General features: G+C 36.1%; 4 protein-coding genes and 1 long non-coding RNA gene across 5 annotated transcripts in view; 3 read left to right on the top strand and 2 right to left on the bottom strand.

Moving 5' to 3' along the window:
- The first annotated feature begins 3,349 nt into the window (after nucleotides 1-3,349).
- LOC123654705 lies at nucleotides 3,350-16,891 on the top strand. The gene is given in 8 exon segments (XM_045590592.1): nucleotides 3,350-4,143; nucleotides 8,411-8,507; nucleotides 8,770-8,874; nucleotides 9,087-9,184; nucleotides 13,421-13,679; nucleotides 13,896-14,006; nucleotides 14,373-14,558; nucleotides 15,944-16,891. Coding segments are annotated over 8 exon segments (2,394 nt in total). The 3' UTR covers nucleotides 16,688-16,891.
- Nucleotides 16,892-21,503: 4,612 nt separating this feature from the next.
- LOC123654819 (histone H2A, sperm-like) lies at nucleotides 21,504-22,754 on the top strand. The gene is made up of 3 exons (XM_045590704.1): nucleotides 21,504-21,525; nucleotides 21,605-21,806; nucleotides 22,329-22,754. Exons 1-3 carry the CDS (start codon nucleotides 21,504-21,506, stop codon nucleotides 22,513-22,515), a joined length of 411 nt encoding a protein of 136 aa, XP_045446660.1. The 3' UTR covers nucleotides 22,516-22,754.
- Nucleotides 22,755-24,182: 1,428 nt separating this feature from the next.
- On the top strand, nucleotides 24,183-41,011 carry LOC123654818 (pseudouridylate synthase 7 homolog). The gene is made up of 11 exons (XM_045590703.1): nucleotides 24,183-24,472; nucleotides 25,375-25,585; nucleotides 26,020-26,161; nucleotides 27,069-27,189; nucleotides 27,817-28,005; nucleotides 29,155-29,329; nucleotides 30,635-30,796; nucleotides 31,230-31,368; nucleotides 31,998-32,295; nucleotides 37,526-37,677; nucleotides 40,738-41,011. The coding sequence occupies exons 1-11, from the start codon at nucleotides 24,183-24,185 to the stop codon at nucleotides 40,992-40,994; spliced, it is 2,136 nt and encodes a 711-aa protein (XP_045446659.1). The 3' UTR covers nucleotides 40,995-41,011.
- Nucleotides 41,012-44,658: 3,647 nt separating this feature from the next.
- On the bottom strand, nucleotides 44,659-50,688 carry LOC123654410 (oocyte zinc finger protein XlCOF8.4-like). Its single transcript, XM_045590318.1, has 4 exons — nucleotides 50,430-50,688; nucleotides 47,735-47,818; nucleotides 46,715-46,800; nucleotides 44,659-44,955 (listed from the first exon to the last, which is right to left on the bottom strand). Exons 1-4 carry the CDS (start codon nucleotides 50,686-50,688, stop codon nucleotides 44,674-44,676), a joined length of 711 nt encoding a protein of 236 aa, XP_045446274.1. The 3' UTR covers nucleotides 44,659-44,673.
- A 20,424-nt stretch (nucleotides 50,689-71,112) lies between these two features.
- The window catches only part of LOC123654704, a 2,233-nt gene continuing 1,256 nt past the window's right edge, over nucleotides 71,113-72,089 (bottom strand). The window contains exon 3 of the long non-coding RNA XR_006743269.1: nucleotides 71,113-71,633. This is a non-coding gene — a long non-coding RNA (uncharacterized LOC123654704). The remainder of the gene's footprint in view (nucleotides 71,634-72,089) is intronic.

The following is a 72,089-nucleotide window of genomic DNA, read 5'->3' as shown; positions in this document are numbered from 1 at the left end:
CTTTAAGTATAATTAGGGGCGTTGGCTTCCTGTGTGTTTTTACCGTCTGTATAACTGTGAGTGTTCTGAAGAACTTTTTGATACAGTGCCACCGTCACGTTACTATAATCGCACTCTTCGCCAAAGGAATAAGTTTCATCCACACCACTTGGATACTTGGTTTACGAGCTTCACCCGCATTCGACGAAAAAAATCAGAGGTTCCAAAGTCGCCACCATTTTGTTTATTTTTGACCATGCCTTACTTTTTATAGAGTAGTCCGAACTTGATAATCCTTTTTTTATTGGAAAAGCTACATCCCGAATTTTATAATAATATTTCCGAATATTTAGGAAGCGAGGACGAAGCGCGGCTTGCAGCTTGCTTGGCAAAGGCATGGGAAAGAGTACATTTCTCATTTTTAAACTCTCTTATTATATTTTTTTATTAGTATTACAGTAAAAATAATCATGATGTACCTTTTTGGAATCCTTGTATAGAGTCCTCTAATTACCCATTTTTTTTCAAATGTACATTTTCGAATATACATTTTTTTTAAAACGTCACTTGTCTAAAAACACTTCGACTGCTAAGACGAATCTAATGATACCTCAATTATGTAAGTCCGTTCAGCGATTCTGGAGATATGAGATAATAAAGAATATTACATACATACATACATGATTTTGTGTGTGTATTTATGTATGTTCACATACATATATATGCATACATACACACAAACATACATACATATATACATACAAGTTACGCGCGAAAAACATAACCCTTCCTTTGCAGTCGGATAAAAAACTAGGAATGAATAACAAATGAAATTTAGCATAGCCTCCTAGCATGTGTAGGAAAGGATATTAAAAAAAAATATTGGGAACCATTCAGTGTTTTATGTAAAATTGTGTGTTGTATTCTTTATTTTATTATAAGTATTTGAATGTAGACATTTGTATGTAAGTTTATTATACATTTACACCACCTACCCAATTTAGATAATAAGTTTCCTTTCTATGTATGGGTTGTATGGAAGAAATGGCTAATTAGCCATAAGCCCGCCCATTGTATTTCACTGTCTGTTACTATCTTTATGCTTTGTTTGTAATATATTTGTGGCGTACAATAAAGTATAAAATAAAAATAATAAAAGGAAGAGGGCAAACGGTATTTTTAACCGACTTCCAAAAAAGGAGGAGGTTCTCAATTCGACTGTATTTTTTTTTTATGTATGTTACATCAGAACTTTTGACTGGGTGGAGCGATTTCGACAAATTTTCTTTTAATCGAAAGGTGGTGTGTGCCAATTGGTCCCATTTAAATTTATTTGAGATCTAACGACTACTTTTCGAGCTATATCTAATAATGCGTTTTTACTTGACGCTTTTTTCGTCGACCTACGTTGTATTATACAGCATAACTTTCTACTGGATGTACCGATTTTGATAATTCTTTTTTTGTTGGAAAGGAGATATCCCTAGTTTGGTATCATGATAAGGAAACCAGGGTATGATGATGGGATCCCAGAGAAAATGATGGAAATTCTTGAAAATCCGCAATAACTTTTTACTGGGTGTACCGATTTTGATAATTCTTTTTTTGTTGGAAAGAAGATATCCTTACTTTAGTACCATGATAAGGAAACCAGGATCTGATAATGGGATCCCAGAGAAATCGAAGGAACTTCTTGAAAATCCGCAATAACTTTTTACTGGGTGTACCGATTTTAATAATTTTTAATTTAATCGAAAGCTGATGTTTGTCATGTGGTCATGTGGTCACATGTAAATTTCATTGAGATCTGATAACTACTTTTTGAGTAATCTTTGATAACGCGCAGTTACTTGAGTATTTTTTCGTCGATCTACGTTGTATTACTAGTCGATGTAATTGAAGTCGGTTTTTTTTTTCGTTTGCGAGCAAACACAATTATTTGACCATTTTAAAACATTTAGCGTCATCTCTGAACGCGTTAACTCAAAATGTAGGTTCCCGTGTACCTGTTCTATTTTAGCAATGTAGGAATATATGGTTTTTTTTATTGAGTAGCTTGTCGGCTATATTTTAATTAATAATCTTAGCTTTTATTTATTAGATTTTGTTTTTAAGGTTTCTAGGTTGCCTGGAAGAGATTGCTTTTAAGCAATAAGGCCGCCATTGTACATTTTTTTTCTACTAATTATTGTTAGTTATTGTTGCTTGTTTATTTTATTTTTTGTTTGGTGTACAATAAAGTGTCAATAAATAAATGAATAAAAATACTTTTTTAAAATAATAAAATAAGATTTATTTTTAAAAATATTTTTTTCATTACCTAGTATTAAAATAAAAGCTAAAAACTCAGACGAATTAATTCATAAACATTTTAAATCTCTGCAACAGATACTTAGTCGAAAACATTTAATAAGCATACATTTCAGTCTCGTCCGTTATTTAATATGTAATTACCGCATGTCGGCGTTACTGTCGAGCGACATCTTCATTATTTTTTTATTTCGTCGAAGCGGCGCGGTGTGACCGACACACCCACATTTAGCGGCCATAATAGAGACGTAAATTAAGGGTTTACAATAAGTATCATTTTGTTGGCCGCTTCGAATTGGTAGCTAGTGCTGCCCTTTGTTGTGTAGCGATGTTATCGATATATTGTATTAATTTTTTTAAAGTTTTTTTCTAACTTAAACTTCTCTTACTATAAATAAGATATCGGCATAAATGAATGAATTGTTTGCGGTGAAACGTTGTACTTCAGTAAATGAGAAATCGAATTAGGTACTACTTTAGGCTAATCTTGAAAGTTAAACACTTGTGAGTAAAACCAACAAGTACAACTGAGTGAACTCTTTATCATTACACATACAGATATTTGGAACCATCTTTTAATGACTATTTAAAGTAATATTTAGTATATTTTTCGTGAGTTTTACTACTTTGATACATAAGAAATTATAGGACGACTTAAACGAAAAATGTTTAATATTTAAAGAATAATTATGTAAAAGTAAATTATTAAATACATATTATAACTGTTTCAATATACGAATTTTAATGAAAATTGTTTAGGATATAATATTTCAAACAGGCCAAACCACAATCAAATTGCATTTCTGTAGAACACATAGACACATGGAATGCTGTACTTCATATTACATGCTCAAATAAAATTAGGGTATATCTTTAAAATATTCCTTTATAAAGTGTATATTGACGATAGCACCAACGAAATAAGTTCACAAATATTTCATTAGAAAAAATGTCTCCTTGAACGTGAGGGTTACAAATAAACACGGGGAGCCTATAAATATAGATGTTGCCCCTTTACCGATACTATTTGTACGGAGCCTTTCAAAGAGTGCACGTAAAAATGATTCAAGAATTTTTAAATAGCATGGAAGATCCAAAGAGGCCATTACTCGGTCCAATTTTCTGGCTTATTCAGAAGGTCGGTTTATTGTTGCCCAAAAATTTAAAAATCAAAATACTCTACCTAATATGTCACGAATTTATTTCTCTTTTTGTAGTTACGCAATACATAGAACTTTATCTTGTAAGATCCGATTTAGATCTTATTATAACGAACCTCAAAGTATCAATTGTCAGTTTCATTTGTGTAGTGAAAGTAAATACGTTTATTTATTGGCAAGCAAGTTGGGAAGAAATTTTAGATTATATAAGCGAGATTGACAAAAATGAACGAAGAACTCCGGATACAACTGGGAAGCAGATCATAGACTCATATACAAAGTATTGTCGACAGCTATTGAAATTTTATTGGGTTCTTATGCTGGTTACCATGATTTGCGTAATAGGTACTCCCCTTATAAGATGCGTGTCTTCTTCAAAATATCGAGCAGCTATCAGAAATGGAACTGAACCCTTTCCTCACATCTTTAGCTCTTGGGTGCCTTTCGACAAATTCAGTTCCCCAGGCTCTTGGATAACAGTTTGCCTTCATATTATATGTTGTATATACGGCGCTATAATGATGGCTGCGTATGACGCCATGGTCCTTGTGATTATGATATTTTTTGAGGGGAGTTTGAAATTATTGCGTCATAAGTGTAGGAACATGTTTGGCAGCAATGGCTCCGGTGCTACTGATGAACAGACCAAAAACACGCTTCGAGATTTGTGTACTGCACACATTCTTTTGTTGAAGTAAGTGGAATTTTGTTTAGTTATATACTATACTTGTTAGATGTATGCTAGGAGTAATTAAAGCTCTGATTTTTTTTTATATTATGATTTTCTTCAAGTTACTTCTTTCATAATTTTATTTACATTTATATCTAAATAAATGTTTTATGAAATATCTACGAGAGAAGGTCGTCGCATCAACGTAATCTTTTATTTAAAAACTAATTTGCAATAAATGCTTATGAAGCTTTAAATGTGGAAAATATCAAATGTGCCGAACTAATGCCAACAAGACCAGAGACACTAATTTAACATTTTACAGTATTTTTCAAAAGTTGCATCGAAATTGTTTGTAATTTCATTTCTGTTGCTACTGCTAGCATTTTAATGCTTTGGATTATAAGAGATTTGCATTATAAGCTGTGTGGCTACGGCAGTATAGAATATAGCCAACCCGTCTCTTCCCGTGGGAGTCGTAAAAGGTGACTAAGGGATAACACAATTCCACTAACATCTTGGAACTTAAAAAGCCGACCGATAGCGGGATAATCATCCAACTGCTGGCTTTGAAATACACAGGCCGAAGACGGGCAGCAGCGTCTTTGGTGCGACAAAGTTAACCCTGCGGTCACCCACCCGCCTGCCCAGCGTGATGATTATGGCAACACACGCGAGTTCACGCCATTTTTGGCGCGAACTTGTGGAGGTCTACGTCCAGCAGTATGACTGTGATTATAAGATCAAGTCGAAAACTCATTGCCCATGTTTTATGGGAAAACAAGCTCAACAATACTTGCGACTTAAAAAGTGAAGAATAAACCGATTTATTCTGTATTAAGGGTTAATTTAAGATTCATCGTAAATTAAACTGGGTAACGCAGCTATAGTTTATGATCTGTTACTTAGAAAAGATAACAGTTTCCCTTCGAAATAATTTATGCAAATAACCATACCAATTTCACAATTAGGTTAAAAATTACAATGAGCTATACATTAAATAAAAACTACTATATTAGTTCTAAATCCATCATCTAATCTCTGGGTTAACAATTTTCTTTTAATAGAAGCCTGTAAAATTACGACAGAAATACGAGTACTTGTTGTATTTCTTGCGGTAGCCTACTGAGAACAGTAGGAATGGAATTCCAAGTCAGCGGTAGGAAATGTCAAACTCTTATAACAGGCTTGGAAATCGATGTATCGTAAGTACCGTTAAGCCTTCTTGAGGAAGTAAATTTAATGAAAAGTTCCGCTTTTCAAAACATACTGCGATATGCGCATGTTAAATCATATACCTATAACAAAAAAATTGCCAAAATTTTCTTAAGCTGCTAGATCTAATAATTAAATTAATAAGGAATAATAATTTTTAATCACATCGCTTCAGCCTGTTATATCCCACAGCTGAGCATAGACCTCTTTCCCCACGTAGGAGAAGGATCACATAGCGTAATCTACCATACTGCTCCAGTGCGAGTTGACGGATATATTCCCTACTATTAGTAACGATCGCTATCAGGTGTACACGATAACAACCGGGACCGACGGCTTAACGTGCTCTCCAACGCACGGTGGGGAGACCTACAAGGACTGCACAAACACCTAGACCAAGGCAAACCTCTGTATGGCCAATACAAATGTTGTTCATGTGCGGGGATCGAATCCGAAACAGCCATAAACCACTGCTGTGACCGTTGCTCGAACGCGTCATCCTAATCACATATTATATCATATAAAATATTAATTAATATTTCTGCAGTGTAAATCAAAAATACTGTAAATAATAACTGTATCATATACCTATCTCTGAAGGCGGGAACCGGAAAAAGTGAACATTTTACATAAAACTACGAGTATAAGGAAACAAAAAAATCTGAATAATTTCTTCCCCTACCCTATACTTAGAGTTTAAAGTCATCATTTAGCCTGTACAGAAATATTTTAATGACAAAAGGTATAAAAATGAGCCCAACAATTTTCTAACTACTAAAAACTAAATGTCAACTATAATTATTAATCGGCAGAAATAATTTAAGAAATAAGCTACCTACCCAATTCTTTATAGACTCTTCATTATCCATTTCGCTTAGAACTAGAAACTACCCGTAACCTTAAAAGTGCTTTAGAAGTGCACTTTATAATAACTAACAACGAAGTAGCTTAAATAATATGAGATCGTGAATATAATTCATATTACTGACACCATATTTTTATCACAAAACCAATCCAAACTGAGCTCCGATTCAAGTTCAACTTTCCCATTACAAACTTTAACTGATGTTACTTTAACCAATTTTTGCTACTTCTTCTACATTTTCACAGATATTTCTATCGTATTTTCCAATGTAGCGTCTTCGGTGCGACAAAGCCAGTACTGCGGTCACCAACCCGCCTGCCCAGCGTGGTGACTATGGGCAAAACACATGAGTTCACGTTATTTTTGGCGTAAACTTGTGGAGGCCTATGTCCAGCAGTGGACTGTAAAGGCTGTAATGATTTTCCAATGTACAAAGTCCAATATTTAATGTTTTTTAAATATACAACATTTTAGAAGTATCTTACCGAAAAGCACTTAATCATCAAAGCACGTTATATAATAAGCATGTCAAGTAAAATTATTTTTTCAGTTGTAGGAAGTTTAAGATATAACTATGACTGCTTCATTTAGTCTATGTAATGTTCAAATTAATGAGTAGTATTGTAGATACAATGATTAGTAGATATGCTTGAATCCGTAAAATGACTGTTCCTTGCACCTTCACATACAACTAATGGAAAATATACAATTCAAAAGATATACCATTATAATCTGTAAGTACTTTGAAAAAGAAGAAATTCGAAGAAATTCTTATATTGTAGTTCTCTTTTGGTTTCTCACTTACTTAATTTCTCATCGAAAATAAATCAACGCTGAACTTTGATGACTTGCAAATCTAGAGTATGATATACTTGAACAACATGGCAAACACAATTTTTACTAAAAAAATATTAAATTGGTTATACCCGAATTTCTATCCCATTACAAAATAAAATACAATTTTAAAAGTAAAGTAAATACTTTATATATAGAGCATTTTTGAAAGAATGGGGTTACCTTTGAAAAGATTCGTTTCGTTTTGGTATCTAAGCTCAGCTCAGCTGGTCAATAAGACGTAACTCGCAGATATGAAACAAGAAATCATTATTACAACATTTAGGTAAAACAAAAATTTACATTGTTCTCTAATTAATGGATTAAAACCTACTTAGACATTAAATCGCCTGTGAATTTTATCGATTTCTTACTTGTCGGATTAAGTTAAAAAAAAGCCGCTAAGTAATGCTAGAAAACAGAAATGAAACCTTATATTATGTTACAATGCTGATAATAAAATTATTTTCTTAGCGTCGAATAACGCCTGTCATTTGCTAAATAGAATACACTAGCTTCTGCCCGCGACTTCGTCCGCGTGGAATAGGAACAATTCTGTCATATATGATTATTGCGAAACTTTTACTGCTTACGCAGCGAAAACTCTTAAAAGAAAAAAAAAAAAACGATTTTGAAACTTTATTCATTGGTGCTTCGCTTCTGTTTGTCGTGGCGTGATGATATATAGCCTATAGCCTTCCTCGATAAATAGCCCATTTAATACTGAAAGAATTTTTCAAATCGGACCAGTACTTCCTGAGATTAGCGTGTTCAAACAAACAGACAAACTCTTCAGCTTTATAATATAAGTATAGATAAGTAGGCTAGTCATGTTTTTTGATTATTCATTTTCTAAATAAGTAACCTAGATTACACAAACCTGGAACTTAAATAACAAAAGCAATTTGGATTAAATTAAATTGTCAAGGGCGCTGAGTTTTTACAGTTGAGAGTAGAAGAATTTTAAAGTATTTTAACTTCAATATCAAATCCACCACAGTCGACAAAATTAACTAAATCAAAAATTATTAAAAATAAAAGTGTTTACAAAAGTATAATAATTTAAATCCGATTTTTAATAAATACTAATATGTTCCAAGTAACAGCAAAAAAATCTAGCTTTACGTTGTAACCAGTATTTCCCTTACGTATTTGTACTAAACAGCAACTATCGATTATGTAACACAAGTTCTAGTATGTAACAAAAATTATTTAAAAAAATTAATAAATACTCGTACAATATTTCAGAGCATTTATCGATACTTTTCCCGAACTATCCCGTGACGTTCAATCGACATAAGGCGCCTAATTAATTACGGTTGCGTAGAAAACACAAAACAGTATTTACCTAAAGTATTTCATTTTTATTTGTTTCAGGTATTCGAAGTTGTTTGATTCTCTACTGTCGCCGATAATGTTCTTGTATGTTGTTATATGCTCCATCATGCTCTGCGCCTGTATAATTCAACTTACTGTTAGTAAAACTATTAAATTGATAATATGATTATTTTTATATTTTTTAATAGTAATTGTTGAGTTTTTGGTCGATTTTTCTCAGTAGAATCATAAAACAACCAAAAACTATAACACGAACATTAACAAAATTATATTGTAGAATTCCAATTTTAGTGTACTTTTGAAGCAAACTTGAATGAAATAATTTGATTTCAAACTGCTATAATACTCTTGTTCTTGTTCACTTCCCCTAGTATAAAACGTATATTTTTAATTAACAGGTAGTGACGAGTACTGCACAAAAGTTACTAATATTACAATATTTTGTGTTCGGTATAGCGCCCATCTTCATGTTTTCTTGGCACAGTAGCAAATTGCTCGATCAAGTAAGTTTTCTTATGACAAAACGCATTTAATCGATTTATTATCTGTAACTTTATATGTACACCTAATTCATTTGCTGGTACGTAGTTACATGTATTATTTGCGAACTTCTAGAGGTTTTGGTAAACAAACAAGCATCTACTACCTCACAATCATTAAGTGAGACTAAACATATTACGATAGGACGAAAGAAACATTCTATGACTTGTTTTAGAGTGAACAAGTGTTCATGGGGCCGTACGAAAGTGAGTGGTGGACGATGGGTGCGAAACAAAGAAAGGAGGTCCTTATTCTGACCGAACAGCTGAAACTGTTTCCCGTACTCAGCGCGGGGCCTTTCAGTAAACTGACGCTTTCAACTTTCGTAACAGTGAGTTTCAAGTAGTTCGATATTTGAAAATAAGTATTCAAGTACAATAATAGCTCGCATTAATGCATTATTATTTGTTTTCAATTATAATCAATGTAGGTACATCTTATTAAATTGAGCTAGAGTACAGCAGCAAACATCCTGCTTAAAATATGGAGCAGCCCGACTGAGGTAGTAACAACATAACAACTTCGACCTTACAGAAGATCACAGCTAAATAATACTACTTTCAAGCAGTATTGTGTTCCTGTTGGTGAGTAAGGTGACCAGAGTTCCTGGGATTGGGGATAGGGTCGGCAACGCGCTTGCGATACTTCTGGTATTGTAGATATCTATAGGCTAACCATCTGGTGCGCCGTACATTTGCCGACCTAGTTTTACATAAAAAATAAATAGCGAATAATTATATTATCTACTAGTAAATGTTATATAGTAAGTGAATTTTCTTTCGTAATAAAGCTATGTTAAGGAGCTATATACACTCTATGTACAATACATTAAATATAGGTACCTACCTAATGATAATGGCTCATGTTGTCCTAACGCCGACATACGAAACTCTATCATACAAACGACAAGTCCTACTCGTATGTTTACCAAGCACACAATGAATCTCGCGCCAATATGAGTTGCAGCATCTATTTTCTATACGAATAAATAAAATTGGAGTGTCTGTTTGCAATATTAAAATAACCACTTTTTACTAAATGCATATGGATGTATACACAGTACATATACCAAAATGACTTTCACTGGCACTGAGGCTACTTTAATTTTATATATTTTTTCTTTATTTTATAACTCTGCGAACTAAACAATAACTTTACTATTTTGTTAAAATCCACGCGGACGAAGTCGCGAGCATAGCTAGTACTAGATAAGAAGCCCTTTCGTTTATAGCTAGAAGTGATAATAGCTCTTACTAAGTAGGTACCTACTTCATCTCATAGTTTTTGTGAGTAATGCCAATGATATTTTAATTACTAAGAGTAGTTTAAACGTCCAAATATATTTTAAATAAGACTGGAATTAACTGATTAAGTATGTCGAAATTAGGTCCTACGATTCGTCGTAATTATTCAAAACATGTTTGATCATCTGTGAGCATTTACAGAATAATTTGTAAGCTTTTTGTTATATTTTCAGATTCTTAAAGGAGCATATAGTTACTACGCAATATTGAGGAATTAGATCCACACACAAAGATATTTGCGAAAATTTGTTACGATTTACACCGTATTCTGCAACTTTTGTTATTTTTAAATCGCACCTAACACGATTGCTTAGTAAATAATATAATTAGTACTATAAAAGATTTGTTTTATTTCCCATAAATTACTCATTCCTTAACAAATGTTCAACTAATATCAAATAGCGGACTTCAAAGCGGACTCTCAGGCGATCTTAAGACGTGCAAGATAGACTGATGTAGTTACGAAATATCAAACCTCAGTACTCGAGTCGCTTTATTCAAATAGGCCCCAAGAACGCTTTCGAATCGTCATTTTACAAATTAAAACTTTAAAAATAAATTATTGCTTGCTCTACCGGCATCAAAAACAAAACCAATTATTATTTTGCTTTTGTTTCTGTAAATTAATTAACCATTAAAGTTATATGACGGCTTTAATTTTGAAACAACGTCAACATGATTGACGATCGGTAAATTTTTTGTTCAATTTCAGCCTATTTTTTCCTCAAATCAACGTGGTCGAGACCGCGGGGTCGCAGGTCGAATCGCGCCCAGATAATTTATTATAATACTTTTAGAGTGTGTTAGTTTAATACATTAACATAAAACCATTCAAAATATATAAAGCTTATTCAAAGAGGTCTCCATTGTCTGCAATACAGTCCTTTAAACATTGGGTCCAGTTATCAATAGAAGCACGCACTCTTTCTCTGGGAAAATCCATCACTACCAATTGTATGTCTTATTATGGGACTTAAAATAATCATAGCATTTAGAGCAAGCCATACTTTCTAAAACTGACCATTCTTCAGGCTCTGATGAAGTCCGGAAGATTGGTTTCTAACCGAGATTGAGTGGATCGAGCTTTATGACCCGGCGCCGAGTCTTGCTGAAAGGACCGGTTATTGAAGATGGTGTTATTGAGGGGCTTAACTACATTCTCAAGAATAGTATCTTGATGCATTTGTGCCGATGTTTTGATAATTTTTACACAAAAATATGACTCAGTCACTCCTTCATAGCTAACACCCCACCAAACCCTTACTGAAGTCGGATAATGCCCATGTTGTACTCTATTGACTAATTGGGAAGCTTCTTTAGCTTTGAGCATAAATACGGTCATTTTGTATATTAGAATATTCTTCAATTGTTAAAAAAATTCTCATCCGTAAACATTTTTTTTCTATGACCTTCCTTTGTGTACCGCTTAAGTTTTGATTTTATCACCCTATTCTTTTAATCATCTTTAAATCATCAATTAAGAAATAACCAGTGCATCTCATATAGTCTGCAAGTCCTAAGTCATCTTTTACAATTCGCGACATGTTTCTAGGTGCTCTACATCTCTCTCTCTCTCTCTTACAGGCTCATCATCTCCCGAGATAAATATTTTGCTTTCGGACAGGATTTCTTCGAATATTCTTTCTCTCACTGCTTCGATCGTATTTTTCGTACGAACACTACGTAGACGGGTAGATTTTTTTCTGACACAAACATAGAAGGTTTCATTATACCTATCAATAGCCCAGTACACAAAAATTTGACTAATACCAAGTGTATGGACGCCGCGTTGGCGCAACGGTTACAGCCATGGATTGTACCTGTTGCGCTGGCGATGACAAACATTTGTATTGGCATTTGTTTGCCGTGGTCTGGGTATTTGTGCAGTCCTTGTGGGTCTCCCCACTGTGCCTCGGAGAGCACGTTAAGCCGTCGGTCCCGGTTGTTATCCTGTACACCTGATAGCGATCGTTACTCATAGTAGGGAATATATCCGCCAACCCGCATTGGAGCAGCGTGGTGGATTAAGCTCTGATCCTTCTCTTACACGGGGAAAGAGGCCTATACCCAGTAGTGGGATATTACAGGCTGAAGCGAAGTGTATGGAGAGTTTTAAAATTTGCATTTGGCTCCACACCTACTTTTGCAGTTACAGCGATTCGGTTTTCTTTATCATCCCACTCCATTTTAATATCACAAATATTTTACGATATATTGGCGCGAAAATGAGAAAAAACAATGAACAATCATTTAAATGGCAATCCGACACGCACTTAGACAATTAAAATCGTCATTTTTATATAGTAGGTATACAAATAAGTATATTTCTCATGTTCGGGGATCAAGTCGGCAATGGCTAGCATCACTCTTTCACTATAACCACTCACGTGACAATTCAGCCTGTAACATCCAACTGCTGGGCATAGGCTTCTTTTTCCATGTAGAAGAAAGATTGGAGCTTAATTCACCACGCAACTTCACTGTGGGTTGGCGGCTATATTCTCTACCATGAGTAGAGATCGTTGTCGGGTATTTATGACAAAAACCGGGACCGACAACTTAACGTGCTCTCCGAAGCATGTGAAGAGACCCACAAAGATAGATATCCTAACACCAAAAATTACCAAAGTTACCATTACGCCAATGCATCGTCAAAAACCATGTAGGTAACTATCATAAAATATCGATGATAACTTTATCAATATCTCACCAATATTAATAAATAATGTGCATTCCTAATTAAAAAACCTTTTTTATTTACGCATTACATTTTAATTATTGCTTACAAGGAAAGATTACCAAGTAATTTAAATGTAATAACTTATTAATATATCTAAAACAAGAATTCTTTGACAAATAATATACAGAATTCTTCCGATTCCACCCTAGGATTCCACAGCTCGAACAGATTAAAAAAGCAAAATAGAAATAGTAATATTAGTAACCCGCCTTTTGACATTTTTCTCTTTTAAGGAAGTCTAATTTCATTTCTATTTACAGATTAATGGTTTTAATACAAATATTTATGGAGAAGCGTAAAAGAAATAAACGCATTGACAGATATATGTTCATTTTATAGAGTAAACCTCGTTTCGATTCATCGTGAGAGAGTTCAATAAACTTGTAAGTCAGGTCGGTAGTGAGGCCTTTTAGAAATGTCATTATTGGATATTGATATTTATAGCAAATGTTTAGTGTATTTTAGCTAACTTTCTGTGTTCTTATAAGTGTTAAAACTATCTGATATGGATAACCAAAATCCCCAAGAGAGAACTGTTCCAATACAATATGTCCGCGGATCGCGAGCCTTTCGCCAGTTTAAGAATCCGCCCCAGCCTCATATGTGCATTCAAGATACAATAAAGGATACCACTGAAAAACTTTACATAAACGTCCTTGGATGGCAAAAAATCGCTAATCCGAAACAGTATTCAGACCCTATTCCCTTGTATGGTGGAATGCAGGTAACTATTTGTTGAACAAAGAGGTTTTAGTGTGTTACCACCAAAACATTGTGAATAACGGCATTACTAAAAACTGAACTAAACAAAATTTAACCAAAGTTAGCAATGAAAATAGTGAATTCAAAATAAAATAAAAAATTCGTAAAATATAATTTAGTTGAAGTGACTGTGTATCAAGTGTTTGCATTACTATATCCCAAACATGGTATATGGCAGGTTCACCAAGGATGCGGGCCCAACAGTAACCGACCTCCACTTCTAGTGTTTGCAGTAATGGTTAACCCTGACATATTAAAGGCTAATGGCAAAAATGCTGTGAATCCAACGGTAATTCATTAACCTATTGTAAATTTAGTACAGATCTATACTAAATTGATTGTATAATAATAGAATTGTTTGTCTATAATATTTTACTTAGCGCTCAAATTTAAATCATTAATCATACATCAAAGTCTTTTGTAAATAAATATTCTGAAATATAAATATTGTGAAAATTACTTTTATTTTGGTTAATTAATATCTGGAACTCTAGACGCTTTTTTCCCTGTGTCTCTAGATTAGTCACTTTCTCTTTGACTCACTTGACTGATGCTACGCGTGAAAAGAAGAATTTTATTATATTCTTGCTATAATTGTAATACTTAATAATATAAAAATATATTATTATTTAACAATTTCAACACTATATTCCAGGATCGGGAAGCTCTGGTCAGCTTATTATGTGACTTCGTAGAGGCTATGAACCCTGGGCTAGTACTTACAAGGAATCCTATTATAATGAAAGACAGAGACTTGGCCGGAGAACTGAAGGATGTTTGGTTAGCTGTGCAAAACAAGAGGGAAAGAGAAAAAGGGTTAAATCAAGATGTCATGTACAAGGTATTGACGATAAGCAATTTGAAATTTATATTAAATACTCAAATACTGACAAATAGTATGACTTTCGATATTATATGTAAAAACCTATTTTTTTTAATACCAGCTGACCCCGCAAACATTTATTTTGCCATATATGTTATTCTCCCCCCTTAATCCGCCCCTCCCCCTTATAACTTAGGGGTTTGAAAAATAAATATTGGCTGATTCTCAGACCTACCCAATATGCACACAAAATTTCATAAAAATTGGTCCACCCATTTCAGAGGAACAGTGTGACACGAGCATTTTATAGTATAAGCAAGCTATTCAAATATACAAACAAATTATATTCTATAATAAATAATAATAAAATAAAAACAACAAAGGTATTGTTGTTGCCTGTACTGTAACAGTGTTTATATGAATGTTAGTAATTTAAAACCAACTCGAGATGTGTGTGTCATTGCAAATAGACGAATATTTTAATTTTGATCATATTTTTCAATTTCAACAAAATCAGTCAAAGGTAAATGTAGTCGATGCCATCTTACAACCTGAGATCTGATGCTCTTGGCTCTTTATTTTTAAACATAATTAAGATTATTATAAGAACAATTTGTCATGCATGTAATTTCTTGCCAGAATTAAAATTTGAGTCCTTTTTTTTGTGAATGTGAAATAAACACGGTTACCCCATCCCGTACCCTCATTAACTGACCCAAACTTATTCATGTTCTCTGGGGTTTTCCCTTCTAAGTCCACTAATCTAATAATGTTTGTCATTTCTATGCAAATAAATATATTATTGACTTTTTTTTCTTCACTATTTGTTTATACGTAAATGTACTAAATGACGTATAATTCAGTTGTATATAGATCATATATTTATCCATACATGTTTATGAATTCAACAAGTATATATTAATAGTGTTTTATGTTGGTTTTGTTGTAGGATAATATTAGTAATGATAATGAAATTGACACTATTTGAAATGTCTCCAAAATTTAATTGAGGTCGGATTCTCAACCGTATCGATCAATCTCGTCTGTGTCCTGTCAACCCTTCATGAAATTGGCAAAATAATATGTCTGATTGGCATAACTAAATGCTATGTAATGAAAAATTGATTTTATTTATACAGATATCTCAGATAAACTATAAGTTTTATGTAACATGACTAAACTTTCATTTTCACATGCTCGACATAAGCATAATTAATTTATTAATTTATTTTAAATTAAATTAGATAAAAAAATATTAACTTTAGTAACCTGTGTAATGTATATACTATTACATTATTATAGAAAATATTTTGTCAAGTAACATAATACTTTAGGTAAACAACTAAGACAAAATATTTAATTCTTTTCAATTTTTCATACTATCATTTATAAACTATTTCCAGGTTTACGACATTGATGGCATCGGTAATGAAGACATCAACGAAGAAGACCAAACAAACAGCAGGAATTATAAACAGTTTGACAATGGTTCACCAAATAGAATGCAAAATGGTGACAAGAAGGGCACCATAAAGTCATCAAAACAAATACTCAAGAATGCCGGGCAGAAGTCAGAATTTGATTCAGGTATGAACAACTGTCAATTGAATCAAAACCATACTAATAGAGATAATAGAAGTGGAAACACTGACGCAGATACAACCTACTGTACCCCTGTTTACGGCCAAATAGTGTCCAGTAGAGAAAATCACAACCAAATAAATGATATACAACAAAAGTTTGCATTAAACGAAATGACAAAACCATCCAGTTCATATAAAAAAGATTGGCAATCACAAGGAAAGCCATCGCAAGGCTGGGACGAATTTTCTAAACGTATCCTATCAATAAAACCCAGTGATGATGATAAAAAACAAAAATCGAAAAATGATAAGACGACCAAACCAATCACGAATGGTAAGTCACATTTCGATTTTTTTCCAGTGTTTGACAATAAAGCTACAGTCCGCAATGACGCTGAAACACCAACGAACGCTACGGATAAGAGTTTAGCAAACGAACAGGATATAGTAAATGAAGACAATTCTAAAATAATTCTAGACCCAATGCAGAAATTAGTTCTGCATTCGACTGATAACAAATTATGTGATAATAAGACAAGTGCTCTCAGCTCATTTAGCTCATAATTTCATAGCTTTTACAGAAAAAATTTGTATGGCGATATGTATTGGCTTGAATGTTTACGAGATGTGTATTTAAAAATAAGACGAACAAGGTGGCTAGTCAACGATAGAACAAAATAGTGATTCAGTATCTTGATTTCAATTGAAATGTATTAATAGTTTGCATGCATTAGGATGGTGAACTAATAAAATCGTATGATTTAAAAATTAACAAATTTAATTAAATTGACCAATTTATATTAATTTGACAACTATCCTGATCTCTGGTGTGTTGTATGTGGAAAAAAAAAGTGCTACAAATGTTTGATATATCGATCTCCGGTCGCCATTTTTACTAGTTATAGGCACCGAGATAAGATATGTAAACTTAGAGGATATTTTTTGCATGCAGTGTGGTTGTTAAAGACAACGGTTGTGTATTTTTCTTAATGTTTTATAAACAGTGGCCAAATCCACTCTTATCCCGAGCACTCATATATTGTAAGGTAATTTTTGTATATTGCTGTATATTTTTCATTGTTGCCAATTTTGTAAAAAAAAATTGAAATTCGAATATTAAATTTATTGCTCATAATATGTAAATGTTTTGAGGACAAAGGCAGAATGGTTGAAAATTTAAAAAAAAAATGTAACTGTTTGCATTTTGAGTTTCTGCTTATTACTAAACATGATCTCTTTATAATTGTAAGAAGGCTCGTCTCTCACTCCAACCACATTACTTTATCTCCACTCTTTGAACTTTATAAATAGTATTATTACATGTTTGTTATATAGATTATAGAGATAGTTTACACAGATATCATAATTATGTAATAACTTTTATATTATGTGCAATTTTATTTCAATCTTTTATTCATTTTACATTCTCACTACACGTTTGTAGTTCACTTAATGTCTCATATTACACTATTTAAAAAAAACTTTTTAAATATTTTTTTTATATAAAATATGCAATAATTCAAACAAAATAATTGTTGTTTAAGCTTTTACTTTTTATATTTTTTACTTCTTGAAAATATTTCAACTAATGTAAAGAATGCAAGTTCAAAGGTTCATATAGAATGCTGTCAACGAATTATCATATTAAATGTTATACTATGTCGAAACAGACGCCCATTTGTAATAAATATAGTATTAGTTTATTGACAATACTCAAAAATTTACGTGGTGCACTGGTGACTTTTTTTATAGCTAGCTAAAATTTATCTTTGAAAGAATTACACAATTAATGTACTTAAAATTTCTTTTAATCTTTTTTCTTCTTTCAAGTAAAATCTATTAATCTTTTTTTTCTATGCCTACTATTTTCAACACATACTTTAATGAAATGAAAAGTCCCCAAACATGACACCATAAATAATAATTATTTAACATGTAATAAAAGTTAATACAATAACAAATTTTACAACATTGTCATTAAAACGTTTTTATGCATTTTTAATGCAAAGAGGAACTTTTAATCATTCCTAATAATAAAAAAGACCGTCGGTTCTTTTGATTCTTGAAAGATAATGAATATTTTATTAATTTGATTTTCATTATTCAAATGATTATTTATTCACGTTGATTGCATTTATTTTTCATAGATATCATTTTTGTATATTTTTTGACATGGTACTTTTAATGCTTAGATATAGTTTTGTAACTTGAAAGAAAGTATCTGATTTTAATTAGTGTTAGAGTTATGTTAGCATAGCCATAAATTATGCAGTGTCAGATTATTATGTTCCTTTGGTATTGAGAACTTTTTAAATATATAGATTTTTATTAATGATTCATAGCTGATGAGACTATGTAGCTAGTCTGATGCAATATTATATTACAGCAATAGCATTTATTAATTTATAGACGTGTAATAATGGGAACTCTAATGTTTTAATAATTTGATTGCAATAATTATATGTGTACGGAAACAAAGTTGTTTAGTTGTATAGAATAACCTGCAGCATTTCAGTAATATTTGTACATTGTATTTTATGGTTGTAAAGGCATTAAATATCGGATCTCTTGTTTACCTACAGTATTTAAAATTACATGTCATTTACAAGACTGGTTCTGTTGTTTTATTTTTGTAGTCGATATTATTTCTTAGTATTAGTATTTTTTTTTTTTAGAAAAACTCCAGTTCAAAATATTAGGTATTATACAATGAAATGAAATGAGTGATGAGGAATGAGTTGTGGTCAGCATTGTCCGTGAATGGTGTGAACAGTGCCCTCATATGAGCATTGCAATCTCTTCATAGGGATTCTAGTGCTTGTGTGAGGATAAATGGGGCATACACAGAATGGTTTAATATCGAAAAAGGTGTTAGACATGGATGTGTAGCGTCACCGTGGCTGTTTAATCTGTTAATGGACAGTTGTTTGACAGATTTAAGAGAGTGAAAGTGGGTTGAGAATGAATGAGTTACTCGTCAAATGTCTTCTCTATGCTGATGACCAAGTATTACTTGCGTCTTCGGCCGAGGAGTTGCAGGAGATGATAACTGCTATGAATGGAGTTTTTATAACAAAGGGAATGAAGATAAATGTAATGAAGACGAAAGTGATGGTGTTTGAAAGAGATGAGGCAGTGACAGACTGCAATATCGTGATTGAAGATGAACAAATTGAACAGGTGAATGAGTTTGTGTATCTGGGTTCAAAGTTTGCAAGAGACAGAAAGTGTGAGAGTGATATTGAAAGAAGAGTGAATGCAGGAAACAGGGTGAATGGAGCTTTGCACTCCCTTATGAGCAGTCGGGAGGTGTCTAACAAGGCTCGTTTGGCTGTGCATGAGGGGGTGTTGGTTCCGACACTCATGTACGGAAGTGAAAGTTGGGTATGGCAGAAGAAACATGAAAGTAGAATAAATGCAGTTGAGATGAGAGCGTTAAGAAGTACGATAGGAGTTAAACTGAGTGACAGGATAAGAAATAGTGAGGTAAGGAAACGTAGTGGTCTGAAAGAAGATATAGTGACAAAAATTGAGAAAGGTATGCTCAGATGGTTTGGTCATGTCGAGAGAATGAGTGAAGAACGATTGACGAAAAAAGTGTATAAGACGAGTGTGGATGGAAGGGGTACACCTAGGCGGACGTTTCGAGACCAAATAAGGGACGTCTTAAAAAAAGGCCAGGTCAAGAGTACCCTAAACCGAAGAGCATGTATGAGGGGGATAATGAAAGTGGACGAAGCGAAAGAAGCATATGTAAGGATTGTAGTAAGTTCAAAGAAGTGGTCTCTGCCTACCCCTACGGAAAAGAGGCGTGATTATATGTATATATGTATGTATGTAACTTACGAAAGTCAAAATAATGTCATTTACAGAAATAATAATACAAATAAATTAAAAAAAAAAACTCGACAATAATAAAAGAAAGTTAAGGCAGCAAAAAAATCAAACAATAAAATAATAACAAACTGCAATAGATACGCAGGATAGAAGGCATAATTTTTTATCCTATGATGCTTCAATGCACATGTGAACAATGTGTTCTTTTATTGGATATCTGAAATTTTAATTTTATTTATAGTTACACAATAGCTCTTAATATTTTCAGTAAAAGTAGTATATTTTTTCTATTTTTATGTGTGGCATCATCAGTTAATCTACTGCTAATTTGTTTTTTATTCTGACTGACTGAATTTAATTAATGAGACCAAGGTTAGACCATGATTTTATGATGACCTGACAACAGCATACATGCTTACGTCTGTATTCCGAGCCGAATGTAAAAATGCCTGTTTTGGTGCCAAGCTCACATTTATTATTCGTTTCTTCATTTTATAATTGTTTCACATAGCAACATTTAAGCAGTTATAGATGTCATTCAACCTCTAGCTACGAAAAGCATCTAGTTTTTTAATTAATACAAAAATTGAAAAAATATATAAAAAAGTGTGTGTCAGCTCCGACGCATGACTGGAGTTTACTCCTTCAAATCGACTGTCTAAATAGGCCCAAAAAAGGCTTACTAGTCTAAAAAAAAGATTAATACATTATCAAATAGAAAATAAACTAATCAAATAACGCCATCCCCGATAGATGGCGTTAATAAAAATGTAACTGGGTCCTTTGTATATGAAAATCGATTCTTAAGGAGTAATCTCCAAAAACTTAATAATCAGCTGTAAAAATTCTGAAAATTTACATAATAAATCATTATTATCAATTTTGTTTGTATATAACTTTAAACAAACATTGGATTAATTTGAAAATAAATTTAAAATTAAAATAAATAGTTGTACATTTTTGGGACATTAGATACAATTTGAGTATTTAGAACTTTTTGCTTTACACGGTCTCTTTCATATTCGGTTTTACGTGACTATATTGGCTTAAGGATATCTGTTTATTTATTTATAAACAGATATATAATAATATTAATATTATATTCTATATTGTTTTCTAATGTCAACGCGAATTTCACTCATAATGAAATGACTTTATCGTCGTTTGAAGCGTCGGAAATTTAAAAAAACATAATGAACCGCGATAAAATCCGAAAAAAATGTTTTCATTAGAGTTAATTATATTCTAGTAATACTTATTAGGTACAGCGAAATTGCTAAATAGGCGTAAGATATTTTTTTTTTGCTTAGCATCATGCGTATTTCCTGTATTATTTAAAACCATTAACCAGTTTACGCGCGCTTTTGACTGTCACATAAAATGTCAAACTTCAAACTTGATTCAAATATTTCAAATTCAAACGTAAAACTAAAAAGTGAGAAAAATCTTCAAACTTTCGAATTAACTTCTTGTTGGGAATTGTGATTGAATAGCGTTATAAAGAGTTTTATATTTTTAACACAAAAACAATTGATTACGTATAATGCCTAAAAAAGAAGCTACCGGTAAATCTAATTTCAAATATAATATGTAACATTTCGCCTTTTACTTTCTTTTGAAATCTATAAAAATTGTATTTTATAGTCAAGACTAAAAACCAGACACGTAGTATTCGGTCGGGTCTTACGCTTCCTGTCGGAAGAGTTCATAGGATTCTTCGTAAGGGGAATTATGCGCCTAGAGTAGGTTGTGAAGCCTCTGTGTACCTTTCGGCTGTGCTGGAGTATTTATGCTCTGAAATATTAGAGTTAGCGGGTAACGCCGCGCTAGAGAATGGCAGATCGAGGTAAAATATACTGATAGTAATATTTTAAGGGCTTGTTTTATCGTTTATGGATAAAGCTATTTGACGGGTGACGCTTATCCAACAAATAAAGGTTTTTGATATACTATTATTTCTACCATCGAATTTTAATATATTTAGTAAATATTTCTATCACAAATATGAACCTAAAAGCTTTTGTTTTAATTGTGGAAACAGGTCTTAATGACTTATTCTTCCTTCTTGTTTTAAAGTCTATTCCTAACTTATTCTCAGGATACAGTTTATCCAAGAGCATTGAAACCGGCTCTGAATCCATTTTGAATAGCACAATATTTTTTAATTGACTCGGTTGTACCAATATTTATCATTATTGATTTCCTTCTGTGTTCATTTTCAGTGTTAACTTTCACAATAAACAGCCTAAAATTAGCACATTTAAATACTTTATAGAATTTTCAACTATAAACATGCTTAAGCCCTACATCATGCTTAAGCTTGAGACATGCATTTGTATGAAACTATTTAAAAATGTTTTTTTTTTAGAATATCTCCCCGTCACATACTGTTGGCAATTGGCAATGATGTGGAACTAGACAAAATGCTCACCGGAGTGACGATATCACAGGGTGGTGTCATACCTAAGATAATGCCACAATTACTACCAAAGAAAACTGCTGTTAAGAACTACAACATCACTCCTAATATTGCTGGCTCTTCTCAGGAGTATTAATTTAACTCTGCTGTTTATTTCCTTATTTATAATTGTCTTTTTTTTGGTTATTACGAAAATATAAACAGTGATAATCATTATTCATTATTATAATTGTCATATTAATTTTTTTTGTCATAAGTTAATTTATTGTTTTATTTTTTAGTAATTTTAGGTTGATGTATTTGTATTATTTATTAAATTGTATGAAAACCTGCTAATTTTAAATTTGCAAATAAAACTGTTCAAATGGTAATTTAGTTCATCCAACATCATTAAACTACCCTTTCTTTAAAAAAACTATCTTGAGGATAATTTTACTGTCACTGTCCACATGTCCTGTTTGTACACCAATAGTCAATTTGTAGTGTATACAATTTTTGTATTTCTTAAAGCAATTTTTTTAATCTAAACAAGTTTAATTATAACATAATAAAATAGTAATGCAACTAAGATATTGGTAATGTAAGACTATTCTGAAAAAAAATTAAAATATATCTGATCTTATGTTTTATTTACATTCAATACGTTTCTACTTAAAACCAGCTGCCCGGACAGACTTTGTCAAAAGTTAATGGTAAAAATTAAATTTTTAATTTTTTTTTAATTTTTGAGTATTAAATCATCCGTGGCCGGCGTGGCCCTTAAGAAACATAAAAAAAAATATAAAGTAGCCGAATTGGTCGAGCTATGCGCTTAGCAACATTTATTTATTTATTTATTTATTTAAGCATACTAACAATATACATATTTTTACATTGTTATAATAAGCACATTAGGTATACAGTAACGTCCTTAATACATATATCAATAACTAGCATGCATAACATTCAATTTTTTTTTTCAGCTTGCATAACACTTTTATTTATAAAGTAATTGTAATACGATAATTGTGTTTGTACTTTGTAGGCAAATGAAGAAAAACCGACTTCAATTGTATCGACGAGTAATACAACGTAGATCGACGAAAAAATAGTCAAGTAACTATGCGTTATCAAAGATTACTCAAAAAGTAGTTATCAGATCTCGATTAAATTTATATGTGACCACATGATAAACATTGGCTTTCGATTAAGTAAATTTAAAATCATTAAAATCGGTACACCCAGTAAAAAGTTATACGGATTTTCGAGTTTCCCTCGATTTCTCTGGGATCCCAGCATCAGATCCTAGTTTCTTTATCATGGTACTACACCAGGGATATCTCCTTTCCAACAAAAAAGAATTATCAAAATTGGTTCATTAACGACGGAGTTATCCCTGATCATACATATATACTTTTTTTGAAGTCGGTTAAAAAGTTGTATCTTATAGTTTGTCACTGAAAATATATTTGTTAAAAATAAATTAAACTCTTGGAGAAATTAAAAATTGATCTTTGGACATTCATTTTTAACCTTAGTTTTGCTATAGTTTTTTAACCCTTTTGAACGTATTCGTAAATGTAGTGTCAATGTCAATAACACATTGTGAAGTTTTTTTATTTGTTTTTCGAAACGATTCACCGGCAAGGCGGCAATAAATATGTTATAAAATAGTATCAACAATTTTATTGAAATATATAAAAATATATAACTTTTAAATTTGTATACAGTGATAAAAGTGGTGTAAATAATTATTATAGAAAAAATTTTACGACATTCGGCTGTCCATTTTTTAGGTTAATTACTTGTAAATTGTAAGACGAAATGAATAGTAATTGGAATAAAAACCGAATGCGTGGTGGTAATAACAGAGGCCGTGGCTATGGTCGAGGCAGAGGTTCTGGAGGGTTTTGGCCTCAAAGAGGTTTCCGTGGTTCGCGAGGTTATCGTGGCGGAGGTGGCGATAGATCCAACTTCCATGGTAACAATTACAACCATCAGTGGAAACCCCGGCCGAAACGTGAAGTACCTACAAAACGACTGTCGGAAAGAGATATCGGAGTCACCGAGTATTTAAGTGAACATGAAGGCTTTAATGGAATTATTAAATCCAGGTAAACAATCTGTTGACTGACGCTGCGTTGGCGCAACGGTCACAGCTATGGATTGTGCCGGTTGCGCTGGCGGTTGCGGGTTCGATCCCCGCACATGACATACATTTGTATTGGCCATACAGGTGTTTGTCATGGTCTGGGTGTTTGTGCAGTCCTTGTGGGTCTCCCCACCGTGCCTCGGAGAGCACGTTAAGCCGTTGGTCTCGGTTGTTATCATGTACACCTGATAGCGATCGTTACTCATAATAGGGAATATATCTGCTAACCTGCATTGGAGCAGCGTGGTGGATTAAGCTCTAATCCTTCTCCTACACAGGGAAAGAGGCCTATGCCCAACAGTGGGATATTACAGGCTAAAGCGAAACAATCTGTATACTTATTTTAAACTGTGTTTAAGAAATTTCAAGTACATTTATTTAGTCAAGTTTTAATAAAAAGTCTTACTCTAAATTATTCACACTTCTAATAATGAAAATCTACTTCATTCAATAATGAAATCAACATTCTATAGTGTAATAAGTCGCCCATGACTATTAAAAACGTCGGATGTAAAAACAGCAACTTTACAGGAGAGTGATTCAAAGTGTAAATTGCGTGTATCTTTTTACTTATTTTAAGCAGGATCGTGAAATTTTAAAGTAATGCTGTACAGGCTATTTATGTTTAATATTATTACTAGCCGGTATTTAATGTGTAAATATGAGAAAAGTCACTTGTTACATTTTTAACGGGTTTAGACTAAAATGCTCTTCAGCTGATGATAGGCTTGGTTATTTGGGAATGTTTTATGAAATAAACAAAAAAATGCGATTTTGTAGTTCCGACGATGTTAATAGTCACTAGTGAATTATCACAACCATCAATGTACCTTAAAAGGTTATCTTATGTGACATTAATGTCAGATTTTCAGATTTCCAAGTATCTGAAATTAGTGAGGATGGGGAAGTAGCTAAATTGACTGATTTGTCGCCTCCCGAACCTCCTGCAGATAGTGAGGTGTTAGAGGATGAAGATTTACTCACCAAGTACAACCTCGAGATCCTGCCCATGGAGACATGGGATAACATCAATAAAATCTCAATGGACACTAATAATTCTGCTGAGCCTGTTAAAGTAAGTTCTATTTTCAATTACTTTATACTATACAAAATATATGTAATTTTAAATGGGTTGTTAAAGGTAGGCGAAGTTGTTTCTCTATAGGGCCTCACTTCTTTATCGCTATATAGCACATCTTGCTCCTATGTGTCTGCAATAAATAAATAAAATTAACAGCTTTTTTATAAAGTATAATATATGCTATTGTTCATATCCTAGTGCGGTAATCACACCAAAGCATGTAAAAACGCGGTGCGAAGTAAACATTTTTTTTTCTTTCTAGCAAGATATTGTTTGAAACTGTACTTTAGGACTATTAAATTTATTAAATTAAAAAAAAAAAAGCACCTGAGTTGATTTTCAAAGTTTGCCAACTTATTGAAGTTATTAAAAAGTATTTGTCATAGTTAGTACATCAAAGTATTAAAAAACAAAAATTATTATTTCAGATAGATGTGACAGGCATGTCAAAGGAGGATAGGACTAAGATACACGATACAGTCAAGAAGGCATTTGGTGAGAGTATTGTGGGCAGCACTGTTACTGAAAATGATAAGAAGTTTGTTGTCTTTGACAAGTATAGGAAAGGAGGTAAGTTTTACAGAGAAGTGAGAACACAAATAACCTCCGATAGATATTGCATGTCCATTATTATGTCAATTTGCAATTTGCTGATATTAATGGAATGCTCGGGACTAGTGGTTCTTCTTCTTCTTTAGAGACGGCTCCATCAGCTTTTTGATGATGATTTTTCCAATGACAAGTGCTAAAAGTGGATTATAACAGTTTGGAGACAAGATTTACCTTTAACAATGGACTAGCTCTCTGTGTGGTTACTTCAGTAAGAATATAGCCACCTCCTCTCTTCCCAAGGGTGTCTTAAGATGTGACTAAGGGATAACACAGTTCCACTACCACCTCGGAACTTAATGGCGGGATAACCATCCAACTGCTGGCTTTGAAATACACAGGCCGAAGATGGGCAGCAGCGTCTTCGGTGCGACAAAGCCAGCCCTGCGGTCACTAACCCGCCTGCCTAGCATGGTGACTATGGGCAACACACATGAGTTCACGCCATTTTTGACACGAAATTGTGGAGGCCTATGTCCAGTAGTGGACTGTATTAGGCTGAAGTGAATGGACTCGCAGTTAATTCTCGCTCCACATGATATTGATTTATTTAACAGTTAATGGATTTGATAGTTAGTGGTGGTCTCTTAGTAAATTTTGCAATAAAAAGTTTAGGTGACAATAATAAATATTAATAACAATATGATTATGAAGCAGTAGCGCAATGTTCACACCATTGCCTTATGGTTATTGCACTGACTGGTCTTTCTCTGGGCATTCATGCTCGTCTATTGTGTGTGTTTCTGGACCAACATTAGAGTACATCCTAGTGGTGGCCATTGATTATGAGACATTTATTTATATTTTAATTTAATATGTAAAGCTGCAGTTAATCGCATACTCATTTGTACACAACGTGGTTCCACAGTTCGCATCGACACCCGAGTGAAGTGGGTGTGGTCGGGCGAGTACGTGCGCTTCGTGCTGTACAAGGAGAACTGCGACACCATGGACGCCGCGCAGCGCCTCGCTGAGCGCCTGCGACTCAAGTGAGTTTAGTAGTACGAGTGACTCAGTGAGTGTAGTAGTACGAGCGACTCAGTGAGTGTAGTAGTACGTGCGATTCAGTGAGTGTAGTAGTACGAGCGACTCAGTGAGTGTAGTAGTACGTGCGACTCAGTGAGTGTAGTAGTACGAGCGACTCAGTGAGTGTAGTAGTACGTGCGATTCAGTGAGTGTAGTAGTACGAGCGACTCAGTGAGTGTAGTAGTACGAGCGACTCAGTGAGTGTAGTAGTACGAGCGACTCAAGTGAGTGTAGTAGTACGAGCGACTCAGTGAGTGTAGTAGTACGTGCGACTCAGTGAGTGTAGTAGTACGAGCGACTCAAGTGAGTGTAGTAGTACGAGCGACTCAGTGAGTGTAGTAGTACGAGCGACTCTAGTGAGTGTAGTAGTACGAGCGACTCTAGTGAGTGTAGTAGTACGAGCAACTAATTGAATAATATAACGTTTAATTGAATGTTTTTCAATACGAACATGTGTCACTCACTTGAAGGCTGTCACTTTACTGTCACACTACTGAAACTTACACATTTATAGAAATAAACGCAACCACTCATGTAATAACGTAGTTTATAAGACACATGTAACTCAGATGATTTTCTTATGATTCCAGTATCCGTCCGTCAATGGTGGGCTACGCGGGTACCAAGGACCGTCGCGCCAAGACGTCGCAGTGGTTCAGCCTGAGGAAGGTGGACCCGCGCAGGATCGCCGCGGCTTGTAGGGAGCTGAGGGACATCCGCGTCGGGAACTACCGCTTCAGCGACACCAACCTCAAGCTGGGCATGCTGCAGGGGAACGTGTGAGTGTTGGTCTTGTTTTCTTTTACTCTGTCTTTTTCCTATCGCAGTCCACTGCTGGAGATAGGCGTCGCCAAGATGGCACCAAACATCCCTATTGCCTACGGGCCGGAGGACGTCTCACATTGCGTTTGCCAAGACGCGGTCTCTGTTCCAGGTCACATCTGTTCCAACGGCTATCGGTCCTGCGACACAGGTGACCAGCCCACTGCCACTTTAACTTGCTGATTCGTTGGGCTGTGTCAGTTACTTTCGTTCTGTCGCGGATAGTTTCATTCCGCGGATAGTTACTTTCTTTATCTTGACAATAGTCTCATTTCTGATCCTACCTTTGAGGGAGACCCCAAGTACAGACCATTCCATATCAAGTAGAGTGACTTTAAACTTGAGGATTTGTCACTTCGTCAGTGTCCACGTTTCAGTACCGTATGTCAAAATGGGCATGACGCATTGCTCGAAGATTTTAGTTTTCAAGTATCGCGGAATATTCGAAGTAAAGATTCGAAGAAGTCTGCCAAACGCCGCTCAGCCCGATCGAATCCTCGTGTCGGCGATCGTTCTTGATTTTGTTTTAATCTAGTTAAATTGTATGATTTAGGTAGACATAATCCTGAACAACTTTAAGAAGTGTACTATTGACATGTACTGGCTCTGTATGACTTGTCTGTTCAGTTTAACGCCTCACCTGATGGTAAGCGATTACCGTAGCTTATAGACATATGTAACACCAGAAGCATCGTATCAGTGCATCGCCGACCCTATATTCCCCCCAGGAGGTCTGGTCACCTTACTCACCAACAGGAACACAATACTGCTTGAATGCAGTATTATTTCGCTGTGATTTTCTGTAAGGTCGAGGTACTATCCTAGTTGGGCTGCTCCACATTTTGAGCAGAAAATTTCCTTCTGCGCCCTACCTCAGTTACATTATATCATACATATTTATTACTGTATACTAAATCGACAATTTTTAATTTGACTTATTTCGATTTTGACGATATTCTTAGTAATTTAGGAACATCTGTAAAAAAGTAGACAATTATCTAGATACCGATGTTTACTTTATTAACTTTGAATTTGTTGTTGTACTACTTGTTGGTGTTGACTTATGAATAAATAAATAAATAAATAAATACCCCCGTGTTCTACAGGTTCCGCATCTGCCTTCGCAATGTAACAGCCTCAGACGAGGTCATCAAACAAGCGTGTGAGTTGTTACAAGAGAACGGGTTCATCAACTACTATGGACTGCAGAGGTTCGGCTCGCGGATAGAGATGCCTACCTACGAGGTGGGGAAGAGGCTGTTGCAAGGGAACTTGGAGGAGGTAAGGCTTTTATCAGTTCCAATCAGTGTTAGGGTGATGACTGGTTAAGGGGTATCCCTTTTTTTGGAGTGGGAATTCTTAAGAATCGATTTTCATTGACTAGCCCGTTGGCGCAGTTTGTAGTGACCCTGCTTTCTGCTCCGAGGGTTGTGGGTTCGATTCTCACCCACCTGGGTGTAATATAAATATTTATTTATATATTTATATATGTATTATTTATAAGTATGTTTATCGAAAAAAAAAAAATATGTAGCTGTATACCAATCGGCTGTTACCTATAACACAAGCATTAAGTTGCTTACTTTAGGAACAGACGGCCGTGTGTGTATTGTGTAAATATTTATTTATTATTATTATTATTCTAATCAGTGTTAGGGTGATAACTGGTTAAGGATTATCCTTTTTTCATAAAGGGCCCCGGTACGAAAAAAAATATGAGGAGTAGAATCTACTGAACGATTGACAGCGTTACGTTTTTGTTAACGCCATCTATCGGAACCCAATAGGATAGATGGCGTTACGACGTTTCCTAATAACGCATATAGATGGTGTATATAGATGACAGTGGTATTATTATTATTATTTTTATATTACTATTTTATTATTACTAGGTCGACAAACAAGCGTACGGCTCACCTGATGGTAAGCGATTACCGTAGCTTATAGACGCCTGCAACACCAGAAGCAAGCAAGCGCGTTACCGACCAATCCCCAATCCCCCCAGGAGCTCTGGTCACCTTACTCACCAACAGGAACACAATACCGCTTGAAAACAGTATTATCTGTGGTCTTCTGTAAGGTCGAGGTACTACCCCAGTCGGGCTGCTCCATATTTTGAGCAGGAAATTCCTGCTGTACCCTACCTCAGAGTTATTAATCTTTTTCTTAGACTATTAAGCCTTTTTTGTGCTTATTAAGACAGTCGATCTGAAGGAGTAAACTCCAGTTGTGCGTCTGAGCTGACACAGACACTTTTTATATATATAATTAGGTCGGCAAACAAGCACATTGCTCACCTGATGGTAGGCGATTACCCTATTTGCACCCTATTGCAGATGGTCACAATTACAGAAGATTACATCTTAATAATACTACTTTCAAGCAGTGTTGTGTTCCTGTGTGATTAAGATGACCAGAGCTCCTGGGGGGAGATTGGGGATAGGGTTGGCTACGCTTGCGATGCTTCCTTATTCGTGTTGCAGGTGTCTATAAGCTACGGTAATGGCTTATCTTTAGGTGAGCCGTACGCTTGTTTGCCGACCTAGTTTTATATATATAAAAAAACAAAAATTATTTATCCGACAGGCGATAGAGGGTATATTATCGGAGTTCGAAGGAGCTTTGGAGGCTTACCGTACTAATGGACCCCAAGCTGCTCTGCCTTTCGTTCCCCGGTCAGTTCGGGCCTCGCGCTTGTTGGGAATGTTAGTGCAGAGACCACGAGACCACCTCGCAGCTCTCGACCAGGTGAGACGATGTATAAATGAATAAATGATCAAAAGTTATAATGATCAAAAAACTCTTTGTTGTACACCAAAAATGAGCAAAATGACTTTCCGGCTTCCCGATCGCATGGAAACGGATCTCGCCTTACATCCTTGCGTACGTCACTTCTATAAATATGTCGGTTGATTGCACTACTTGTTACAATTCGTTTTATACGGAACCTTATAAAGTAATAGGACAGTAAAGTATCTAATATTTTATAGTTATAAATAAACATTCATTTACATTACATATATACCGGAGAAGATTCTCCAGCGTGGGCTTCTTAATAATGTGACGTCACCAATATGACGTCACTACCGTCAATGTAATAATGTTCATGTTATACTTCGTGATAATTCGTTTCATAATATAACTATTTTCGATACAAAACAACGATATATGTAATACCCAGATCCCCCGTAACGCTCGTCTCCTGTACATCCACTCGTACCAGTCCCTGATATGGAACCTCGTGGTCTCAGAACGCTTGCGAAAGTTTCCTCGCAGTGCAGTGGCGGGCGATCTCGTGCCCTTGGAGGAGATTAACGATGGTAAGTTTATTTATATTTATCTGCAACAACTTAGCCGAGACTAAAAAATTGTAAATATACTTCAACTCGGTCATTTGAGATGGTTTTGTTTTTCCGTTTAGCTAAAACGGCTCAATCGTACTTATCTATACTAATATTTGTTTGTTTTTCTTTTTATCGCTCTAATCTTGGGAACTAGTAGTTCGAATTGACAAATTATTTTTGTGTTGAATAGCCCGTTTAACGAAGAAGGCTACAGAATTTACAATATTTTAATTAGTTTTTACCTCAAAGTAACGTAGTGGAACTGCGGAGCGCCGCTAGTACAGTAATATATAAAAAACTACTTCAATTTACATGGAAAAGTTCAGTACAGTTAACATTATTTGGGCGAATTCAAAAATTCATGTCAGATCTCATCCAAATTTAAATCTGACTATACGAAATGCACCAGCGCCCGAACGAAAAATGAATTGTCAGAATCGGTACACTCAGTAAAAAGCTATAAGGTAACATATATAAATAAATACAGTCCAATTGAGAACCTTTTTATCGAAATCGGTTAAATAAAGAAATCATAATTAAACGTTACATTGAATATAACAAACATGTTCTTTTTACTAACAAAAATGATTTACTAAATGTTGCAGATGAAATCGAGGACGAATCAGACGATGAAGAAAATCAAACAGATCCTCAGACTGGAGACAAATCCGACAACACCAATACAAATAAAACAGACGGTTCAAAAGCTGCAAATAAAGTTAAAAAGGTTATACCTGTGAAGGTTTTAACTCAAGAAGACATTGATAGTGGAAATTATACGTTATCTGATATCGTGCTGCCTCTGCCCGGGAATAGTGTCGTATATCCGCCCAATATGAAGGATTACTATCAAGAGTTACTTGAAAAAGATGGACTGAAGATGGATTTGAGACACAAGTTCAAGTAAGTTTGCATTTGTAGTATGTCTATTTTTATTTGTCCATACTTCCTTCCTTTCCTTTTTTCTTTCTAACTTGACGAACCTTAAAATTTTACGTGTTGTATAACATTAATAAACGGTCACCCGCAGGTTAACGACCCTTTGAACGCGATCGGTACAAACAATCGATTAGTCACTTCATAATATTACGCGTAATTAAAAAACGTCCATAATTGTTACCTATTTTTGTAGGTCAGTGATAGGTTAAGACGTATTAAAAATATTTGTTAAATAGTTTTAAAATATTAAATGAAAAATATTAAATGAAAGTAGCCTAAGTTACTCTTTATTACATCAGCTATCTGCCACTGAAAGTCCCGTCAAAATCGGCCCAGCTGTTTCAGAGATTAGCCGGAACAAACAGACAGACAGACACATTTTTTAAAAAATGTCATTTTAGTATATGTACCGTGTATACACCTATGTGCATTTAAAAAGCGATTATTTTAATATCACAAACAGACACTCCAATTTTATTTATTTGTATAGATTTTTAATTGCAAATATTTTAATTCCACTGATATTCAGTATGATTCTAGTAATTTTCTTTTTATAATTTTTGTTTTTTAAAAATATCGTTTCTTTTAATGCTTCAATTTTAAATTCTGAAAATGTAAATTCTGAATCTAACATAGTTTTTTCAAGTAGGTAATATCACGGGGAACACACATGGCATATCAAATTTACAATCTTTAATAAGTTTAAGTATTTCGTTGCCAATATTGACTATTTATTTCAAGATAGAAATATTCGCAAAAATTTTGCTCGAGCAATTCAAAAAATGCGATAAAGAAAATAAATAACAATAACAACAATTATTAAACAATAAAATACCACGTTATTACATTACAATATTAAATCTTGCAACAGCTGAAAAAAACAAACAACTTGGCACGTGTGTTACAATGACTCTGAGAGATTGTGAAGGACAACTGACTGTGCCAGGGCTGCCAGAAAATTTCGTACAAATAAAACTATTTGTTACACTCATAGAAAATTTTCTGTAGTCATATTTTTTAACAAAAGAATTTGTTGGCTTGAAAATTCATATAATTTTCGTTTCTTCTTATTATTATTACAGCATATACAGTTCACTGCTGGACATAGGCCTCCACAAGTTTACGCCAAAAACAACGTGAACTCATGTGTTTTGCCCATAGTCACCACGCTGGGCAGGCGGGTTGGTGACCGCAGAGCTGGCTTTGTCGCACCGAAGACGCTGTTATCCGTCTTCGGCCTGTGTGTTTCAAAGCCAGCAGTTTGATGGTTATCCCGCCACCGGTCGGCTTCTTAAGTTCCAAGGTGGTTGTGGAACCTTGTTATCCCTTAGTCGCCTCTTACGACACCCACGGGAAGAGAGGGGGTGGCTAAATTCCTTAAAGCCGTAGCCACACAGCAGTCTTCTTATTAATTGCTTAGCTAAAAATGTGTTCTTAAGTGTATCATTGGATAAACTGTTTCTAAGTTTTGTTCTGATTAAATGAACTTCGTCGAATGCTCTGTACGAGCGGGGATGCGGGAAATAAGTCTGGAGTCCTTTTGTTTTTAACTATAATATATATTAATATTTTTTCTTCGATCGGAGCACGTCGTGGCGTCTTTTCTCTCTGCGATCTTGAGTCACGGATCACAGTGACAACGTCCTGCCGTCTTGGTTGTTCTCGGGAGACTGTGGAGATCCACGGGGCGCGCTAGTGTTTTATAATTTTCAAATTGTTTTTTATTTCAAAATGTATTTTTTTTCAAGTCGCAATTATTACCACAAGAGAAATTATAAGTTTCATTAGAAAGCAAACTTATATGATTTTTGAAAGAGTCCTCATTCAAGTAAAAGATCTAGGCACGCGTTACGTAGTTGGGAAATTGAACGAAATTCATGCTTGCCAGTGGATGACGTTTCTTTAATTATGAAATGCTTCCAGGTAATAACATAATAACATTTTGCGTACGATCTTAGTCTAGCGATCGTACATGAATAAAAATGCAATAAAAAAAAATTCGTATGAGTAAGATTAAAATCGTACATCTGGCAACCCTGGTGCGTCGGCTAGAGTAAACGGGTTATAGGTGTTGTCCCTGTCTCGCCGCGTACGCGACAAGCGGCCAGTGGTCTCTGTGCCGTTTATTTAGGTACTCATGTTTCTTGGTGTCATCCGCGTTTATTTGTCAATTTTATTCATGTGCGCACGAGTTTTGTTCGTTTTAATTAATTATTGAATTATCTCGAAAGACTCTTGGAGTGAATTGTGCGCTTTATTTTCATACTTTCATGTTTTTTGCGCTTTAGTTTCATAGTTTAATAGTTATTAAGTGAATTGTGCGAAATTAGGCGCTTAAGTGTTAATAGTAATAATAGTTTTTATTTTATTTACAATGCCACGTTATAATTACACAGCTTCGGTGTACGCTGACATGAATTTTGTTTACGGAGAATGCCATGGCAATGCTAATTTAGCAATACAGAAGTACCGGGAGAGATATGGGAACACTCGTATTTGTCGTCTTTCCAGAGGATATGGGAAGATCAATGCTTAATCCCGCATTTTCTGTGAAGTTTTATAACAAACGACTTGTACTCAACAGATGATGATTTATCGAGATCATAAATTATCGAGAATTAAAAAATTTAGTAACCTCTTATCACCGACCGATTTTTGAAATACTCCTATAAGTTAGTATTACCGGTGGTATCAATTATCGTTGTATTTGTATCATCCCCACCCTGTATAGGGTACACTCTAAGGGTTACCGGGTTCTGTAAATGCTTTAGCACCATAGACACACGCTGCGGCAGGTTCTACAGAAGACCCCGGGGCGAGGTGGCGAATGCTAGCGCGACCCCATCTCACCCCACCCAGGCGGACGACTGCTCACACGTGGTGGTTTTTAGTCAGTAGGAGTCTGACATAATCCTCTGGCGCCCCCGCGCTGGAGGGTATCCATGATGGATTTTCCCCACGTAAAAAAAAGGTTATACAGAAGACCGAGGAGTACAACTTGCCATTAAACTTAGCGTTTGTGGACTATAAGAAGGCCTTTGATTCGATCGAGACATGGGCTGTGCTGCAGGCTCTCCGGCTAAGCTTTAGACTAGGAAAAACTGAATTATGGGGTTTTGGGGAGTGGAGGGCGGAGGGTGTAGGGGAAGCTATACAAGGTAACACTACCACACTTCGAAACCCCATGGTTATGGAGATATCCATGGTTAAAGTTTTGAGATTAGAGGAAGAATTTTAAGCTATTATAATACCTTTGAGCTTCGCTTCTGACTTCACCTTAGCTCCGGCGCTGCGGGCATTGCAATTCATGCGCCGTTTCGCAACTTTATAAGTTATTTTCGAACAGGAGTACGTAAAAACGATCTCGACTCCAAGATCAACAAACGATACAACTTGCGGTAACCATGCTTAGTTTCGTAGCTTTCACGTGTTATAGTCACACTTCGCACTTGATATTAAACATTTCAGATGTTAAGTTATTGTTTTTACACGGTTTTTTAACAAACGATACTACTGATGTTTAATGACTGAGATATAGATGCTTTAAAAAATAAAATAAAATATATTTAAGTAAAAAACATAACATGAAAAAAGGCTGTATGGTCTTTTAGACCTTTGCCTTTACAGTTATTTAAACAAAAAGAATGAATTGATGCTGACATTGTTTTGGAGCGAAACGATAAGTGGCCTGTCATTTTTTATTAAAATATCTATTTCTCAGTTGTTAAACATTTGTTGTATCGTTTGTTGAAAACGTTGTGAAAACGTTAAACTAACGTGTGAAATGTTAAAATCATGTGCGAAATGTGAAAATAACATGTGAAAACTATGGAACGGAGCATGAGTAACGTAAGTTGTATCGTTTGTGGATCTTGGAGTCGAGATCGTTTTTATTTTGAAAATAACTTATGAAACGTGAAAATAACGTGTGTAATGTGAAAACAGCGTGTGAAATGAGAAAAAAACGCGTGTGAAATGTGAAAATAACGTGTGAAAGCTGCGAAATTCTTCTAACCTCAAAACTTTAACCATGGATATCTCCATAACCACGGGGTTTCGAAGTGTGACAGTGGTACCAGGGGTAGCGTTCCCGCCCCCCCCCCTTTCCCCCAAGGTTCCGAAATTCGTTTTTTTTAATCTAAAGCTTTACCCTGTTTACCGCCGCGTTGGAGGAGGCTTTCAAGCTTCTGGACTGGAAAGGATTCGGCACCAACATCAATCGCGAGTACCTTACCCACCTCCGTTTTGCCGATGACGGCTTATGGCTGAGACCTTGGAAGACCTGAGCACAATTCTCGAGCATCTCAACACTGTTTCCCAAAGAGTGGGTCTAAAACTAATCATGGACAAGATGAAAATTATGTAGAACATCCATGTCGCACCCGCTCCAGGTCGCATTGGTAACACTGTTCTCGAAGTTGTGGACCATTACATATACCTCAGTCAGTCAGCAGTCAGTCAGCAGTCAGTCAGCTCAGCCTATTGCAGTCCACTGCTGGACATAGGCCTTCCCAAGTTCGCGCCAAACATCCCGGTTTTCCGCAATCCTCATCCAGCAGATCGTCGGACCAACGGGCCGGATAACATCCCAAACTACGTTTGCCAAGACGCAGTCTCCACTCCAGGCGCCGTCTGCTCCAACGACCATCGGTCCTGCGACACAGATGGCCAGCCCACTGCCACTTCAACTTACTAATTCTGTAGGCTATGTCGGTTACTTTCGTTCTCTCGCGAATAGTCTCATTTCTAATCCTATCTTTGAGAGCATAGCCCGTTCCATTGCACGTTGAGTGACTTTAAACTTTTGGACCAGTCCCTTTGACAGTCTCCACGTCTCGGCTCCGTATGTTAACACAGGCAGGACGCATTGCTCGAAGACTTTTGTCTTCAAGCATTGCGGAATCTTCGAAGTGAAAACTTGACGAAGTCAGCCAAGCGCTGCTCAGTCCAATCGAATGTCGTAGTATCGATAGCCGCTGGAGTATGCGTGTCCTGGAGTGGAGGTTGGCCAACACATTGTGGGACGTTCTCCGGCCCGCTGGTCAGACGATCTATGTAAATTCGTCGGTGGGGCTTGATGGTTGTGAAATATTGGGATGTTTGTCTTGAGTTTGGAGAGGCCTATATCCACCGGACTGCGATTAGGGTTAATTGGAACACACGGTCTAAAACAAACGTATATTTGATCCCATAGAAGCTATCGCATGTGTGGCGGCTACCGGCGCTGCGTGCTGCGCCCGCGCGAGCTGACGTGGTCGAGCGCGCGCTACGACGAGCCGCGCGCCGACCTGCTGCTGTCCGACCGCGACCGGCTCGAGGGCGTGGCGCGCACCGGGGCGGTGCCAGGTGACTACCGCACTACCGCACTACCGCACTACCGCACTACTGTACTGTAACTACCGCGTGTGTGGCGGCTACCGGCGCTGCGAGCCGCGCGCCGACCTGCTGCTGTCCGACCGCGACCGGCTCGAGGGCGTGGCGCGCACCGGGGCGGTGCCAGGTGACTACCGCACTACCGCACTACCGCACTACCGCACTACTGTACTGTAACTACCGCGTGTGTGGCGGCTACCGGCGCTGCGAGCCGCGCGCCGACCTGCTGCTGTCCGACCGCGACCGGCTCGAGGGCGTGGCGCGCACCGGGGCGGTGCCAGGTGACTACCGCACTACCGCACTACCGCACTACCGCACTACTGTACTGTAACTACCGCGTGTGTGGCGGCTACCGGCGCTGCGAGCCGCGCGCCGACCTGCTGCTGTCCGACCGCGACCGGCTCGAGGGCGTGGCGCGCACCGGGGCGGTGCCAGGTGACTACCGCACTACCGCACTACCGCACTACCGCACTACTGTACTGTAACTACCGCGTGTGTGGCGGCTACCGGCGCTGCGAGCCGCGCGCCGACCTGCTGCTGTCCGACCGCGACCGGCTCGAGGGCGTGGCGCGCACCGGGGCGGTGCCAGGTGACTACCGCACTACCGCACTACCGCACTACCGCACTACTGTACTGTAACTACCGCGTGTGTGGCGGCTACCGGCGCTGCGAGCCGCGCGCCGACCTGCTGCTGTCCGACCGCGACCGGCTCGAGGGCGTGGCGCGCACCGGGGCGGTGCCAGGTGACTACCGCACTACCGCACTACCGCACTACCGCACTACTGTACTGTAACTACCGCGTGTGTGGCGGCTACCGGCGCTGCGAGCCGCGCGCCGACCTGCTGCTGTCCGACCGCGACCGGCTCGAGGGCGTGGCGCGCACCGGGGCGGTGCCAGGTGACTACCGCACTACCGCACTACCGCACTACCGCACTACTGTACTGTAACTACCGCGTGTGTGGCGGCTACCGGCGCTGCGAGCCGCGCGCCGACCTGCTGCTGTCCGACCGCGACCGGCTCGAGGGCGTGGCGCGCACCGGGGCGGTGCCAGGTGACTACCGCACTACCGCACTACCGCACTACCGCACTACTGTACTGTAACTACCGCGTGTGTGGCGGCTACCGGCGCTGCGAGCCGCGCGCCGACCTGCTGCTGTCCGACCGCGACCGGCTCGAGGGCGTGGCGCGCACCGGGGCGGTGCCAGGTGACTACCGCACTACCGCACTACCGCACTACCGCACTACTGTACTGTAACTACCGCGTGTGTGGCGGCTACCGGCGCTGCGAGCCGCGCGCCGACCTGCTGCTGTCCGACCGCGACCGGCTCGAGGGCGTGGCGCGCACCGGGGCGGTGCCAGGTGACTACCGCACTACCGCACTACCGCACTACCGCACTACTGTACTGTAACTACCGCGTGTGTGGCGGCTACCGGCGCTGCGAGCCGCGCGCCGACCTGCTGCTGTCCGACCGCGACCGGCTCGAGGGCGTGGCGCGCACCGGGGCGGTGCCAGGTGACTACCGCACTACCGCACTACCGCACTACCGCACTACTGTACTGTAACTACCGCGTGTGTGGCGGCTACCGGCGCTGCGAGCCGCGCGCCGACCTGCTGCTGTCCGACCGCGACCGGCTCGAGGGCGTGGCGCGCACCGGGGCGGTGCCAGGTGACTACCGCACTACCGCACTACCGCACTACCGCACTACTGTACTGTAACTACCGCGTGTGTGGCGGCTACCGGCGCTGCGAGCCGCGCGCCGACCTGCTGCTGTCCGACCGCGACCGGCTCGAGGGCGTGGCGCGCACCGGGGCGGTGCCAGGTGACTACCGCACTACCGCACTACCGCACTACCGCACTACTGTACTGTAACTACCGCGTGTGTGGCGGCTACCGGCGCTGCGAGCCGCGCGCCGACCTGCTGCTGTCCGACCGCGACCGGCTCGAGGGCGTGGCGCGCACCGGGGCGGTGCCAGGTGACTACCGCACTACCGCACTACCGCACTACCGCACTACTGTACTGTAACTACCGCGTGTGTGGCGGCTACCGGCGCTGCGAGCCGCGCGCCGACCTGCTGCTGTCCGACCGCGACCGGCTCGAGGGCGTGGCGCGCACCGGGGCGGTGCCAGGTGACTACCGCACTACCGCACTACCGCACTACCGCACTACTGTACTGTAACTACCGCGTGTGTGGCGGCTACCGGCGCTGCGAGCCGCGCGCCGACCTGCTGCTGTCCGACCGCGACCGGCTCGAGGGCGTGGCGCGCACCGGGGCGGTGCCAGGTGACTACCGCACTACCGCACTACCGCACTACCGCACTACTGTACTGTAACTACCGCGTGTGTGGCGGCTACCGGCGCTGCGAGCCGCGCGCCGACCTGCTGCTGTCCGACCGCGACCGGCTCGAGGGCGTGGCGCGCACCGGGGCGGTGCCAGGTGACTACCGCACTACCGCACTACCGCACTACCGCACTACCGCACTACTGTACTGTAACTACCGCGTGTGTGGCGGCTACCGCACTACGGTACTATTGTACTGTAAACCGCACTGCTGCACTACTGTTTCACTGTCACAACTGCTTTTCCTACAGTATATGCTGCCGCCACCCTCGCTGAAGTGGTCGCACGTGTTACGCTCTCGGCTATTTGCTAGTCGTCATCATGAATATTTTTGTTACTATAACAAACATTAAATTTAATTGGACATTATGAAGTTGTTATATTAATTTCAGAGACTTGATTATTTCTAACTACACCAATCTTGTTGGACAGTTTATACCGATATATATCAAGCTTATCCTCGATGTACCTGTCAAAAAACTTTAGATTTTTTTCTAGTTAAGTTTTCCCAAAGTGAGATATTTCGAATGACTTTTTGAATAGCTTTTTTTATAACATTGTTGAAGAAATTCCCTTAAAATCGTTTTTTTGATTTAACTTGTGAACGTATAAATTTATGTATGTTTTTAAAATATCGTATTTGTTTCCTTTAGACGTATATTTAACGTTAACTTTGTTTGAAACTCGTTCAGATGGAAAATACAAAGCTCTACTCCTCACGATGTCCCTGCCTACAAGCTGTTACGCTACGATGGCTCTCAGGGAACTACTCCGAGTAGACACGTCTAGTGACAGCCAGGCCCAACAAAATAACTACCATCAAAATAACGGTAGCAAAGAAAACTTGGATAAACAAAACGATGACGCCAGTTCAGGAGTTAAGAGGAAGCCTGATGGGGATGTTAATGAAGATTGTGTAAAGAAATCTAAGGATAATAATGATCAATAAATAAATAATAATATTAACTGTTGTTTTATTGATTTGAAAACTTAGGAACACTTCAAAGAATCAAGTATAACTTAGGATTACTGGCAGCCTGATTTTTTTTGTAAACTGAAAATATTAAATTTACCTTAGACTCGTGACACCCTTAACATCTCCGTTAGAGGCTGTAGCAGTAGAATATGATTTAAAGAATATTTTCGCTTTTAATCAAACTCAATGCTTCAATTGCAATGGGCTATTTGACAATGTGAAAAATAAAGTGTAAATTGCTGTTATCAGTATATATTATGAGTTTAAAAATGGTTATTCATTAATGTAAGTTGGAAAAAATAATTAATTAATTTAAAAATCAATAAATACAAATTAATTTTTTTAAGCGTATGTCACCAGACACAGAACGTTCCTGATTGGTCGAGTTTATGATGACGTCACTTGCCTGTAACCGCATTTACCTGCTTGTTGTGTTTATAAGTTTTCGAATTTGTTTTAAAAGATTATCCTATAGTATCCATTGTTTTTGTGTGATTTATTTGCAATATTTTACAAATTCTGTCGGCTTTATCATGGACACCGATTTTGTAAAAGCAGACAGCAGAAACCTGCCCCAAGTCGACGCAATCAGGGTCGGATTATTTTTCAAAAATAATTCCGATTTCTTTGCTTCGGAACTAAATAATTGTTTGCTCGCAAACGAAAAAAAACCGACTCCAATTATATCGAAAAGTTGTAGTAGTAGTGTGTCGTACAACGTAAGTAGATAAAAAAATTAACAAACGCACTAGTCGTCACTACGATTTTCGAGGATTTCCCTCGATTTCTCTGGGATTACATCATCAGATTATAGTTTCCTTATCGTGGTGCCACATTTGGGATATCTCCATTCCAACAAAAAAAGAATTATCAAAATCAGTTATCGGTTATTAAAACAGCAAAGTATAATGACAGTTCAGCAGTAACTTAAATTTTAACATAAAAAAGTAACATAATGATGAACTTCACCGCAAGCAATAACTTTTATAGGTTATATTGAAATGATGATAGAATCTTTTTATAAAATTTTGATTGACTTTTCTTTGTTGTCAGTAATAAAAAATAAAAAAACGTTTTTTGAAATTTATTCACCGAACGGAATAGTTTTATTTAAAACTCCCAAATGTAAATTAATTAAAACAAACAATTCAAAATTATCTTCAAGTTCAGAAAATGTACTATATAATTTAATTTTTTTCAAGCATATTAATATATGTTCATGTGGTATGCGGGTGTGTTTATGTATTAAATGAACTAAAAAATAGCAGTCAATAGGGATTCCAATATACATCATTGACTTTTTTACTATTAAGTGCATAGTATTCTGCATACATTTCATTTTTTTAACATCTTCATTTGTCCATGTAATGCTCGTACTGGATTCAGACACCTTTTGAAGGAGTAGCTGTAAGCCAGGAAGAGTCTTGTTGAAAAGGATTGATCCTTTGGATGGAAGTTGATCCTTTTCTTTATATTATTAGCACCAGATGCAGATGGCTTTTTTGGCAAAAGCATGAATTCATTACAATGGAGAAGTGTAACTATACAAAACAGTAGTATTGAGAGGAGAAATAGCTGTATCTCTTGTTAGGGACTTAGTTTGCACTCTCTTGCTTCTCGTACGCACTTTATTTATAAAATGACACGATTGATCTTTCAACTATTACAACAGGTTCGGTTAACATACTTTTCGCACATTTTTAGGATAATTCTGAAATTTATTAAACATTTTTGAATATCATATTAAAAATTGACCGCTCCAGCGGGGTTCGAACCCGCGTCTCCGACTGACCGTGTCGGCGCTCTAGCCAATTAAGCTATGGAACGATGTACCCGCTAGAGCGAAAATATAAACGAAAAATACGCAATATTTTAGTTCATTTTATATGACAATAAATAAATAAATAAAATATAATGAAGTGAAAAACATGACATGAATAAAAAAATTTACCATAATCTATCTGACTCCAGAAAAGGGCCGTTTACATAATTCCGTTACAAAAAAAAACCCTAACCTATATAATTTAAAAATTACACCGTTTATAGACATAGTTTTGTTACAAAAAAAAAGAACCCTAACCTATCTAATTTAAAAATTACACCGTTTATAGACATAGTTTTGTTACAAAAAAAAGAACCCTAACCTATCTAATCAAAATTTTAATTTTGTAACAGTAAATAAAAATAAAATATATTTAATTAAAAAATTTAACATGAAACAACAGTTTAATGTCTTAGACCTTTGCCTTTACAGTTATTTAAACAAAAAATGAATTTATGCTTACATTGCTTTGGAGCGAAACGATAAGTGGCGAGCCATTTTTTTAAAGTATCTATATCTCAGTCATTAAACATCAGTGTATCGTTTGTTAAAAAACCGTGTGAAAACAATAACTTAACGTCTGAAATGTTAATATCAAGTGCGAAATGTGAATATAACATCTGAAAGCTACGAAATTAAGCATGGTTACCGCAAGTTGTATCGTTTATTGATCTTGGAGTCGAGATCGTTTTTGCGTACTCCTGTTCGGAAATAACTTATAAAGTCGCGAAACGGCGCATGGATTGCACTGCCCGCAGCGCCGGAGCTAAGGCGAAGTCAGACTCGGAGCTCAAAGGTATTATAATAGCTTTAAATTCTTCCTCTAATCTCAAAACTTTAACCATGGATATCTCCATAACCATGGGGTTTCGAAGTGTGGCAGTGTTACCTTGTATAGCTTCCCCTACACCCTCCGCCCTCCACACCCAAAAACCCCATAATTCGGTTTTTTCTAGTCTAGAGCTTAGCCCAATTTGTAATTAATATTATGGAAAACAGCAGAAATATTGTAGCAGTGAAGTGAGTTGCACAAGACATTCTATTAAAAACATTAGTGGTATTATAACCTCAAATCAATACAAATTATTTACATTCAGAATTAATAAATTATTAAAAATATATAAATATTATGTTTACTTACATCGAAACGGTCTTCACAGAAGAAAATATTTTTACTATTCGCTATGTAATGATCCCTCTGAGAAAGTAGCAACCACTTTCGGCACACTTTGACATTCTTTGGAACACGAAAATTTTTTATGGAGTTTTTATCGACGTATTCGTACATTTTGGAACTGCATACCATTTTTAACTCATTTTTTTTTTTTACATAAATCACTGTTATAATAACAATTTTGTTTTTTGTTTGCAACAAATGTATGTAAATGCCACAGATCAAACTACAGGCAAGTGACGTCACCGACCCCGTTGCAGCGCCATATTGTCAAAATAGCGTATTGGCGAGATATTTAAATGTTGTACTTTTCGTTTGATATTTTTCAGCAAATATGTACAAGAATTAAAAAGAAAAGCTATTACTGGGTTTTTTAATATCTACTAAATAAGATAAAATGGATTTTGAAAACCAGTCAAATAGCCTATTGACAGAAACTATTATGATATTTGTTTCTGAAACTTTTCATTTTAACAAAAGTTGTTTTACTGTACTAGTTTTAGCGTATTCTCAATGAAATTCCATTCTACTTCGATTTAATTTTCGCTCTTTTTTGTTAATTATTATTAGACATTGGAGCAACGTTCGTATATTATGAGATGTATAATAGTTGGAGTATTAATAGTTAATGAAAGACTAAAGCATTATGAATATTTTTATTCATTAATTCCATCGCAAGGTCGTTTAAATCTAGCTTGTGGAGGAGATATTGCGTACGACCACAGCTTGCCGTGCTTGCCGATGTGTTCTGCGAGCGGTCGTGCGACTGGTTGGGCAACTGATCGGGCTACTGGTCGAGTGACTAGTTCGGCAACTGATTGAGCTACCGGTCCAGTGACTAGTTGGGCGACTGGTCCGGTGTGGGAAGCGACGTGTGCGCGGAGCTCCCCTGGAGTGGGGAATGATCGCGTACACCACGAGCATTTATGGGGTTTGTTCTGAAATGTAACGTATAAATATTTGATTATGAACCTAAAAGGTCTCGTTAAAAACCGTAACCCAAATCAATTAAGGTTGATTCTTGAACATTTCAAAAATCAGAAAATATTATTTACTCGTAGTGAACATAAACTTTAAAAAATTTTGTGCAAATATTTGTCGTTGGTATAGACGTAACCAACTTCCAAAAATAGAGGAGGTTCTCAATTCGATTGTATTATGTACGTTACCTCAAAATTTTTGATTGAGTGGACCGATTTCCATGAATTTCTTTTCAATCGAAAGGTGTTGCGTGTCATGTTGTCCAATTTAAATTTAATTGAGAACTAATAAGTACTTTTCGAGTTATGTCTAATAATGCGTATTTACTTGACTATTTTTTCTTCGACCTGCGTTGTGTTATACCTTATACATTGTATAACAGTAAAAAATGTTAGAATAATATGTATAGACATATAATAAAATACTAGCAAATTTCCATATAGATAAAGCATCGTATGAAAATTTATGTGTAAGGCACACATAAACTACGTCAAAAATTTTTGTCAAGTAAGCTTTAAAACTGTTTTAATGTACTTAATATAGATTCTATCGAAAAGAGCAAAAAAATGGTTTCACATAATTCTATAAATAAATTTAGTAATATTATCTGCATGATAAAACCACTAATTTATACCAAGAAATAAAGTTGAAGTGTCTGTTTATAATATTAAAATAACCGCTTTTTACTGTATGAATATGGATGTATACACGGTACATATAATGAATTTAATTTTTGAATGACCTTTTTTAAAATTTTTGTCTGTCTGTCTGTTTGTTCCGGCTAATCTATGAAACAGCTGGATCGATTTTGACGGGACTTTCACTGGCAAATAGCTAAAGTAGTAAGAAAAATTTAGGCTACTATTTTAGAAATTTATTTATTTTGTAACCCTGCAAACTGAACAATAACTTTTTTGTTAAATTTCACGCGGATGAAGTCTCGGACATAGCTAGTCTTTCAAGTTTAAGTGACTGTAGCTGTGTTAGCGTCTTCGGTGCGTTAGTGCCAGATCCGCAGTCACCAACCCGCCTGCCCAGCGTGGTGACTTTGGGCAACACACATGAGTTCACGCCATAATGTCTGGCGTGAACTTGGGGAGGCCTATATTCAACAGACGTAGGGCACAGCAGGAATTTCCTGCTCAAAATATGGAGCTGCCCGACTGGGGTAGTACCTCGACCTTACAGAAGATCATAGCAAAATAATACTGTTTTCAAGCAGTATTGTGTTCCTATCTCTGCAAGACAGAACTGGACCCTATACCTGGTCTTCACGCAGGAAGAGAAGAAGTTGCTGGTGGACCGGGGATACGGGAAAGGGGAGGGGTCGCGTGTCTTGACTATCCACGAGGCGCAGGGCCAGACGAGTGAGAGTGTCATCGTCATCCAGACGAGGAGTGGGAGGCTGCGAATACATGACAGCGTTTCGCACGCGATAGTCGCGGTGACTAGTTTTTTTTTTAGTTTGTTTTTTTTTTTATGTCACTAGGTCAACAAACAAGCGTACGGCTCACCTGATGGTAAGCGATTACCGTAGCTTATAGACGCCTGCAACACCAGAAGCATCGCAAGCGCGTTGCCGACCCAATCCCCAATCCCCCCAGGAGCTCTGGTCACCTTACTCACCAACAGGAACACAATACTGCTTGAAAACAGTATTATTTAGCTGTGGTCTTCTGTAAGGTCGAGGTAATTAATTAAATAATAAAATTATACCTTTGTGTGCGTCATTCTGTGGTAGTAAAGGTTAGAGCTGGCTGTAAAGCACTTCCCGCATTCGGGACACTTGTGAGGCTTTTCTCCTGCGATGAAAACATAAACGATTTTTATCTTTAAATTACAGAAGAGATTTGAGCGAGCGTGCATACGAGAAAGGTTATAATTAATTATTGTGTTTGCTGGCAAACGAAAAAAAAACCGACTTCAATTATATCGAGAAGTTATACAACGTAGGTAGACGAAAAATTAGTCTAGTAAATACGCATTATCAAAGATTACTCCAAAAGTTGTAATCAGATCTTGATGAAATTTAAATGTGACCACATGATAAACATCGGCTTTCGATTAAATGAATAATTATCAAAATCAGTACACCCAGCAAAAAGTTATGCGGATTTTCGAGTTTTCCTCGATTTTTCTAGAATCCCCTTATCAGATCCTGGTTTCCTTATCATGCTACCACACCAGGGATATCTAATCAACAAAAAAATAATTATCAAAATCGGTTCATATACGACGAAGTTATCCCCGAACATACAATAAAATATATATATATATATATACGGTCGAATTGAGTAACCTCCTCCTTTTTTGAAGTCGGTTAAAAATATAGGTATGATAAGAGATTGATTTGTGCTTTATTATATTTACTTATTTAATAAGAACAATAAATTGTTAATACGATATTTTTATTACTGGGCATTTCAAAGAAACTTCATAAATAAAATGATTGAATTTGAATTGGCAATTACTATCATACGATTTCCATTTTTATACGTTTTTATTCAATAAACTAAAGCGAAATATAATTACTAAAGTTGAAATTAAAAAACAAAGTACCAGGTTTAACTAATTTAACTGTATTAAACTTTCGTATATTTTCTAACAAGTTCTTTTTAACACAGCAAAACCCGAATTCGATCTAGAAACTACTGTATCTACAATGTCTGTCAATGTCGTGGGTTCCATCAATAACTAAATATGTGGATTTAATTTAAAATTATTTCCCATACATACCAGTGTGTATCCTTCGATGCGTGTTCAGAGAGCTGGACGTGCTAAACCCCTTGCTGCACACGTTGCAAATGTGCGGCTTCTCACCTGTTCAAATATCGGTAATATATTTAAAGATATGTTTTGGAAAAGATGATTTTAATGTCAATCAAAAAATATGTCGGTTCTTCATTCAAATTAAACACGTTTTTCAAAAAAGGAAGTTGTGGAATTCGATATAAAGTCGCTAGATAACTACTATTTTTTTAAATGAATATTCTTTTTTTATTATATCGTTGAATCAATTTTTATGAGTACCGATTTCTACCGATTGTGAAACTTATATTGTAATGATGACATTATGATGTGATTTGATGTAATTTAATTATTAAACTCTATTTGGTTATTACTTATTTATTGTATTATCTAATGCAACCATAAATTGTGTAACTATAAGTTTACAACCGGTTGTTAAATTTATCTAAGATTTTTTATTTTCGATGTACTCGTAAAATATTTATATGCACTCTTTTATTTCATTTATATATTGTCCTTTTTGATAAAGTAATTTTCTTTATTGTTTTCACTAAGTGCAACTGTGATTTTTGCAAGTGATTTTAGCCTTTAAGTGGTTGGTGCATTTGAATCTGATTTATTATTTCTCAATGTTAAATATTAATGAATCAGTCAGTCAAAATCAAAATCAATAATTGTATTTACTGGCAAACGAAAATAGATCGACTTCAATTACATCGACAAGTAATACAACGTAGATCGACGAAAAAATAGTCAAGCAACTACGCGTTATCAAAGATTACTCAAAAAGTAGTTAACAAATCTCGATAAAATTTATATGTGACCACATGATAAATACCAGCTTTCGATTAAATTAAAAATTATCAAAATCGGTACACCCAGTAAAAAGTTATTACGGATTTTTGAGAGTTTCCCTCGATTCCTCTGGGATCTCATCATCACATCCTGGTTTCCTTATCACGGTACCAAACTAGGGATATCCCCTTTCCAACAAAAAAAGAATTATCAAAATCGGTACATCCAGTAGAAAGTTATGCGGTATAATACAACGTAGGTCGACAAAAAAAGCGTCAAGTAAAAACGCATTATTAGATATAACTCGAAAAGTAGTTGTTAGATCTCAAATAAATTTAAATGGGACCAATTGGCACACACCACCTTTCGATTAAAACAAAATTTGTCGAAATCGGTCTACCCGGTCAAAAGTTCTGATGTAACATACATAAAAAAAAAAAAAAATACAGTCGAATTGAGAACCTCCTCCTTTTTTGGAAGTCGGTTAAAAAATCGACTTCAATTACATCGACAAGTAATACAACGTAGGTAGACGAAAAAGTAATCAAGTTCACGCATTATCAAAGATTACTCCAAAAGTTGTAATCAGATCTCGATGAAATTTAAATGTGACCACATGATAAACATCGGCTTTCGATTAAATTAAAAATCATCAAAATCGGTACACTTAGTAAAAAGTTATGCGGATTTTCGAGGGTTTCCCTCGATTTCTCTGGGATCCCATCATTAGGTCCTGGTTTCCTTATCATGGTACCACACCAGAGATATCTCCTTTCCACTAAAAAAAAAAGTATTATCAAAATCGGTTTATAAACGACGAAGTTATCTCCGAACATACATAAAAAATAATATATTATCTAATATACAAAAATCTCGTGTCGCGGTGTTTGTAGTTAAACTCCTCTGAAACGGCTTGAACGATTCTCAAAAAATTTTGTGTACATATTAGGTAGGTCTGAGAATCGAACAACATCTATTTTTCATCCCCCTAAATGTTAAGGGTAGTCCACTTCTAAATATATTTTTTTTAATTTTTTGATAAATTATTTATTTTTTATTTTATTATGATTTGGCTTTAAAAAATACATACGACCCTAAATTTTCACCCTTCAACCACCAACCCTTATTTTTAAATAGCGTTTAGCGGCAAGACAACGTTTGCCGAGTCAGCTAGTATATATATATTATACGGTTGAATTGAGTAACTTCCTCCTTTTTTGAAGTCGGTTAAAAATACCTTTATTCAAATTGGCTTCAAAGGCAAATTCGTGTCGATTGGACAAATTAATATTTTAATTATTTTTAAAAGTAAAAGTTACCACCGGTTCGGAATTCAGATACTGCAGAGAAGAAACGGCAAGAAATTACGCAATTGCTCTTGAAAAAAAAGTATGAACTTTGTCTTTATACAAATATAAATACAGTGTAAGCAACTGTTGGATAACCTTAAGTCAATAAATATACCAGTCTCATACGAAATATTCTGTCTATGTTTATGCAGGTTGAAAAATTAAAGCTTTTTAACGTTATGTTATTTAAGTGACATACGAAAAATAGTTTTATAAATAGTATTCGGAATAATCAATATTGTTTTTTTTTTAATATCTGTTAACCAAATTTAATGAAAGGCGTATTGCTACTTAAATGTATGTACCTAAGTTACGTGAATTGAAAACAAATGATGTAGATACTTAATGTCTACTTTCTATAGGTAGTGATAAAAATAACCCAGTTGTAATACAAATGTAGGTTAAAAGCAATAATAACTTTTGTCTTAATTACGTATCGTATATTTGTCAGATTATTAAAAATAAGACAGTATTTTTAAATGAGAACAGACGTACTGTCTGTTCTCGTTTAAAAATACTGTCTTATTTTTGTGCGGTACCTGTGTGGGTACGCATGTGACGTTTCAGTAGCGATGGGCGGTCGAAGGTCTTCAGACACACTTGACACGGTAGCACTGTCTTCATATTCGTTCCTCTTTGAGTCTGGACGGGGCTCCTCGTATCCACGAGGTTAGTCCTCTCGTAAAGTTTCACCAAATGCTCATTTAGACCAGCGAGGAACTTCAGATCTATGACGTTCAAGATTTTACTGGATTTATTCCTGACTGAGAGATCGAGAGGCTCCGTCTGTGGATTCATTCTTAAATGCTTAATTATTTGTGAAACTAGAATTTTCCCGACAAACGATACGTTAAGAACATTCGAGACATTGGTAACGTTATTATTTAAGGTGAAAAAAATAAGCGTATGATTCCTTTCCGAATTTTCATAGATAACTGTGATAGGTTTTTCGTATAACTCCCTTAAATAGCTTAAGGGTTGACACGTACAAATGACGACATTATATCGGGCAGTATTGAATTGTGTAACGGTGTGGATCGTCTGAAGTATTGTGGCGACGGCAACAATGAGTTTTGTAGAGCACCGGCTACTAATCGACATGATTTGACGTTTTTTTTTTCGTGAACGGCGAGGATTTAAAAAAACGTTTAGGATATTAGAGAGAAAGTTTAGATAAATATTAACGAAACCAGTAACTACAATTAATGATTGATTGACAAGTTATTATAAATAAAAGAATTTTAGCTATCATTTGACCCGAACTAGTTAGTAAATGTCCTACTGCTGGACAAAAACGGAACTATAAGACTTTCAGATTTACCAGCCCTTTCTTCACCACTGCGGGTAGATCCACATTTAAGCACATACAGTTGCTGTAAATTAACAAAAGATTTCTTCAAATTATTTTATAGTTACGAGCCATTGTTAATCACCCACGACTTCTGCACTAAAAGTTATAGACAATTTTAAAAGTAATTACTGGATGGTTCGTGAAATCAGAATAATAATTGACAATATTTTAATTCATAATGTAATATCTGCTAATTACTTGGAAATTAATTATCTATGATTTTCAGCGTATAATACTATTAAATACCATATCCAATTTTTCCAACCTGCGAGCGCTGTATTGAAGAAAGCGTAATCGGTTATAAAGGTGACGATGCAATAAAATGTTTGGATTTTCACTCTTTGTGTGACAGGCGGAGCGATATTTGTTATTTGTACATTATACTGATGGTGAGGCGCTTTGTGGGCTCACAATGAAGACGAATTTCCGATTAGCAGCTCACGACGTTGAGGTTTACAGTGTAGCGCGACAGTTCACCCTTGTGAATACTTATTTCTAATGTATATAGTACCTATATAAATAAATAATCGCTTCACATTCAACGGCCTCCAGTAGGATTTTCTCCTGTGTCGGGGGTCTGGAAACACACAATAATTAAAAAAAATAAATTATAATAAATTTAGTACTACTTTGACGACGCGTTGGCGCAGCGATCACAGCACTGAATACTGTACTCATCGTCATCATCATCATCATCATCATCATCATCATCATTGCCCTTAATCCGTCTATTGCAGACGATTTAGACATTTGTCAGAAAGAAACTGTGTTGCCTAGGACACTCTTCAGGAAAACGCAGAGTAACCTAAGCTCTGCGCCACCCTCTCGACCTCACTGGCTAGGCCCACAGAAACGACGAGTCGATACGTGTGGAGCCAGTTCGGCTGCAGGAGTCTTTCGCATTTTAGAGCTATGCAACGAATGCTTGACGGGACACCCCATTTCAGGTTTTGAATGAAGTTTTCCTTCTTCAGGACCCTGATGATTTTGAGCCAGGTTTATCCCTCGGTCGCCTTTTACGACCCCCACGGAAAGGAATGGTTCTACTCGGCCGACACCACACGGCATCTGGTGAACTATGTCATACAATACTGTACTATACTACCTATAAATAAGTAAGTATTGTGATTAAATCGTCGGAACTATTTTTAAACAAATAAAATATTGATATAAACCAAATCTTAAACGTTCGCCTGTAATATCCCACTGCTGGCATTTTAGGCATTTTTTCCCATGTAGGAGAAGGATCAGAGCTTGATCCACCACAACAATATTCCCTACTATGAGTAACGATCGCTATCAGGTGTACATGATTGCAACCAGGACTGACAGTTCAACGTGCTCTCCGAGGAACGATGGGGAGACCCACAAGGACTAACAACCAGACAGGAAATAAATATTTGTATAAACACAAGTATCCACTCCGAGGGGGTATCGAACCCGCGACCGTCGGTGTTAAGGCACCGCCGACACAGCACACGCACCATTATACCAGGGGGGTCGTCGAAATAATTTAAACATGACATTTATTTATAAACTTATTTTAAAACTAAAGTTTAGCAGGTATTAGTACTGCTTGTAAAATGGAATACGTTGTAATGTTTACGAATACTTTCACATATAGGTATGTGTTATTATTCAAAATCCATTTCTCCAAAATTGAAATATTTGGGCATACTGCCATTTAAAAATGTCCTAATTACCTGACTTTTAATTAAAAAGCCTCCCGTTGTGTTTTACTGACATGACAGGGTCAAATTAAAGTACTAATGACTTTTCTCTTAATTGGAATACGATTCTGTGTGTAATTTATAGTATTTATCAGTTTTAAGTAATATAAAGCGGGTATGAGTATCGATGTTAAGTAGACTTCATATTTTTTTAATTATTTGAAATTCTTGATTTTTCGTTTTTTAATTAACTTGAAATATGCAACGACTTATAGATAATAGCATATTGCTTTCAATAAATTTAAAGCCTTATAATGTCCTGTTACTTTTCGCAGTTAATTTATGCTTTAGATTTGTATTAGATATCAATTTAGTAAATGAAATATGGTATGACTGGGAGTTGTATTGTAGCCAGTCATTAGGTTATTGTTCCGCCGGCCGCCACGACATCGCATTATGGCACGCGTTTGAAGCGATACGATTAACTTTATATTACATTAACGATAATTTCTGTATGTAATACATACATACATAATCACGCCTTTTTCCCGTAGGGGTAGGCAGAGACCATTTCTTTCCACTTGCTACGATCCTTACATACTTCTTTCGCTTCGTCCTCTTTCATTATCTTCTTCGTACATGCTCTTCGGTTTAGGGTACTCTTGATCTGGCCCTTTTTCAAGTCGTCCCTTATTTGGTCTCGGAACGTCCGCCTAGGTCTACCCCTTCCATCCACACTCGCCTTATACACTTTTTTCGTCAATCGTTCTTCACTCATTCTCTCGACATGACCAAACCATTTGAGCATACCTTTCTCAATTTTTGTCACTATATCTTCTTTCAGACCACAACGTTTCCTTACCTCACTGTTTCTTATCCTGTCACTCAGTTTAACTCCTATCATACTTCTTAACGCTCTCATCTCAACTGCATTTATTCTGCTTTTATGTTTCTTCTGCCATACCCAACTTTCACTTCCGTACATGAGTGTCGGAACCCACGCCCCCTCATGCACAGCCAAATGAGCCTTGTTAGACACCTTCCGACTGCTCATATAGGAGTGCAAAGCTCCATTCACTCTGTTTCCTGCATTCACTCTTCTTTCAATATTACTGTGTGTAATGTATGTACAATAATTATGAGGCGGTTGTTTATGTTCACATTAAGTTTTATTTTATGCGACTAGGTTGGCAAGTAAGTGTACGGCCAGAACAGAAAGCGGTTACCGTAGCTTATAGATCGCCTGCAATGCCAGAAACATCACAAGTACATTGGCGACCCTCTTCCTCTCTCTCCTTACTCGACACAGGAACGTAAAACTATTTGAGAGCACTGTTATTTAGTTAAACCCCCTGTATAGAATACTTCTCAGTCCGGCTGCTTCAGAATTTGAGTAGGATATATCCTGTTCAAAGTGCTGTGTCCTGCTTAAACAGTTCATAGTTGAGTAAGAGATGACATACCTAACACAGACTGCTGTCACCATACTCTCGACTTTGTAATTCCTTTAACCACGTTTTTCAAACTACTATGTGTGTTTCATCATTACAGCCTGTACAGTCCTCTGCTGGACATAGGCCTCCACAAGTTTACGCCAAAAATAACGTGAACTCATGTGTTTTACCCATAGTCACCACGCTGGGCAGGCGGGTTGGTGACCGCAGGGCTGGCTTTGTCGCACCGAAGACGCTGCTGCCGTCTTCGGTCTGTGTATTTCAAAGCCAACAGTTGGATGGTTATCCCGCCACCGGTCGGCTTCTTAAGTTCCAAGGTGGTAGCGGAACTGTGTTATCCCTTAGTTGCCTCTTACGACACCCACGGCAATGTGTGGGTTTATAAAGATTGAATTTATACATTCAGCCTGTAGCGTCCCACTGCTGGCCATAGGCCTCTTTCCATGTGTAGTAGAAGGATTGGAGCTTAATCTACCACACTGCTCCACTGCAGGCTGGGAGATATGTTCCCTACTATGAGTGACGATTGCTATCAGGTATTTATGATAACAACGAATATAGAGGGCACGGTGGGGAGACCCACAAGGACGTACATCCAATCCGTAAAGAAATATTTTTACAAATACAAATATCCACCCCGAGCGGGAATCGAACCCATAAGCTGTCGTTGTTTTAGGCGACTGTTAGCTCCACTACGCTAAAGTGGTTGTTTATAAAGATCGTATTATTTGTAATAATACGATGTGATATATGATGTATGGTTTATATTTTATTTAATAGGTTTCCTTAGATCTATCGAAGGGAAATTCTTATCAATTTTTTATTTTATTTTTGCAAAGCTCACAGTCATTACGAAATTTATTTTTATTATATATAAAGTTTAGCTTTGTAAGACGAAAAAACAGAGAAAAAGCCTCCCAACTCAAATGCCGTCTTATTCAAATTCGTTCGCAAATCGGATTTTCTTTCGCCTTGTTAAGAGCGTTTGTTTAACTTTCCTTCCCGTTTTCTATACTTTTATTTATTTTGCTCTGTATTGTTAAGTACTAAAATAAAAGTTTTAATTGAAATAGACTATAACTTAGTTTAAATGTAGGCAAAAACGTTGCCAGCTCTTCGCTTTCTAAAGAAATGTGCTTCCGAATTGGATTTTTATTTATTTATTTTGAGTTAGCGGATTACATAATCATCGCCGATTATGTAATTTTGTAAGCCTAAGTTAGACAAAATTTTCAGCACATTATAAAATCAAAATATTTTAGATATGACTTACCTATATACGTGTGTACTAGCTGTGCTCGCGACTTCGTCCCCGTGGAATTTAACAACAAAGTTTTTGTTCAGTTCGCAGAGTTAGAATATAAATAAATTTCTAAAATAAAAGTAGCCTAAGTTACTCCGTATTACATCAGCTATCTGCCAGTGAAAGTCCCGTCAAAATCGATCCAACCGTTTCAGAGATTAGCCGGAACAAACAGACAGACAGACAGACAAAAATTGTAAAAAATGTTATTTTGTATATGTACCGTGTATACATCCATATGTATTTAGTAATAAGCAGCTATTTTAATATTACAAACAGACACTCCAATTTTATTTATTTGTAAAGTTAATCTCTTCTCTATACAGATATCGGTCACTAATAATTCTGCTGTGCCTTATCTCAGTTAAAGGTGTACGTAAATAATGAATATATTTATTATATTGCTGCGTTTAACAATATAGGCACACATGTTTATAATCGTATAAAAGTAGTGTAAAACTAATTCTTGAAGAAAGATTGAATTACATTATAATTTCGAGAGTGTACAAGAAAATATACATGAATTTCGAATTAGTTTGAATGATGTGCGATCAATATTTACAAATAAACTTGCTTTTAACACTTTTTTTATTTTTTATCTGAATGAAAAGGTACAAAGTACGTCATTATACGTGCGTGAGATGAGCATCACTACAAATCCCATTAGTTTTATGTATGGAAGAGGGTGAGGGATTGAATATTGACTAGCAAAAATTTGTTCTTTATACTTGTCGATGTAATGAAGTGGGTACATTTAGTGTATCAAGTTCATCGCAGATATTCTATGAACTAGACTTTTAGATTTTTACCTGCCATCGATTCCTAGTACCTCATCATCATCATCATCATTTCAGCCTATTACAGTCCATTGCTGAACATAGGCCTCCACAAGTTCATGCCGAAAATGGCATGAACTCAAGTGTTTTGCCCATAGTCACCACGCTGGCAGGCGAGTTAGTGACCGCAGGACTGGCTTTGTCGCACCGAAGACACTGCTGCCCGTCTTAGGTCTGTGTATTTCAAAGCCTGCAATTAGATGGTTATGTACTAGTACCTGTAAGCCAAATAATTTAATTACGAGTATCTTGAACTCCTTAGATGAATATAATTGTGTTTGCTTGCAAACGAAAAAAAAAAACGACTTCAATTACATCGACGAGTAATACAACGTATATCGACGAAAAAATAGTCAAGTAACTACGCGTTATCAAAGATTACTCAAAAAGTAGTTATCAGATCTCAATAAAATTTATATGTGACCACATGACAAACATCAGCTTTCGATTAAATTAAAAATTATTAAAATCGTTACACCCAGTAAAAAGTTATTGCGGATTTTCAAGAGTTTCCCTCGATTTCTCTGAGATTACATCATCAGATCCTGGTTTTCTTATCATGGCACTAAACTAGGGATATCTTCTTTCCAACAAAAAAAGAATTATCAAAATCGGTTCACCCAGTAAAAAGTTATTGCGGATTTTCAAGAGTTTCCCTCGATTTCTCTGGGATTCCATCATCAGATCCTGGTTTTCTTATCATGGTACTAAATTAGGGATATCTCCTTTCTAACAAAAAAAGAATTATCAAAATCGGTACATCCAGTAGAAAGTTATGCGGTATAATACAACGTAGGTCGACGAAAAAAGCGTCAAGGAAAAACGCATTATTAGATATAACTCGAAAAGTAGTTGTTAGATCTCAAATAAATTTAAATGGGACCAATTGATGCACACCACCTTTCGATTAAAACAAAATTTGTCGAAATCGGTCTATCTGGTCAAAAGTTCTGATGTAACATACATAAAAAAAAAAATACAGTCGAATTGAGAACCTCCTCCTTTTTTGGAAGTCGGTTAAAAAGGAGGAGGTTACTCAATTTGACCGTATATATACATATTTATATATGTTCGGGGATAACTTCGTCGTTTAAGAACCGATTTTGATAATTCTTTATTTATTTAAAAGGAGATATTCCAAGTGTTGTACTATGATAAGGAAACCAGGATCTGATGATGGAATCATAGCGACGACTAGTGCGTTTTTTAATTTTTTTCGTCTACTTACGTTGTATTACTTGACGAGTAATTGAAGTCGTTTTTCTTTTCTTTTGCGAGCAAATACAATTATGTAATAATATAATACCTACTTTTTTTACCGCTATAGTTAGCTAAGTAGGTTAAATAAGGCGAGAATCACACAACTTTAAACGCTGTACGATTCTTAAAACTGTTCATCTTACCTTTTCCTTATTTTTAAATTCGGAGTTGTAAAATTTTTACTAAAACCATTAGTAACTTACCAATATAGGACAGAGGACGTTAACATCACAGGTATCTTACTAAATTTAAACTACGTTTCAAAAATTATGTATTAAAAGTGTGAACGCTCGCGTCACAGGTAGCTGACTTAAGGGTTTTCCATACGAATATCTCGTTAAAACAAAAATGGTAGTCTGTAAACAAGTCCGCATCCACTATTCCAAGTTTTCTTGCTTCATATATTTTACGCTATTACGAATCCGTAGTACCTCTAAAGGTAACGTTTTTTCAATGTTCATCAAATTCGTTTGAAGCTCGTAGAACAAAGGATATCGCTACAAAAATAAAACAGAGCTGGCAATATTTGGCGAAATTACGGCCGCCATCGATCGGCGCGCTCCTGCATAAATGCATTAGTCTGAAGATAGGCGCCGCTCACCGAGGCGGTCTGCGGCACGAGAGGAAGCGGTGGCATTTCATATATTTTTTATCCTTTACTGTTAAAAGTTTATCTAGCAAATAGGTAGGTTTTATCAGCAGGGAGAATGTGACTATTATTCGAGTGATTCATCTCAACTAATAAAGTATATAACTTGTAAATTCACAGCTTACTTAGGGGGTTCTGTAGGTGTTTTTAGGGGTTTTTCACGTGGAACGTAATCTGTTATAGATTATATATAGAACGTACCGTTTGAAGGATAGCAGTAAGAAGCCGAACATCCTATATATTGGTTGTTTCTGCTCGTGTATTGTGTTTTTCCGGACCCCGACATAGGAGAAAATCCTAGTGGGAACCGTTGAGCGTTAAGCGTTTAACCTTTGACTGTGAAGCGGTTATTTATTAATAAGATTATGTGCATTTAAGACTCAAAATACGCATCTCTAAGAATTTTTATAAAATCGCTGTAAGTTCACAATTCGCTTGTCTTCAGAGGCCCTAAATTTATTCTTAATAAAGCGCCGAAAGGCCGGCCGGATGTATTTTTTGATATCTCTCACTTTGAGCACGAAACGAAATCGAGGGCGTAATCCTCCGGGACGGTTTAATGTTCGATAGTTGTACGTGAGAGCTACGGGATCAATCCACGTCGCGGGGCACCGCGGCTTGTTCCAGACCTTTTTATAATAATTTCGTATTTGGGAAGTGGGTACTCCGGAAGTGGGATGGATGAGCTTATTTTTAGGTGAAGGAAAATTTATTTTCATAATAGAAAAATAGCTGTGTGGTTACGGCAGTGAGAATATAGCCACCCCCTCTCTTCCCGTGGGTGTCGTAAGAGGCGACTAAGGGATAACACAGTTCCGCTACCACCTTGGAACTTAATAATTGTGTTTGCTCGCAAACGAAAAAAAAACCGACTTCAATTACATCGAAGAGTAATACAACGTAGATCGACGAAAAAATAGTAATACTTTGTTCGTATTCCATATAACGCGACATTATAAAATTGTAGAATTATATAATGTTCTACTGTTATTTCTAACATTTTGTTAGCGATTGTAGGCAGAAATTTCATAAAAGGCCCGTCGTCGATTCGCGCGAAGCGCTGACATCGCTTATTACGGCGGGTTTTTTAGTTGAAGCGGATTTATATTGAATTACGGTTTATGTCTTTTTTATTAAAAATATGTAATGTTCATGTTTTCACACAGCTCCGATGCACGACTGGAGTTTACCCCTTCAGATCAACTGTCTAAATAGGCACAAAAAGGCTTACTAGTCTAAGAAATATATTATTACTATATCAAATTGTAAATAAATGAATGCAATAACGCCACCTATCGGAACCTAATTGCGTTATTAGAAAACGTCTGAACGCCATCTCTAACAAGGTCATTCGTTCAGTAGATTTTACTGTTCAATTTTTTCATTCCGGGGCCTTAAATGAAAATCGATTCTTAAGGAGAAAACTCCAAAAACAGTCAAGTAAATACGCCATATCAGATATAGCTCAAAAAGTTCGAGTCAAATCTCAATTATATTTAAATGGGACCACATGACAAGCACCACCTATCGATTAAAAAAAGAATCATCGATATCGGTCCACCCAGTAAAATAGTAATGAGGTTAATATAACGTTGGTCGACGTAAAATAGCCAAGTAAATACCCAGTATTAGCGATAACTCAAAAATTAAAAGCTCAAATATATTTATAACGAATAAACTGCTACTCTCTACTCTAGTGGAATATTGTAATTTGATCGATAGTGAACGAAGTAATTTCATAACATTTTGATAGATAGCGTTGTGGCAAAGTATTGAACATGACCACAGTCGTCTTAACATCGTCATGTAAATACGTGTCATCAAAGATTACTCAAAAATTGCTCATTATATCTCAATCATATTTAAAACGGACGACATGACAAGTATTAGCTTTTGATTTATACAAAAAAGATCAAAATCAGTGCACCCAGTAAAAAGATATAACGTATAATACAACGTAGGGTGACGAAAAAACCGTCAAGTAAATACGCAATATTAGATATAACTCACAAATTACGAATCAAATCTCAATTAAATTTAAATGGGACCACGTGACGAATAGTAGCTTTTAATTTATATAAGAAACGTCAAAATCGGTGCACCCAGTAACAAGTTATGAGGTATAATACAACGTAAGGTGACGAAAATAATGTCAAGTAAATACGCGTTATCAAAGATTAATCAAAAAGTAGTTATCAGATCTCGATAAAATTTATATGTGACCACATGATAAACATCAGCTTTCGATTAAAGTAAAAATTATCAAAATCGATACACCCAGTAAAAAGTTATTGCGGATTTTCAAGAGTTTATCTCGATTTCTCTGAGATCCCATCATCAGATCCTGGTTTCCTTATCATGGTACCAAACTAGGGATATCCCCTTTCCAACGAAAAAAGAATTATCAAAATCGGTACACCCAGTAGAAAGTTATGTGGTATAATACAACGTAGGTCTACGAAAAAAGCGTCAAGTAAAAACGCATTATTAGATATAATTCGAAAAGTAGTTGTTAGATCTCAAATAAATTTAAATGGGACCAATCGGCACACACCACCTTTCGATTAAAACAAAATTTGTCGAAATCGGTCTACCTGGTCAAAAGTTCTGATGTAACATACATAAAAAAAAAAAAAAAAAAAAAAAAAAAAAAAAAAAATACAGTCGAATTGAGAACCTCCTCCTTTTTTGGAAGTCGGTTAAAAAGCCGACCGCTAGCGGGATAACCAACCAACTAATGGCTTTGAAATACACAGGCCGAAGACAGGCAGCAGCGTCTTCGGTGCGACAAAGCCAGCCCTGTGGTCACCATCCCGCCTGCCCAGCGTGGTGACTATGGGCAAAACACATGAGTTCACGCCATTTTTGGCTCGAACTTGTGGAGGCCTATGTCCAGTAGTGGACTGGGATAGGCTGATGTGATGAATATAGCGAGTGTTTTTTAAGAATTTTAATTTAACGTTGAAATAAAAGTTTGCTAGTATCGGATTTAATATATAAATCTGTAATTTTCATTTGAAATAATTGTGAGAAAGAACAATATGACTTACAAATGTATGATAATATTGTCGTCATGAAAACAAATTGACTATTGTTTAAAAAACTTGATGATTCCTAATGTAACATGTGTAAATATTGGGGTGCTTAATGATTGACAATTTATGATATAAGATACATATTTTTTACAAATATACGAATAAGATTTAGCCTGTAACATTCCACTGCTGGGCATAGGCCTCTGTCTCCATGTAGAAGAAGGATCTTAATCCATCACACTGCTCCACTGCGGCTTGGCGGATATATACTACTATGGGTACCGATCGCTATCAGGAGTATATGATAACAACCGTGACCGATAGCTCACCCACCTACGAGGATAGATATGCAAGCTGGATATATAATAAATATTTGCACATATGCAAATATCCATCCTGAGCGGGAATCGAACCCAAAAACCGCCAGTGTTTCAGGCGCCTACACGCACCACTACACCAGAGTGGCTGTTTTCACAAATATGGGAGTAGAAAAATTATATTTTTCATTTATAATTCAATGTTATGGTGGATAAAGTATTCAGGTTCTCACGTCCTGAATGTATGAAATCTCTAAACATTTAACACCATTTTTTTTTTTTTTTTATGTCACTAGGTCGGCAAACAAGCGTACGGCTCACCTGATGGTAAGCGATTACCGTAGCTTATAGACGCCTGCGACACCAGAAGCATCGCAAGCGCGTTACCGACCCAATCCCCAGGAGCTCTGGTCACCTTACTCACCAACAGGAACACAATACTGCTTGAAAACAGTATTATTTAGCTGTGATCTTCTGTAAGGTCGAGGTACTACCCCAGTCGGGCTGCTCCATATTTTGAGCAGGAAATGCCTGCTGTGCCCTACCTCAGTTAAAATTATATAACCATTACAAATACTCTAAAAAACAATATTTATTGAATATCGTTTTACGTTTTCTGCTACACAATTTCATTATAAAGCAACTCTTAATTCATTATAGTAATAATAATAATAATAAGACGTTTAGGATTTCCTAATGTGTGGGTAACACAAAAATAAAATCGTATAAATTAATAATAATACGTTTTTTCACACAAGGCCTGTACAATCAAAATACAGTATGCAAAATAATTAGCATAGAAACTAATAAAAACAGAAATAAATATAATAAAACAAACGTAAGGAATGGAAATCAAAACACACACACATACACACACATATATATATATATATAAGGATTAAATAAAATATATTTTTATATACAATGCACAATTAATGAAATAAAATTATTAATTAAAAAATTACGTGACATTCAATGGTAGGAGTATGTCTTAAGAACGGTTACATTGGTTCAACGTATTTTTTTGAATGTGTATTCGCAGTCGTAATACGAGATTAGGTAAATTTTTTGTTAGAGAATTTGAGTAAGCCTGAAAGCTGTTTATCTATCGAATAAAGATAAAACGGTTATTCCTACTGAGCAGCTAATCTAGTAGACCGAGAGCCCTGGAGGGCCCGACTATTATGATTTCATAAGAAATATTCATATTTCTTGTTTAAATTGAAATGAAGTTTAGCTCAACTTTAACTTCAAAAGAGTAACTGCGGAGTTTCTTGCCGATTCTTCTCTGCAGAATCTACATTCCGAATCGGTGGTAGCTTTCCTTTTACAAAAATAATAATTTATTTTTAAAGTTTTAATTTGTAAAATGACGGTTCGAAAGTGCTCTTGGAGCCTATTTGAATAAAGCTATTTTTGATTTTGATTTTGCTCATGGTTACTTTGGCAGATACCAGGTACCAAATTAAACTTCATGTTTGGCCATCGCTTCAACCTGTGTTGGGAGCATCCACTGAGAACCTTTCAGCTTGTATAAAATGACGAAGTTCTCGCCTTCACGGGCTCTTGGGTTATAGGTCAATAATAAAAAGTGGACACATTTGTCTGTCTGTTATTACTGAACATGGAATTTAATTCGGTTTTTATTCTTCTTTTGCCATTAAAAAGCTACATCACGCAAAGTAATAAGTGCTAGAAATAAATAATGCAGGTGAAACCGGGAGGGATAGGGATTTTTGTTTTGAAGTAAAACTCTTGGTTGACGAATGCGTGAAGAGCGTTACTAAAACTGTGATTGGGCGAGGCGAACGGAGCAAGAGTGAGCGCGAGCACACATTTTCTTTCTTTCATAGCCAGTTACGTTTCGTATATCTTACAGTTCAGGCCTATTGCTAAAAAAGTTTTATTTCAGTCGTGTGGTCTAAAGCACACTCGTTTTCTTCGTTTCGTTAGATTAATTTCTAACAAATCCTCTAGTAGCCTCTCCTCTCATTTAAAAACACATCATAGTAGATAGTGTTGTTTTAAATTCCGGTGCTGTACCGGTGCTGTGCTTACCGTGGATGGTACAACACCTTGTGAACGATTGCGGGGAGAACGGTTGATAGTGATGAAAGGTATCGACGTAACATTAACACAGTGGTTCTCAACTGGTGATCCCTGGAAGCAACCGAAGTGGTCGGCGAAAGCGAGGAGTAGAGTGTCACAGTGGGCTGTAACTAAGTATTCAAGATTTTGTTCCATAAACAGTTGGTGCTCCGTGGCATTACATACTGTATTTCAAATTTTGATGAAAAAAATGAGTCAATTGACTGTAAAAAATAAATTGAAAACGGAATTACTTACCGAGTTTGCCCAAAGTACATATTGATTTTTAAGTTTTTATGTTTTTAAGTTTTGCTTTAAAAAAATGTTTAATTCTTTTTAAATAAATGATACATGTAAATGTTAGATAAAATTTTATAATATATATATGGTAAATATGATAAACTGTCACGCAGTTTGGCGGATTAAGAAATTGTAAAAGAATCTAGTCCAATAAAGTATTTATTATTATTATTATCATACATTTTCACACATGGTCCCTCGTCAACAAAAGGTTAAGAACCACTGCCTTAACATAAAACAATACTTCACGGACCAAAGGTGTGATCGAAAAAGCATGAGTGACACATTTGATTAGTTAGCCATTGATTTAATCGTAATATTTATTATAGAGTTGTACCAAAACAATAAATAGACACGCAGTTCGTGGGCGACGACTAAACATATGATGTCTAAACTGTACATAGACAGATAGACAACGATTACTGAAAATTTCATCTAAAATGTGTTTGAAGACGAATGTGGCAACTACTGACTTTTGGGCAAGTAAGACAATCGCGGTTCGATCCCCATTTGTGGAACATGTTTGTAAAAGTCATACCGATCGCATTAACAAATTTTCAGACTACGAGTGTGTCGTATGATCTCAGCGGGGCCTAAGTTTTTATGTGTTTTTAGAAATATTAAAATATTATTTCATGAAGTATTTGTAACTAAGAATAATATAAATAATTGTTATACAATTAGGTACATCGGTAAATAACTGGTCCATCAAACATTTAATATAAATGAAAATAGCTTCAATAAGACAAAGTTCGGGACGTAGGTCTCAGAGAGCGAGTTACTTTGTGAATCTGTAACTAACCGCCGCAGTAATAACTCGGGAGATAAAAACCTGCCGGTGGGCGTGGCCTGGGATGGGCGTGCCGGTGGGCGGCGCGTGGGCGGGGCCTGGAAAGCATGTCGAGAGCTTTTTATTTTGCTTTCCATTCCAATTGTATTTAAGAAATGGAGTTTCCGATGAAACTCTACGTACATATTTACTCGCGTTAATTCTCTTCGTCGACAGAATTGTTTGTTTTCACTTCGTTTTCTTTTAGTAACAAAAATATTTGATTTCTTTTGATATATTTTTATATCGTTCCTCGCCGAGATATAATTGTTGAGTAAAATAATATTGTGATACTACACGTTACTGCTACAAGCATTTTTAAAAGTATATCGTTAATATGTTATCATTACGGTAATATATGTTAGAAATAATAATTAAAAAAAAACAAAAAACCCGCCTGCGTAAAGAACAACTAATAGAAAATCAACTGAAAAAGCTGGAACAAGATAAAAATTCAATATGCACACAAAGTCAGCGAAATAAATAGAAACAATATCAAACATTTTGTGCTGTACATTTAAAATATATTAATACGGTAGTCCTTCGAAACTTTATGCAACGTCGTACATAACATGCAGTCGGAGACATGCACAATGAGAGAATGATTTGACTTATCCTTCAATTTCATGCCTCCGACTGCATATTATATACGACGTTGCATAAAGTTTCGAAGGACTACCGTATTAATATATTTTAAATGTACAGCACAAAATGTTTGATATTGTTTCTATTTATTTCGCTGACTTTGTGTGCATATTGAATTTTTATCTTGTTCCAGCTTTTTCAGTTGATTTTCTATTAGTTGTTCTTTACGCAGGCGGGTTTTTTGTTTTTTTTTAATTATTATTTTATTTATGTCTTTTTAGTCAGACAAATTACGTAATCGGTTCAATTCATTAAAACAGTTTACATCATGTGGTTGATTAAGTAATTTTTTAGGGTCAAGAGAACTGATAGCAAGCCCGGAGAAAGATCTCACTCTGCTCAAAGCAACGTAAGCCTGACCTTTAGCAAATAGGTGACTGCTTAAGTCAACAACTATTAGTTTTAATATAATGAAATTATTATTAAAATTATTTGTTTGTATTTGGTATTATGTATTTGTTATTGATTTTTTTATTAATGTAATTGTAAATTGGTGAGACATTTATTAATTTTTATTTGTAATTTTAATTGTATGTTTTTTTTAACCATTGTATTTTATTAGAAAGGCTACACCCCGAAGTTGATCGTCGCCTAGGAGGCGAGTTTGGCATGGCATAGGCGTGGGAAAGAGCAAAGTCCACATTTTTTAAACTTTAATATTGTATTTCTTTATTAGTATTACAGTAATAATAAACATGATATACCTTTTTAAAATCCTTGTATTGTGCCCTTCAATTTGATACCCATATTGTAGTATTCGAGAAAAAATTTTTTTTTTCATTAACTACAATGGCTTCGCGCAGCCGCCATGTTTGATTTTTTTTTAATGTCACCTATCTAAGAACACTTGGGCAGCTAAGACGAACCTAACGATACCTCAATTATGTAAATCCGTTCAGTGGTTCTGGAAATATGAGGTAGTAAAGAATATTACATACAAATATACATACATACATACAAGATACGCGCGAAAAACATAACCCTTCCTTGGCAGTCGGGTAATAAGTAAAATAAGCAATAAATTGAGCTTCTAATTTAACAAACGCACATACGCTACAGACGTGTGTACTGATATTATCTTAAAACTGAAAAATATTAAACTATATTCAACAAAATCGATGACAATGATAGCTACAACAATCTATACATATAAGAAAATGGTAGGAAAGTCAAAACTATACATTGAATATATTTTTTAAAGAATACTTGGGGTGTGATCTACAATCGATACCGAAGCCAAAAATATAGTTTTTAGAATTTTTGTCTGTTTGTTTGTTTGTCTGTATGTATGTCCGGGATAAACTCAAAAAGTACCGCATGGATTTACTTCAAATTTGGCACGAATATTATTAAAAAGTCGGGTCAACATGTAGGCTACATATTATCGTCCTATCACCTACCGGGAACGAGCAGTGAACCTTTATTTCTTCAACGCATTCTGTAACAACGTGTAATCTAACGACGCATATTTGAATGTTGTTATTATGTTAATAACCGTGCTATATAAGCTAGCTTCACACTATAAAAATCACGCAATTTAAGTAACTAAGCTAATAAACATAATTAAATGAATATAAGTAGACAAGAGAATTTTAAAGCAGCGCCATCTATGAGATTTTTCTGTAGATATGAAATGTTAAGAAAAAACGGGTAAATGAATGTTATTTTAAAAGGTATAATCGTAGGTATTTTTGGTGCTGAATAGCGCTCACGCAGACGACGTCGCGGCCAGCAGCTAGTATGTCATATTTGTTATATTAAATTGAATATCTTAGAAACCGTTGCTCATATGTCTGAGATACATGTCATAATTTTTTTTTACATTTTTAGATTAAATCTAATAAAATCGTTATTTACGTTATCATATTTATTTTTATACAAACGAAACATGATTAATAAAATACACCGTATTTCGAAGACGCAATAAAGTTCCCCGCAGTTTCTGAGTTTTTTCAATTTGATGTATATTTAAACGAGGTTTGTATAACGTTTGCACGCCTTGCCTTTAATATGTTCGGAACATTCTTATTATCTTGAGCACGCATCTCCATGACACGACGTCGTGGGTAACTGACGCTGCTTACTAAGTCTTACTTGTAATAACATATAATTAGCTAGAACTTGTCTGGGAAATCTGATGCCAATAAAAATATTCGAAAATAATTTATTTTTCCTTATTTATCAAGCGTATTATCAATATAAATAAAAATTAATGTTACTAAGCGCATAACTGGAGAATGGCTCGACCAATTCGGCTAATTTATTTTTATGTATATTCCTTAAGGCCCACAGAAGGTTTTAATACTAAAAAAAAAAAAAAAAAAACTATTGACATAACGAAGTCTGTCCGGGCAGCTAGTATTTTTATAATTGTGATTGCGAGCAATCATAATTATAAAAATACTAACTAGGAACAGACGATTTATCTATGTTATAAGATATTTAAAAAAATGTCATTGTGGATTGGTGCCAAAAATGCTAGAGATAAGGGTATGTAAAATAAATAATTGTGTTTGCGCGCAAACGAAAAAAAACCGACTTCAATTAATTACATCGACGAGTAATACAACGTAGATCGACGAAAAAATAGTCAAGTAACTACGCGTCATCAAAGCTTACTCAAAAAGTAGTTATCAGATCTCAATATTTATATGTGGTGTGTGTCAATTGGTCCCATTTAAATTTATTTGAGATCTAACAACTACTTTTTGAGTTATATCTAATAATGCGTTTTTACTTGACGCTTTTTTCGTCGACCTACGTTGTATTATACCGCATAACTTTCTACTGGATGTACCGATTTTGATAATTCTTTTTTTGTTGGAAAGGAGATATCGCTAGTTTGGTACCATGGTAAGGAAACCAGGATCTGATGATGGGGTCCTAGAGAAATCGAGGGAAATTCTCGAAAATCCGTAATAACTTTTTACTGGGTGTACCGATTTTGATAATTCTTTTTTTGTTGGAAAGGGAATATTCCTAGTTTGGTACCATGATAAGGAAACCAGGATGTGATGATGGAATCCTAGAGAAATCGAGGGAAACTCTTAAAAATCCGCAATAACTTTTTACTGGTGTGCCGATTTTAATAATTTTTAATTTAATCGAAAGCTGATGTTTGTCATGTGGTCACATATAAATTTTATTGAGATCTGATAACCAATTTTTGAGTAATCTTTGATAACGCGTAGTTACTTGAGTATTTTTTCGTCGATCTACGTTGTATTACTCGTCGATGTAATTGAAGTCGGTTTTTTTTCGTTTGCGAGCAAACACAATTATTCGTGTTATGAAAGAATTCTTTACAATACAATACAATACAATACAATAGAAATACTCTTTATTGTACGCTATCAGAGGAAAAATTTTACACCGATAAATAAGAATAAGTGCAGAGCCGTGTCGTGTCGCAACGGGCCCGCGCCGAAGGCTGCATCTCGCGCGTCTTTCCAATTTCCCGTCGGCGACGCGTCGGGAAAATCCTCTTTTGATTTATTTTTTAATTCGCGGTCTCATTTCAATTTATGGCCGCGGCTTTGCGGCATTTGTACCTGTCGCGAGCGATGTTAATGTTTTATTGAACGTGTTCGCTTTGAATACCATCGAATATCAAGTAACTCGTACGTGATCGATGTTTGAAATATTTATCATTAGCGTAAACAAATAATTTTGGGTTAGTCTAACGTCGATTACGATTACAAAATTTTAATGATATAATCTTTTTTTCATTTTGCTCAGCTCTGGAATTAATTAAGATATTCTTGATTGTCTTCATATTTCAATGAGCTACAAAATGTTGCCAACTATGATACGTTAACAGAAATTAAAAAGGTCATAAATTGATACATTAGTCGAGACTACTATTTTAGATTTTATTTTGATTTTTAGTGTCGTTGTTAAAATCAATCATATAAATAATAATAATTAGAATATTTTTGATCTATTTTTTTTAACATTCCTCCCATTTACAATCAGCCCCTTAGCTGTCTCTGTGTCTGGTGTATTTTTTATCTGTTGTATTTTTGACCTATAGACTAAATAATTTATACCTATCTGAATCATTTAATAGATCTAAAAACCTTTTTTTTAAAGGCAATTTCCTACTTCTATAAAAGTATGCCATTCGTTATTGAGTTGAGATCAATGGCTCCACAAATACTCAACAAAGGTTAAACAAGCGCTCCCAAAGTAATATTTAACGAAAGGATATTCTCAGGGATGGAACGGAACGGAACGGGTCGGGACGGACGGGGACAAGATGGTGCGGCAAAAAGCGTAAAGTAACAGATGATCCTAATTTAAATATCTGCGAGGGACAGCGAGGGTGTTCAGGAGTTAGTATAAGGGACACCTTATACACTATGGCGTTTTACATTGAGTTTACTTTATACTTAAAAAAATGGGCTATATTTCCAAATAGTGGAACCTATGTTAGGTACTCGTGGAAAATATGAATTTTTTAAAATGATATTTATACGAAAGCTATCTTTGTGAAGTAACTCACTGATTGTAATTAATTTTAAGATATCTATATTGAATATAAGTTAAAAACCAAAGAAGGAGTTTTAACGTAGTTCATTTTTCCTTCTTCATACATAGTCAGGAACATTAAGGAATACGCAGTAAACCCATTTGTACATGTTGAGATGTTTGAAAATTTATTGTTCTTAAATAAATAGCAATAATCGTATTGTAAACACGAGAAGGAATAACAAAATTGTAATTCAAGTTTCCGACTGCGAAAAGTAAACGTCGTTTCCTTTCTGGGTTATGGTATTCGCATGTATAATAAAATCCCACAAACAATTTTGGGATTGTCTCAACATAAATTAAAAATTTTTATGAAAAAAATAATTTATAAAACTTATTATTCAGTGCAGGTTTACATAGTTGATAAAGATGTCTTAAGTGATCTGGACTTAGTGACGCTGTATTTTATGCAACATGTTACTAATTCTGTACTAAAGCACAGTTTATATATTATTTTTCAAAAGAGTAACTGCGGAGTTTCTTGCCGATTCTTCTCTGCAGAATCTACATTCCGAATCGGTGGTAGCTTTACTTTTACAAAAATTATAATTTATTTTTAAAGTTTTAATTTGTAAAATGACGATTCGAAAGTGCTCTTGGGGCCTATTTGAATAAAGCTGTTTTTGATTTTTTGTTTTCGAGCTATTTATATATATACTAATATTATTAATAGCAAGTCTTAATGACACAGCAAAGCATACTAATCATAAATATCACAGACTCATCAGATCAGGACCCCTGAGCGAGCTATAATAATTCTTATGGCAAAAGTCATGTAATGTGAACCGATGAGAGGTCCAAGTAAATATCACGGGATCAAAGCGACGGTGAGCGGCGACAATATTAGTAGCAGCGCTTTATTTGTTATGGAAAAATACACAAAGTATACATAGGTACCGACATGTCGTGCAGTCAATAAACAGGGAGTCGGATAATGTTAAATAAAAACACAAAATAGAAAAGAAACCATTTAATAAAATTAAAAACTAGGCTAGAAAATATAATGAAAAAAAAATTTGCTTAACAATAATCAAAGTGTGAAATAAAACAGGTCCTAGTCTACGAAAGGCACGCACTTAAATCTAACTTAAGACTATGTTGCACTTGTAACAAAAAACTCTTAATTAACTATCGGTTTCGCTCATTTAACCTGGACTTAACTGACTGTTAAAAATGGTTTTACACAAAAACAAAAAAACTATATCTCAAAAATACATAAAAATCGTCAAAGGAAGAATCTTACTTTATTATCGCAAAGCTAAACTATGTCTAACTCCTACAAGAACGGCTAAAACTCTCGACAAACTATCAGTAACGGAAAAGTAAATGTCTCCATCTGGTTCACAAGCGCAAACGAGTTTAAAGAAACATAAGTGCTTAGGGAAAATTAACGCTGCTGCGTCTTTAGTGTCCTGTTCATAATTCTGCTAACATGTTATGGGTTGCATGGTCTATTTTATAATTATACTAGCATATCTGGAACAAAAGTAAATATCATAATTAGAAGCTGTCGTTCAACAGTACTTATACTTCGATTTATGACATTCTCGTATGTGACACTAATTAGTAAATGGGAATAATTTTGAAAACGTCATATTACGCTCCATATTAGTCTGAATAACTCATCATCATCTTCATTACAGCCTATACAGTCCACTGCTTGATAAATGCCTCCACAAGATTACGCCAAAAATAACGTGAACTCATGTGTGTTGCCCATAGTTACCACGCTGGGCTGGCGGGTTGGTGACCGCAGGGCTGGCTTTGTCGCAGCGAAGACGCTGCTGCCCGTCTTCGGACTGTGTATTTCAAAGCCAGCAGTTGGATGGTTATCCCACCACCGGTCGGCTTTTTAAGTTCCAAGGCGAACTGCATTATCCCTTAGTCGCCTCTTACGAAACCCACGGGAAGAGAGGGGGTGGCTATATTCTT

This window comes from Melitaea cinxia, chromosome 6 (genome assembly GCF_905220565.1).
Source record: "Melitaea cinxia chromosome 6, ilMelCinx1.1, whole genome shotgun sequence".
Taxonomy (NCBI): Eukaryota; Metazoa; Arthropoda; class Insecta; order Lepidoptera; family Nymphalidae; genus Melitaea; species Melitaea cinxia.
The sequence above is the reverse complement of the archived record's forward strand: the minus strand, read 5'-3'. Positions and strand labels throughout refer to the sequence as shown.

Coding starts and splice junctions, on each gene's coding strand:
- LOC123654819 (XM_045590704.1), top strand. CDS start 21,504: ATGCCTAAAAAAGAAGCTACCG. Junction 21,526..21,604: donor GCCTAAAAAAGAAGCTACCG/GTAAATCTAATT, acceptor TGTATTTTATAG/TCAAGACTAAAAACCAGACA. Junction 21,807..22,328: donor CTAGAGAATGGCAGATCGAG/GTAAAATATACT, acceptor TTTTTTTTTTAG/AATATCTCCCCGTCACATAC.
- LOC123654818 (XM_045590703.1), top strand. CDS start 24,183: ATGAATAGTAATTGGAATAAAAACCGAATGCGTGGTGGTAATAACAGA. Junction 28,006..29,154: donor GGCATGCTGCAGGGGAACGT/GTGAGTGTTGGT, acceptor CGTGTTCTACAG/GTTCCGCATCTGCCTTCGCA. Junction 29,330..30,634: donor TGCAAGGGAACTTGGAGGAG/GTAAGGCTTTTA, acceptor TTTATCCGACAG/GCGATAGAGGGTATATTATC.
- LOC123654410 (XM_045590318.1), bottom strand. CDS start 50,688: ATGAATCCACAGACGGAGCCTCTCGATCTCTCAGTCAGGAATAAATCC. Junction 47,819..50,429: donor TCACATGCGTACCCACACAG/GTACCGCACAAA, acceptor ATATTTGAACAG/GTGAGAAGCCGCACATTTGC. Junction 44,956..46,714: donor ACAGAATGACGCACACAAAG/GTATAATTTTAT, acceptor GTTACATTTCAG/AACAAACCCCATAAATGCTC.